Source organism: Tenrec ecaudatus, chromosome 7 (assembly GCF_050624435.1).
Source record: "Tenrec ecaudatus isolate mTenEca1 chromosome 7, mTenEca1.hap1, whole genome shotgun sequence".
NCBI lineage: Eukaryota > Metazoa > Chordata > Mammalia > Afrosoricida > Tenrecidae > Tenrec > Tenrec ecaudatus.
In genome coordinates, this window is record NC_134536.1 from 159,829,714 (window position 1) to 159,896,470 (window position 66,757).

A 66,757-nucleotide genomic window follows, 5' to 3' on the forward strand; every position below is an offset into this window, starting at 1 on the left:
TCTCATTGCGCGCAGCCCCCTCCCTCCTCCGCCGTCCCGTCCCTTCTTTCTCCATCCCCCAGGCTATCCACAGCTGGGCTCCTGGGTCACCCCCTCCCCACTCCACCCTCTGGACCTCAGTTTCCCTTCTGTCCTCAATGCTGTCAGGGTGACTGGAGCTTAGTCGGGCCGCCAGCCCACCAACCTGTTTCTCAGTCTCTGCAGCCACTGGCCACTGCATAGCCCCCAGGCAGCTGCGCCTCAGGGAAGGGGCTCCAGCTAGAGCGGAGGGTGTGCGGGGGAGGGTCATCTGGTCCGCCCTCCCTCCCCCCTGGCCGCCTGGACCCCCGCAGTGGCCGAGGGGTCTGCGGGCTGAAGCGCTTCTCTCCCACGTGCCTCTCCGCACACTTTCTCAGCTGTTTCCTCTCCTCTCCTGGGCAGCCAGAGGGGGCCCTTGGCGTGAAGGGCAGGGAGCCGTGGACAGGGGGGAGGGCAGAGGATCCTTTGGGGGCTCAGGAATGATGTAAGGGATGTGAGACGAGCTGCGAGGGGGGAGGCACGGATGGGCGGGTGGGCGCGTTCGCCGGGGCCCCAGCGTGGCTGGGATTTCCCTCCCAGGCTCCTGAGAATCTCGGCTCCAAGTCCCGCATTCCAGCCGGCTCCAGCCCCCTTTCCGTTGTCACTTGACTCCGCTGGGCCCCAGCCCTGCATACCTCCTACTCCTCCCACCCACCCGGGGCTGGGGTGAGGTGGGCACCACCAACCAGGCATTTCTCCCAAGGGAGGCAGCGGCAGAGGGGGCAAGAGTTGGGGACGTGCTGGCTTCGCCTGGCCTCCCGAGTAAACCCCACTGTAACGCCGCCAAGCCACCTGGACGGGGCAGTCGCGGGCCTGCTCTGTGGAATGTCCCACTGGGGTGTGAGGGACTTGTGCATCCAGGCGTCTGTTGGCCTCTGGGTCTGGCTGGCAGCCCGAGGCTCGCACCCAGCACCGCCCAGGAAGGCGGGGCGAGTGTCTGCCCAGGTGAGAGTACTGGGGAAGCCTGGCCCCACCCCCGGAGTGGCTCCACCCCCAGCCCAGCCTCTCGGGGGCCCAGATTCCCCAACGGCTTTCTGCGGAGGGGTAAGGGCTCTGGAGGCAGCGGGGCTTTGGGTGGGAGGGGATGGCCGGCAGAGAGATTTCTCCGAGCCATCTCGGGGTCATCTCTAGCCAGTCGTCCTTGGAGTTGTCTACTGACCGGAGGCGGTTGTACGCGCCCATGTGTGTCTTGGCTTGTCCCGTGGGCCAGCCTCTTCCTGGTTGGGACTTCGTGTTGGAGACGAGTCTGGGGCTGCACATAGGCTGTGAGTTTGTACTGACTGTGCCGTGGAGTGAGAGACCCTTTCCTGGCCTGGGGACATTGCCTAGGTGCTGGGCCGGTGGGGGGGTGGGGGGGTCGGGGAGAGGTAAGGGGCCCACAGTGGATATGATTGAGGGCAGAGCACCTCCCACCGCAGGCTCTTGATTTCTTCCATCTCTGCCCGCCCTCCACCCCACACTTCTTCCTTTCTCTCCCGTGATTTGTTTACCCTGCCTCCTGGTGCCCACCTTTTTCTAAGTCTTCTCTCCTTGGGAGCTGCTGCCTTTCTCTGTGGCCCTCTCCTCTTCCCCGCTGCCCACCTGTCTGCCCCGTGCCTTTCCGGTCCTTATCGTTGCCTGGGAGCAGACCGTTCTCCGCCGGGGACGAGCTGGCTGCGTGTGAGGGAGGCTGGTCCCGGGGATCGCTGGGTCTAGAGCAGCGAGTGAGCCCAGGCTTGCCAGACCAGGAGTCCCGGGGAATGTCCTGCTGAATAGGATAAAGGGCCAGCAGAAAGTAGCTTTGGGGGCAATCCCAGGTAGGGTAGAGGGCAGGAGGGCCAGAGGGTGGCAGAGAGGAACAGCAGTTGTGGTATGCAAGGAGAGATCTAGGGGAGCCGGCTGGACAGGTGAGCGACGGTGTCCCCTTCCCCACCCTCACTCCCGGGCCTGTGGCAACCTGCTTCTTCCTCCGTGTGCCCGGGGCTGCCCCCCTCTCCTCCCCCTTTCCCGGAACAGAACCCATCCTTTTCAGTGGGGGGGCTGGAGGTGTGGGCCCGGATTGCGCCGCCACCCTCCGCCTGGACCCACCACTCTGGGGGCTCAATTTTGTGGGGAGCTTCGGAGTGAGCGGGTACAGTGGAGGGGGATGGGCTCGGACCGGGCGTGGCCGAGCCGCCTGGGGGTGTGTGTGTGCTGCAGCAGGGGTGCCTCTCTCGGGAGGGTGCCGCCGGGGGTGGGGTGTTACCTGGGGGAGGCGGGATGGGCGGGGCGCGCGGACTGCGAGAGCGTGGGAGCGCCTGGGCCGGCCTGGGCCGGGAGGGGGCTGGCGGCAGCGGGCCCCGGCGCCGCTCGGGGTTGGAAGGCGGAGGGAGAGGGGCGGGAGCGAGGGGGGTGGGGGGCCGAGGCCCAGGAGGCGGTGCCTGGGCCGGAGCCGCCGCAGCTCTGGCGCGTCTCCCCGGAACAGGCCCCCGACAGCTGCTCGCTGGAGCCGCCTCCCGACACCCGAGCCCCGCCGGCGCCGCCTGCTCTCGGCTCCCGGCTCCCGGCTCCTGGCTCCAGTCTCCCCCGCCTCCCCCTCCCCGTGCGCGCCTGCCGGCGGAGGAGGCCCCACTCCCGGGGCGCACGCCTGGGTCGGCCGGGGTGAGAGATGAGAGGTAGGGAGAGCGGCGGGGAGGGCACTGGAGGGGCGCATCCCTGCTGGGAGAGGAGGTGGGAGGCGCAGCCCAAAGAGCAGGGCAGGATGGAGGGCGACTTGGGCTTGCCTGGCTGCGTTTGGCGTCCACTTCTAAGCTTGCCCCTCCCCACCTGCCCGGGTGCTCGGGCTTTCGGTCGGAAATGGGGGGAAAGCCCCTCACCTTGGAGAACGGGGCCTCCAGCATTGAGGAAGAGCGCCTTAGTCCGCATCCGGGAACAGTTCATATGTAGTACCCTGTGCCATCCTCTCGTCCTCCTCCTGGAGAACCTGACCTGCCTTCTTACCTGGCTTGTCCACTAACTCGCTTGGCCGCCAGCCAGCCAAATCCCACTTACACAGCCTGGTCAAGGCCCTGCAGAGAGAGGGGCTAACATCTGGCCTGCAGGGCCGGCTGGCCATTTGTCCACCTCGTCTAGGGTGAGTTGGTTCCGCCATGAGAGAAACTCCCTGTGCAGTGAGCCCGAAACCCTCTACCCCCACCCTAGCCATCACACCACAGGTCCCTAGCGGGGTGCGCCTTTCCTTACCGGCACCTCCACCCCAGCCAGAGTCTGGTTTGAGGGCTGGTGGTGTTGGTCCAGGACCTGGGAAAGGGGAGAGAGAAAAAAGTGGAAGGATATGGGAGCTGGAAAAGTGACTCCCTTTTTCTTATTGCCGCCCGTCCCACCCAGGAGTTCACCTGTCCCCAGCCTCTAGACCTCCCTTTGGCTTGGCCACCCATGTGTGTTAAGGAGTGAACTCGAAGGGGCTGTTTGATTCCAGGAGCCTATGAGATCTGTCATTCCCTACACACAGGTGTCTGCCGATGACTATTCATGAAGTCATGAAGTGATGGCCCAGGACTATCAAGAATGTGATGTGCCGTGTGTATGTGTGTGTGTGTATCTGTGTTCTCCCTGCCTGGGAGTCTCGGTGTGTCGCTGATTTATGTGGTTGTCCCAGGCATGCATCTGCCTCTGAAAGTCTATGTGGGGTTGTCTGAGACACTGAGGGGTGTGTGTGTGTGTGTGGTGCCTGGCCTGCCTGGCACTACATTTAGCTGCCGTGTTTACAGCGGGTGCTGTGAGTGTGTGTCTGGCCACGTGTGTGTATATACAGAGCTGTGTGGGTGTTGTTGTCTGGGGTGGAGGAGGGTCAGGGGGCCTCCAGCAGGGTGCCTGGCTTGCCATTGGTTGTACTGGGGCAGGGTGGGGTTGGAACATGACTGGGGCCTCCCCTCTGCTGGGTGTCGAAGAACAGATTGCTGAGACGTCCCTGGGAGTCTCTGGTTGGCTCTGGGCCCTGTGTTTAGAGCTTGTTCTATTTACCTCCGTATCCCCCGCGGCCCCCCCCCCCCCCCAGCCTCTGCCCGGCTTTGTATCTCTGCCGGGGGCTCTGCTCTGGCTGGCTCCGATGACTCATCTTGGATAGGCATGAAGGTTACTCAGGGGAACAAGAGCCCCGCTGTTTCCCAGAGGGGTGGGGGTGGAGAGTGGCACCCAGGAATTCTGAGCCAGCCGCCTGGGACTCCAGCAGCCTGCTTTCCTGCACCAGGGGACCCCCCTACCTCTCAAGGGACCAGGCAGGATGCATTCTGGTTCTTGCTCTCCTTTGATATCAGGTGCCCCCTCATTCTCTTCAGCTGCTGCCTTAGAGCTGTGGGGTCTCAGCTGCCTCTTACATTCCTGCCCTAGAGCATTGTGGGAGCAGCTGGAGAAGGACAAAGGGATAGGGGGGGATAATCCCCCCCCACTCCTCCTACCTCCTGGGGTGACCTGGCTTTCCCCTGGTTTTTAGACCCACCCTCATCTCCAAGGCAACTCAACCTGTTCCTCAGCCTTGGGCTCCCCCTTCAGAGCAGACACCTGGAGAAAGTGGGACCTAGGGGTCCAGATGTCTGGGTCTCAGGGAGGATAAGGAAGCTCAGGGAGAGCTGGGGTTACCTCTGACAGACAATGGTGGGATAGGGTACAGGGGGTGCCATGAGGGGTCCCCGGGATCCAAGGCCTGGGGGAAGGAACGCAGTGCCAGTCTCTGGGCCAGGGACGGCCAGGCTAGCTCGTCCTGGGACTTGAGCTTGTAAAGAAGCAGGGACAGTTGGATTGGTTTTAAGGTGGAGCAAGCTGCCTGGACCCTGGTGAGGAGGACTTTGAGTGTGGACCCTTGAACTTGAACTTGAATGGACACCCATCATGGAATGCACTTCTGATCCCGTAGGCATAGGCGGGCCTGAGCTTCTGCGTTTCTCACAAGAGCCCTGAGCTGCCGCTGCTGACCAAGGGGCCAGAGTGGGCTTAGCAGGGTCTGAGGACAGTGAGGCTGCAAGGCACCGGGTCCCCACTTCTCTTGGAACCCAGAGCTCCTGCGGTGGGGAGAGGCCAGGCTCAGCGGTCCAGGCTTGTCTTCATTGTCACATCCTCCCAACAAATCTGAAAGACTTTAGATGCTTTTACAGACCACAAAACTTTCTACAAACACATGCGTACCACCGTATACAATAGACCTTTAGAAAAGCCATCCGATTCCCCTTTCCCACATTCACACTAATTCATAGTGATCAAGTATGTGTCCGCTCTCTAGATAAGTATGCAAGAACGGGACACAAGCAGAGGGGTGCGGGGTGACTTGCTTCCTCAAGGTGGAGTCATGCGATTCAGACTTCTTTCTCTTGCTTTCTGTTCTCCATCATCACACCAGAAAATCCCGCCAAGTCTGAAATTTCTTGCTAAACTGTTTTCTGATGTTGTGGATGTTTTTTGCATAGCCGCCCGAGAGTCCATGGGCCTGTTTGCAATGGTTGGTTTTTAGATGGAAGTAGGGCACTGCTGGGCTCCGCAAGAGGCTTAATGCCCTCAGCGGGTAACTGACAGAGAGGGGGTTCAGGAACACCTGCGGGTGCCTTGGGAAAGAGGCCTGGCTGGACGTCGTGGATGCGTTTTGGAGGCTCCCTCTAATTGTGTAATTTGCTTTGAGGCGTAAATGACTTTTTTTTTTACAAGCCACATTAGACATCAACATTACCTCAGGTAACTTTCGCTAATTTACATCTCTGGAGGGGCGAACAGTGTTTTCCGGCTGCTTGTTTGTCTTATAAAAACAGCACCAGCACAGAAAACAAAAACAAAAAAACCCCCCAAAACAACAGCCCCTTGCCTGAACATGATTTCACCGAAGTGAATGTATCGATAAATACATTCGAGACCTTGCTGGATTATTTTAATTGCACGATGAAAACATTTGACTTCGATTGCTTGGGCATTGTGAGGCCTGGTTTCCCTGTCAAGAGTGCAGACGTCTTCGTTCACCGTCTTGATAATTTTTTGTGCAGTAACGAAAGGCAAAGGACTAGAAGCATCACTGTGTAGAGAGATGACACGCCTGGACCCAGCTGCATGCACCCCAACAGTATAGTGGGATTTACAATCGCTTGTATTGTTTCACAAAATAAATCTCATGTCAAGCCAAAAAAGGCCTGACAATCTACGGCTGGACAACTAGCCACCCCAAGTCCCAGGATGCGCAGTTCCCCGACACCCTTGGGGTTGGACACAGGTTGGACTTAACTTGATGACAACTTGGTGGGGTTTTTGTTTAGTTTTGTTTTTCATATACATTCTCATAAGCTGGTGCCTCAGTCACCGCTTTGAGGTTAGAGAACTAGAGGGAGGAATCTTGGGTGGAAGGGGATGTACATTTTAAATCAATACAGATACGGCTTGATTGCTTTCCAAATAGATGATAAAAACTCTAGAATCAAGGTCACTGCCATGGAGTGGGTGCCGGCTCAAAGCAACCCTACAGGACAGGGTAGACCTGCCCCGGTGGGTTTCCGAGACTGGCACACTTTATGGGAGTAGAAAGCACTGACTGTCTCCCTTGGAGCAGCTGGTGGTTTCGAACTGCTGGCCTTGCGGTTAGCTGCCCAACACGTAAACACGATGCCACAGGGAAGATAGCAGTGTACAGTCATGTCACCAAGCCTTCTTAACCGCCTGCTGGTGTTACCAAATGGAACCACAGCGTCGATTCTGTCTCATCCTGAACCTGTACACCCGTGGAGCCGTGGTTCTTGACCTGCCTAATGCCGTGACCCTTTAATACGTTCCTCATGTCCTGGTGACCCTGGATGTGGGCACACCCGCCTGGAGACGAATAGAGGACCGGTGTCTTTGCGCCTAAGATCAATGGAAATATGGTCTTAAGGTGACTTTTATGAAAGGGTTGTTAGACCCCCACAGGGGTCCCGATCCCCAGGTTGAGAACCACTGCTGTATAGGGTTTCCGAGGCTGTCAGTCTGTACGGTGACAGATAGCATCATCTTTCTCCTCTCTGCTGACCTGGTGCTTAGCAGCCCGGGATGGGACCCACTATGACACCCAGGCTTCTTGCTCTAGACCCCTGGTTCTCAACCTGTGGGTCGCGACCCCTTTGGGGGATGGGGTGTCAAACAACCCTTTTACAGGGGTCGGCCGATTCATCACAGTAGCAAAATGACGGTGATAAAGTAGCAACGAAAATAATGTTATGGTTGGTGTTGGGGGGGTCCCCACCACATGAGGAACTGGATGAAAGGGTCATTAGGAAGGGTGAGAAACCCTGCTGTAGGTGAAACAACCTGAAACAGGATTTAGTATAAAATGCTCCCCTTGATCGGAATAACTCTGAGTAGACAGAGCAAGCAGTCTGTCGAGGGGTCGCGTGCCGATCCCAGTCTTTTGGCCCTGCCATTTGTGAGAACCCGTAGCTTGTTAGAGTTGTTAGAATGATGAGTTCCTTCTCAGGCAGCCCTGTCAGAAACGGTTACGGTTGTAGATGTGTCACATGAAGTCCTTGTCTCTGGGGGTCTGGGGGTCCTTTGCTTTACACGAGCCCGTCATTGATGTGGGGGTGGCTGTAAACACGTTCTTTCCCCCATCTCTGCCCCGTTGTTCTCCTGGGATAAATGTGGATAGAAATCGTATCCTTGCAAGGTGCCTGGGAAGATTAAATTATGGTTTCTATTTAAGGGGCTAGCGCAGTGTCTGGCACATGGGAAGTTTCTAAAAGCGCAGCTGAGGCTGTGAAATACCCCCGAAGCCGCCCATTCTGTCTGTGCTGCTGGGGCTGACGACCCACTCTTCCTGCTCACCCCTTAACTGACCCCATCCCCCCATTTTGTTCCCTGCAGAAATGCTGCCCCCACCACCTTAGGCCCCCCCGGGATCAGGAGCTATGGGGCCTGGGACTCTTGCACCGCTCCTGTTGATGCTCCTGGTGGTGACTGGAGACGCTGACATGAAGGGGCACTTTGACCCTGGTGAGGAGCTTGGATCTTGGGGCCACGAGAGCTGGGGGTGGGGAGGCAGAGGGTGGGACCCCTTGACATGCCATGTGCCTCTGTCCACCCAGCCAAGTGCCGCTATGCCCTGGGCATGCAGGACCGGACTATCCCTGACCGTGACATCTCAGCCTCCAGCTCCTGGTCAGACTCCACCGCTGCCCGCCACAGCAGGTACCTGGCACACCTGGGCTGCCCCAGAGGGAGCTCCTGGGGCCTCTGCCTACCCTTCCAACCCCTCTACCCAAGTGAGAAAGCTCATGAGAGGCCCTATGCCAGTAAACCCCCCTGCAGTCCAAACCCTGGACTCATTGACATTACGTTATCTCAACTCCTGGAGGACAGAGTCGAGCTGCCCCTGTGGGTTTCCAGGGCTCCACATCTGTACGGGAACAGAAAGCCTTATCTGTCACCTGTGGAGAAGCTGGCACCAAACCCACTGCCCCACCTGGGCTCCCCCTCTGCAGTCCAGGGGGGCGGGGGGGCCAAGAGAGGGTCGGATATTCTTGAGAGTCTTCTTGCAGGCTGGAAAGCAGTGACGGTGACGGGGCATGGTGCCCTGCCCAGCCGGTGTTTCCCAAGGAGGAGGAGTACTTGCAGGTGGATCTCCAGCGGCTGCACCTGATAGCTCTTGTGGGCACCCAGGGGCGACACGCTGGGGGTCTGGGCAAGGAGTTCTCCCCCAGCTACCGGCTGCGTTACTCACGAGACGGCCACCGCTGGATGGACTGGAAGGATCGCTGGGGACAGGAGGTGAGGCTGCCGGGGCAGAGCCCAGGGAAGGCAGGCTCTCCCCACTCTTCTGCTCTCCTTTGAAACCCTGACAATACCCCAGCACCCCCCAGCCCCCAGCCCAGGCACCTGCCCCGAGGGTCATCCTGGACTGCAGACCTGCCCACCTTCTGGACCTCGCCACATGGGCCTCTCATGACATCCTGAACACACCCATTAACTTCCCCAGCCGAAGATGAGTCTCACCCATCTCAGACCTACTCGGCATCATCCAGCCCTGAAAAGAGCAACATCTTTTGCCCAGTTGTTCAGGCCCCCAAGCTAAGATGCTATCTTTAGCTCCCCTTTCTCTCTCTCTTTACCCACGCACACCAAAGCTCAGTCCAGCCGTGTCCCCCTACTCTCCTTCTACCTCCACAGCCCCCCGACTCAAAGATGTCCCACCTCTTCCACAAAGCTCTAGTGTGGTGCCCTGCTCAGACGACTCCACCCGCCTCTTCTGGGGTGGGGACGGGGGCGAGGGTGGGGGCTGTTCTTGCTTCTCCCTGACCTCACTCATGGTCTCACTTCCTGAAACAGGTCAGGGCTCATCCCACAGCCTGGAGCATTTTCACTCGCTCTGCTGGTTCCTGGAAGGCTCCTCCCCCATGAGCACTGCTCTCCCTCCTTCCACCCACAATTCCCCCAGAGGGCGTACCCCAGAGAGCCTCTTCTGAACCCCATGCTCTCCCCTCCGCTGCTGCTTTTCCATCCCTGATGCTTCACCTGGAATCAAAGTCCTATGGGGGAGGGGACTGTGCCTGCTGGTCACCCTGGGGCCATGCCTGGCACAGAGGGGGGACTGTTGAATGAACAGAGGGGAGGGGGTGGCAGGGGCAGGGGGCCAGAGCTGGGCTGCTGAGCCATGGGTAGAATGCTGAGCTCACCAGGGGCGGGCAGCTTTGAGAGCAGTGGCTGGAGCCAGGCCAGAGGAGAGGAGGGAGCTGACACTGGAGGGATAAGATTGCCGGCAGGGCTCACGGAGTGGAGTCACAACTGGCTGGGGCCCACAGCCCTGTCTGCCTGGTGCCACTGTGTTCGTGGTGGCTGCTGTGTCAGGAGGTGACTGGGACGCTGGATCCCATCCCAGTGCCCTTCCCAGTCCTTCACCTGTTTCCTGGCCCACAGGTGATCTCAGGGAACGAGGACCCCGGGGGTGTGGTGCTGAAGGACCTGGGGCCCCCGATGGTGGCCCGACTGGTTCGCTTTTACCCCCGGGCTGACCGGGTCATGAGCGTCTGCCTGCGGGTGGAGCTCTATGGCTGTCTCTGGAGCGGTGAGTCATGCAGCACCCCCTGAGAACCCTCTTCTGGGGACAGTGGGTTGGAAAGACAGACATCTAAGACCCCTTCTTCTGGTGGGAGGCAGTCAATCACCGGGAGGACCCATGGGGGTGCGAGGAAGGGAATGCAGGGTGGAGGGCAGAGGTCCCCCCCTACCTCCGTTAACACCCTCCTCCCACCCTGCCCAGATGGGCTCCTGTCTTACACAGCCCCTGTGGGGCAGACCATGTACCTCTCTGAGGCCGTGTACTTCAACGATTCCACCTACGATGGACACACCGTCGGCGGGTGAGCGGAGCAGCCCTGCAGGGAGGCATGGGCTAGGGCGGGAGGGAGGCGAGGGTGGCCTGCACCGTGCCATGGGCACACTGGGAGGAAGGATGGCCTTCCTGGGCCTTCAGGGACAGAAACAGGAATGCCCATATGGCACCTTTGTGCCCAATTAGAAAAAGGTACCCCTTCCCTAAGACGTGACAGAACAGCGAGACTCTCTACATTCCTCTGAAGAGGACAGGGCAGTTCTACCTTGTCCTAGAGCAGTGGTCCTCAACCTGTGGGTCTCTGACCCCTTTGGGGGTTGAACGACCCTTTCACAGGGGTCGCCTAAGACCATGGGAAAACACCCCACAATTGCACACTCTGTAATGACATGTGCTTTGTGATGAATCATTCTGCTTTAATTATGTTTCATGATGTTCAATTTGTAACCATGAAAATCCATCCTGAATAGCACACGGTTACATGATGATGATTCGTCACAGTAGCAACTTTACAGTGATGGAGGAGCAATGAAAAAAGCCTTATGGTTGGGGGGTCACCACAACATGAGGAAGTGTGTGAAAGGGTATCGGCATGAGGCAGGTGCAGAACTGCTGGTCTGGTGGCTCTGGGTCAGAATGGACCCCATGCAGTGGGTGTGCCCTAGGATACATATATGGGAAGTGAGTGCACCAGACCTCATAGATTGGTCATAGATTGATGCCGCCCCCTAGAATGGTGCTCTCTGCATGGTACCCGTGATGGTGCTGGGGCAGGGACAGGGTCCCTGGCTGGGGCCAGGCCATCCTGTGTGTCTGTGTCACCAGAGCACCGGTGGAAAGGTCCACCTCCTCTCCCAACCTCCCCCTGCTCTGTCTACTTGGGCCAGGCTGCAGTATGGGGGCCTGGGCCAGCTGGCGGACGGCGTGGTGGGGCTGGACGACTTTCGGAAGAGTCAGGAGCTACGTGTCTGGCCGGGCTACGACTTTGTGGGCTGGAACAACCACAGCTTCCCCAGCGGCTCTGTGGAGATGGAATTTGAGTTCGACAGGCTGAGGGCCTTCCAGGCCATGCAGGTGAACGAGCCGACTTCTCAGAGGTGGGCTCCGAGGCCCAGGCGGGCGTCCACTGGGCGCTCCGGGCCTTGACTTGGTGCCCCTCCTGTCTGCCCCCGCAGGTCCACTGCAACAACATGCACACGCTGGGAGCCCGTCTGCCTGGCGGGGTGGAGTGTCGCTTCAAGCGGGGCCCAGCCATGGCCTGGGAGGGGGAGCCCGTGCGCCATGCCCTGGGCGGCAGCCTGGGGGACCCCAGGGCCCGGGCCGTCTTGATACCTCTGGGTGGCCGCGTGGGCCGCTTTCTGCAGTGTCGGTTCTTCTTCTCTGGACCCTGGCTGCTCGTTAGTGAGATCGCCTTCACTTCAGGTGAGCCTTCGGGCCACGCCCAGCCCCCACCCCAGGGCCCACTGCTAGTGCCCCACAGTCATGCCCGGCAGCCCCAATCGAATCCCGCCCTCCCCTCCCTGCCCATCGGTGAGTCAGGATAACAGTGCTTATTGAAATACCGAAACACTCCGGCTCTCGCTTGGGAAGTGGCCTCTTCCCTAAGCTTCCCGATCTCTGTACCTCAGGAGCACGCCCCTCTCCCCATAAGCCACAAGATTGGGGGTTCACACTCCCCAGTTGCTCCGCTGTCCGCTCCCGGAAGGTTTGTCATCTCAGAAGCCCCGAGGAGCAGGTCTTCTCTGTCCTAAAATGAGCAATGCGCTGGAACATGACTGACAATGGTGTGTTTGGCTTGGTGTTATGGGAGTTGACAGCAGGCAAAGCAGGAGGCCTCAGGGACTTTGATCTCTCCCGCACTTCTGACTCACCTACACCCCCCAGCCCCGCTGCCTGACCCACCAACTCGATTCCAGAGGCCTCCACCAAATGGGTCCCTCTTTGATCTCCTGGGCTGGAGCCCTGGTGGCGTAGTGGATTCACATTGGATCGCTAACCACAAGGTCGGCAGTTCGAAACCAGCAGCTTCTCTGTGGGAGAAAGATGAGGCTTTCGACTCTCCTAAAGAGTTACAGTCTTGGAGACCCACGGAGGCGGTCCCGTTCCGTTCTGTGCGGCTGGGTCGCCGAGTCTACGGCGACCCAGTGGCAGCGAGCTCATCTCCTTTGCTGACTCTTTCCTTTCCTCTTTCTCTTCACCCCAGATGTTGTGAATGACTCAGCCCCGGCTCTGGGAGGCACCTACCCACCCGCCCCCTGGTGGCCCCCGGGCCCACCTCCCACCAACTTCAGCAGCCTCGGTGAGCACTCGGTGGACCCCTCCTCCCCGAGCTCCCCCGACTCAAGCTGGGTGGGGAGCTTCCTGCGGTTCTGACCCCTCTGTGCCCGCCAGAGCTGGAGCCCAGGGACCAGCAGCCCGTGGCCAAGGCAGAGGGGAGCCCGACGGCCATCCTCATCGGCTGCCTGGTGGCCATCATCCTGCTGCTGCTGCTCATCATCGTCCTCATGCTCTGGCGGCTGCATTGGCGCAGGCTTCTCAGCAAGGTGAGCGGGTGGCCTGCGGAAGGCTGGGGGGGGGTAGGGGGTGGGAGGCAGGAGGGAGGGGTGGGCTCTGTACTAGTGTTAAGGGCTTCCTTCCGATGTTAGTCAGACCCAGCCTGGGACACAGCACCCTGTCCTGATCCTCAGTGGAGGGTTTAATAAAGAGACCATGTAAGAAGGAGCAGGCATGTATGGGGCAGTCACAAGGAATATGTATGAAGGAGCAGGCATGTATGGGGCAGTCACAAGGAATATGCTGTGCTCAAGGGCAGTCCCTGCGGAGCTGTGGCCATGCCTGCGCGTGGCCAGAGGAGAAGGCTGCTGGAGGAGGATTGGGGGCTTTGGTGCGGGGCTGCCGTCAACCCAAGCCCACTCCTCCAGGAGCAGCTGGGGGAACCCAGCCTCACTTCCCACCTTCCGCCAGCTGAGTGCGGTCCCTGCGGATCAGCCTCTTGGGGCAGATGTGGGGTGGAGAACGGCAGAGTGGGGGACAAGGGAAACAGAAGATGTCTGGCACGCTCCAAGCTCATGTCTTCTGGGCGACAGACCACTGGTCTTGACACTTAAGGTGGATAACGATGGACAGGCCAGATTGGGGTTGGAAAGCCCTTGTGGGACAAGTTATGCAAATGCTCTGGGGCTTTGGCTCCCTGCGAGACACACAGCTGGCGCCATGAGGAAGCTGTGGGGCAGGGACAGTGGGGAGCGCTCACAGGGAGGCCGTGGCGGTGGCGCTGAACGCGGGGCTGGGAGGTGTGGGCCGAGCAGAACTGGACGCCGTGCCCGACGTTTGCTCTCCACACGCCAAGGCGGAGCGCCGGGTGTTGGAAGAGGAGCTGACGGTTCATCTCTCCGTCCCTGGGGACACCATCCTCATCAACAACCGCCCAGGCTCCCGAGAACCACCTCCTTACCAGGAGCCTCGGCCTCGAGGAAATCCACTGCACTCTGGTCCCGCTGGTTCTGGTACGACCTGCCCTGTTCCAGTCTCATTCCCCTGTCTTCTCCGTCGGCCTGTTTTCTCGCATCCCACTTCTTCTCTTTTCCGTCCCCTTCTTCTCCTGTCCTTCCCAGTTTCAACCCATTTTCCTCTTTCTGTGGCCCTGGCCACCCTCTAGATTATTCCCTGCCATATTACCACCATATTACCAAGCATTCCCCATGTATTACCCACAATCCTCCTCAGCCTTATCTGGTCTCTGTGTCCCGCGCATAGCTCTCCCTCTTCTCTCCGGTACCCTCTCATTGTGTCTCCCTGGCCCCGCATTCTCCTTTCTCCTAGACTCACCTTGTTTCTTGTAGCTGACCATCTGACCACCCTTCTAGTTACCCGTCCATCCATCATCTGCCCATCCACATGTAGATATATTTGCCCACTCACCATCCATCGCCCATCCATGTACGCTTCCATCCATTCTTCACCCATCCACCCATCCAGACGCGTATCCAGTTGTCATCCACACAATATCGATCTATCCTTCGCTCCTCCCTCCCTTCCTCCATTGATCCATCCTCCTGTCCATTTTCCAGACAGCTGTCCCTCGTTCTCTAGGCCCTTGATGTCCCCATCAGTCCTGGTCTTGCCCTATTTGGGAATCTCCCTGTCTGTCCAGCCTTGAGTCTCACCCCTTCCCCGTGTCTCCCCCCCCCCCCAACCCTCCTTCTCCCGACAGCGTTGCTGCTCTCCAATCCGGCTTACCGCCTCCTTCTGGCCACTTACGCCCGTCCCCCTCGAGGCCCGGGCCCCCCCACACCCGCCTGGGCCAAACCCACCAACACCCAGGGTAAGCCCCTCTGCCCCTGGGCTCTCCCAGACTCCCCAGACCCCCATGGGGGCAGGGACAGGTCTCACACCTTGCACTCCCTCTTTCCTGGCCCGGAGCTTCTCCGGCTCCCCTCAGCTCCCAAGGAGGATGCTCCCTGCCCTTAGCTTCTGCTCTGCCGCCTCTTGTTCCTTCGGAAGACGGCTCTCCCTTGAACCTAGGAATAGACAGCCTTCTGGGTCTCAGCTCCTGCACCCCCTCCTCTTCCACCCCATCTCTTCAGCTCTCCAGAGCCAGCGAGGAGGTTGCTATGGTGCGCCCCCCTGCTCTCTTGTAACCCCTCCTTTATTCTCCCCTCTCTCTAGAGCTTCCCGGAGGAGGGCTTCTCACCCTGGGCGCTTGCCCCCTTCCCCCCGCGTGTCTTCTCTCTGCAGTCCCAGAGGTGAAGGCTCACGCCCCTGCCCGTGCCCGTCTGCTCCTCCTGCTCCCCTTCCTCCTCCTCCTGCTCCCCGGTGTTGCCTTGCTTGTTGTTTTCCTTTCTGCCGATCAAGAGGCACGGCCTCTGCTTGTAGACTCCTTAAAGGACTGTCCCCACTCCTCTCTGTGTGCTCCTGTCTTCTGCTTGTCTGGGAGCTCCTCCGTGTGTCGCAATGAGGAGGGTGGCAGGAACCACGTGGCAAGAATGTGGCGCCCAGACAGGGGCAGAAAGACTGAGGGAAGGGGAGAGAGTTAGGGAGGAAGTGTGGGCCCGGTTAGGAAGTGGAGGGCCCCTGGGTTGGCTGGGCCCTTCCTTCTGTAGGAGAGTCCAAGTGTTCTGTGTCCAGCCAAGAGTCTCCTGGGCATCCCGAGAAGGAGATGCTGTGACAGTCCGCTCGGCCGCCTCCATTGCCCTGGAATGCTCTGGAGCGGCTAGCCCTCCTCCCGCGCAACCAGGGACGACACAGGAAGGACCGGCTCGGAGACAGGGGGCCTCTGGGACACTCACAGGGGTGATGCACGGCTCTCCAGCTGTCGCTCTTGCCCTGACGGGCCCTCCTCTTTTCTCTCCCCTCACCCTCCAGCCTGCAGCGGGGACTACATGGAGCCGGAGAAGCCGTGCGCCCCGCTTCTGCCCCCGCCTCCCCAGAACAGCGTCCCCCATTATGCCGAAGCTGACATTGTCACCCTGCAGGGAGTCACCGGGGGCAACACCTATGCTGTGCCTGCACTGCCCCCAGGGGCAGCTGGGGAAGGGCCTCCCAGAGTGGATTTCCCTCGGTCTCGCCTCCGGTTCAAGGAGAAGCTCGGCGAGGGCCAGTTTGGGGAGGTGAGAAGGGTGCCTGGCCAGCCTCCTGCTGGGGCTCCGGCACCATGCCCGCCCCTCCCCCATGTCCAGATGCCCCAGGGACCTGTGACTGTGTCTCTCTGTTGACCTGCTTTCCCCAGGTGCACCTGTGCGAGGTCGAGAGCCCCCAGGATCTGGTCAGCCTGGATTTCCCCCTGAATGTGCGCAAGGACCACCCCTTGCTGGTTGCTGTCAAAATCCTGCGGCCAGATGCCACTAAGAATGCCAGGTGAGGAGCCAGGCGGGGCGGGGAGGGGCGCCCCGAGAGCACACGTGGTGGAAAATCCCAGAGGACAGGCAGGGACTGGGAGAGGGGCTACAGCTCTCAGACCGTTATATCACAAGCGGATCGGACACGGCCCCTGCGGCTTGGGGCGGCGCTGGGTCACTGTGAGCAGGAAGGAGGTGTGGGTCGCCCCTTGGGTGGCCTTCCTCGCCACCTCTTCCTGCTTCTCCAGGAACGATTTCCTGAAGGAGGTGAAGATCATGTCGCGGCTGAAGGACCCCAACATCATCCGGCTCCTGGGAGTGTGCGTGCAGGACGACCCCCTCTGTATGATCACCGACTTCATGGAGAACGGCGACCTGAACCAGTTCCTCAGTGCCCACCACCTGGAGGACAAGGCGGCCGACGGGGCTGCCCAGGGGCCCACCATCAGGTAACCTGCCTCCTCAGGGCTGGGCCTCCTCCTGTCGTCCCCCACCCCTGAAAAAAAGAGATCTGCTCAAGTTTGGAGAGGACGAGGGGATGGCATGGTGGGGAGGCAGGTGGGGGCTGCAGGAGGACCCCAGGGTAAGGAAGATGGAGCCACGCATTCCCTCTGAGTTCAGACTCGGAAGCATCAGGAGACGGAACTCCCCAGGGGCACACAAGTCAAGGGGGGGGGGTTAGGTGGGAACCAGGCACCTGGCCTCAACAGAGGAGCAGCCCGTGTCCAGGGGCAGCCCATATCCACTCGTGGGCTTCTTTCCTGCCTCGATGGCCCTCTGTGAAGTGGGAGGAGCCAGTGCCCCTTACAGGGCCCCTCTGTTGTCACCTCCCTCAGCTACCCGATGCTGCTGCACGTGGCGGCCCAGATTGCCTCAGGCATGTGCTACCTGGCCACACTCAACTTTGTGCATCGGGACCTGGCCACGAGGAACTGCCTCGTTGGGGAGAACCTCACTATCAAAATCGCCGACTTCGGCATGAGCCGGAACCTCTATGCCGGGGACTATTACCGGGTGCAGGGCCGGGCGGTGCTGCCCATCCGGTGGATGGCCTGGGAGTGCATCCTCATGGTGAGGGGCCAGGAAGGGGGCTTTTCTGGAGAGCGTGGGGGCCGCTCCAGTCACTCTCCTTCTCTGTCTGTATTTGTTCGTCTGTCTAGTGCAGTTCGGCCTGTGTCCCGGCAGGTTCATTCTGCCTCAGAGAGCCATTCCCGGAGCTAAGACTGACGCAGGGCATGAAGTCCGGGTGCAGGGAGCAAGAGGGATACAGGGAAGAGGATGCCCAGATGGAAGGGGCTGGGTCAGGAGGCAGAGGGCACGACTTGGGTTGGGGGATGAGGAGAGAGGAAGGCAGGGCAGCAGAGGAAGAGCTGAGCGTGGGCCCAGCAGGAGGACCCCAATCTGGAGGGTGTGGAGCAGGCTTGGTGGGAAAGGTGGGGTGGCTTCGGGAGGTGCTCCCGGGCTGGGGAAATGCTCCTTGTGGGTCAGGCCGGAGGGTCTTCAGGGGCTGATCCCTTCTCTGCCCTGTGTCCCTGTGTGTGCACCAGGGGAAGTTCACGACTGCAAGTGACGTGTGGGCCTTTGGGGTCACCCTGTGGGAGGTGCTGATGCTCTGCCGGGCACAGCCCTTTGGGCAGCTCACCGACGAGCAAGTCATTGAAAACGCCGGGGAATTCTTCCGAGATCAAGGCCGGCAGGTCAGAAGGCTGGGGAGGTGGGTAGGTGGGGGGAACCTGGGAGGGCAGAGCCTGTCAGCCTGTTGACTAAGGAACATCTGTCCCCTGCCTCTTGCCCACCCTGCCACCATCCAGGTATACCTGTCCCGGCCCCCTGCCTGCCCGCAGGCCCTGTACGAGCTAATGCTGGGGTGCTGGAGCCGGGAGCCCGAGCAGCGACCTCCCTTTACCCAGCTGCATCGATTCCTGGCAGAGGATGCACTCAACACGGTGTGACTCCGGCGTCAAGCCGCCCCACCCTCAGGGAGGATTCAGGGGAAACACAGAGATGAGGACACTCCTGCCCCCACCCCCTGCCAGCACCTCTCAATCCTGTGACTGCAGGTGGGCTGGCCTGCCCGAGGAGCAGTGTCCCCCGGCAGACACACTCCCGTCCCGTCCCACCCCCTATCTCCACTCCTAGACGCCCCCGACGGCCACCCACCCAGCTGGCCCTGTGGATGGGATCCTCTCTGACTGCTTCCAGCTGCCCCTCTGGGGAGGGTGGGAGCAAACACAGGGCAGACACTGGACATGGCCCGAAGGGGGCATCTGGGCCCCACTGGATAACACTGGTTCTTGGAGAGATGGCTCTGGCCCGCCCCTCCAGCCTCTCTCTTTCCTGTCACGCACTGGACTTCACTGGCTGAGGATGGGGGCAAGGATGAGGAGGACCAGAAGGGGACAGCCATGCCCTGGTGCCCACTACAGCTCTGTCTTCTCCATCCTCCATCCCTGGAAACACTGGACCTGGGGTGACTGAAGCCCTGACCCATTTACCCCCACCTTCCTCCTGCCACGTTACGTTGTAGCTAGACCTGCTCTATGTCTGTACAGTTCTTTGAAAGAAATACTAGGAGGAATACAAGTTAGGGGGAAAGAGGGAGCAATGGCCTGTGGCCCTGGGTTTGGACATCTCTATTGTAGCTACCACATTGGTTTTTCTATAATCACTTATAGAGGGGTTTGTACATTTTTTGGGGGGAGAGACACAGATTTTTACACTAATATATGGACCTAGTTTGAGTCAACTTTAATCCCCTGCTCTAGGCAGGTAATAATAAAGGTTGAGTTTTCCACATTTGTGAGTTGGGATTCTTGGGGTTTTGGGAAAGTCTACTTCTGGCCTCATCCCATCTCGTCTCCTCTGCTTCCTACTCTTCTCCTCCCTGTCCGCCTTGTGTTGATTCCGACCCGGCATCCAAATCCACACCGCACCTCCAGTCGATGAGTGGATTCATGCTGTCGTTGGGCCCATTGTTGCAGCCACTTCTGTCAGCCCGTCTCGTCCAAGATCTTCTCTGGTGCTGTCCTTCCAGCTTACCACGCATGAAGGTTTTCTCCAGAGACCGGTCCCTCCTGAGAGCCTGGGGACCCTAGAGTAAGAATCGGAGGATTAGACTGGCCAAGCATACAAGGGGCCTAATAGGTAATGAGCTCTTCGGGTACAAGCTGCAACCAAGAGCCCCCGCCTTTTTAAAAAAATTCCAGGAGCCTAGGAGGATGGGCCATAGCCACTCACTGAACAAAGCATTCAAATTTAGTTGGAAAGAGTAAAACAAAACAAACAAACCAGTTACATGCTGTGGACACAGTAGACCTGGCTCGACAGCTAACAGCAGTGGCTGATTCCGAGTTGTCACAATCCCGTGCGCAGTTGAGCATAACCGAGCAGCGGTGTTTTTAACGCATGATCTTTCAGACATGGATTACCAGGCCTTTCTTCAGAGGTGCCTCTGGGTGGATGCAACTCATCCGACCTCTGGTTAGTCATCAAGCGCATTGACTGTGCCCTTCCCCCGGGGACAGTCGGAATAAAGACCCTGGGGTTTTGATGGATGGCATTTCCAAGATGAGCCAACTGGACAATGAGAACCATGAAGATAATCTAATCTTAGGTCAAATGAGCAGATCCTTGGGGGAAACGAATAAGAGTCCTGCCGGAGCCAGAGCCATGTGAGAAGCAGCAGCCATGACAGGGCATTCGGAACTGCTGGATCGACACTCTGAAGTCTCTTTGAAAGAAGAGACCTGACACCCATTTGATTTCCCCAAAGCCCATCTTTACGGGAGCCAACAGCTTGGAGGGCTGGTGGGTTGGAACAGCCGACCTCGTATCCCCAGGCGCCAGCAACGGGATCTGTAAAATCTGCGACTCGGATTCCTCTTTCGTGTTCAACCTGTCAACAGCTTCCACATCATTTTGGCATAAAGAACACAATCTTCATCCAGACCAAGTTTGGCCCCCAAACTCCAGCCTCTCTGTGTTTGAGCAGGGGGCCTGCTGACCAGAGGTTGGCTTTGTAAACCCAGCAGCCGCTCCTGGGGGAAAGCGGCCACAGCCAGCCTGTGGAAAGCTGACCCCCGGTAGCAGCCTGTGGAGCAGAAAGACCGTGTACTAGGGGTCAGCGTGTGAAGCTCCGTGGCAGACCTTCCTCCCTGGTGCTGGTGGGTGGTCTTAGACTCTCAACCTCCCAGGACTGTCCACCAACAGTCAATGCCACTGCCTCAGGTCCCTGCTGATGCACGCTGAGCCCCTGTAGGGTGTCTGAAGTTGTCAGCTTGATGGGAGCAAAACACAATCTTGGCCATGGTAGGGTCTATATATGGTTCCTATTCCAAAAAAGAAAAAGAAATGAAAATTAACAGTCATTGAGCTAAGTTCATCTCACAGCAGCCCTATTGATAGGTAAAGTTCCCCCTGTGTATGTGTTTTTTTCGTTTTAAATCATTTTATTGGGGGCGCATACAACTCTCATCAGAATCCATGCATGCATCCAATGTGTCAAGCACATTTGTCCATTTGTTGTCCTCATCATTCTCAAAACATTTGCTTTCCACGTAAGCCCTTGGCATCAGCTCCTCATTTTCCCTGCTCCCTTCTCCTCCCCGTGTGTTTCTGACACTACATCTTTCCAGAAGCAGAGAGCCTCCTCTTTCTCCCGTGAAGCGGGTGGTGGATTTGAACCTCTTGCTTAGCAGTCTAATTGTCACCCACTATGCTACCAGGGTGCCTCAAAGTCTCACACGCTCAGGCCTCACACCTCCACATCCTGACAACACCGATCATGAGCGCTATCTCTCGTTTGTTTGCATTGATGTAACTCACGCCTAGGAGCCCTGGTGGTGTAGTGGTTGCATGTGGAGCCACTAACCGCTAGGCCAGCGGTTGGGTATCACCAGCCGTTCCACAGGAGGAAGAGGAAGCTTGCTACTCACACAGAGAGTGACAGACTCAGAAACCCACAGGGGCAGTTCTACCCTGTCTTATAGGGTCACCATGAGTCAGAAGGGACGGGACGGCAGGGAGTTAGTGATTTAGACTGTGAGCTGTAAGTCATAATTCCCAGTTATCACCGACTGTAATGACAATAGTAGTGACATAAACGGCTAGCAAAATGAAAATGACGCCTTTAAACCACAGTACTGTGTGTACCGACAAACGCAGTCGAATTACCAGAGCGCATCGAAACCAAACCCACGGCCATCCAGTTGATCCTTGAGCATAAAGTTGAAAATCTAGATTGAGTTTTAGCCCTGTAGACGTATTTTGACACACGTAAGCTGGGCTTACCACATATGTTTTTGTTGTTATAACTACAGTACTATTTTTTACTAAAATATAATAAACGTCTACCAAAACACTGCATAAAAATGTAATGGGCGTTTTGGTGTCACCCCTCCAGTGGGTGACCAGATTTTAACATTCGTAAAGCAGGACACCATTGATAAAAACTCATATCCTGGTGAAATAGCCACATGGCAGCCGAAAAGCGTATACCTTAGCTTGTCAGTGCATTCTTTCCAAAAATCGGGACGTTTTTTAAAACGCCGCGGGACGCGGGACAAATTGTTCGAAATCGGGACGTCTGGTCACCTGGTAAGTGTACTTCGTAACTCGGGCGTCATCCCAATTTACGGGGAGTAATTAATGTGCACGTGAACGCCGGACAAGGAGTAAGTGTGCGTCCCCCAAATAGGATGCATGCATTTGCATCGAGGTGCTGGCAAGCATCCTGCCCAATAGCGCGCTGTCTCGGAAGAACTACAAGCAGAATGCCCGTCTCACCTACTTAGGACATGTCAGCAGGAACCAGTCCCTGGGAAAGGGCATGGTGTTTAGGAGGGCGGGGGGCAGTGACACGAAGAAGGGGATGGATCGACAAAGCGTTGTGGGCACAGACATCAGGAAACTTGGAAGGGCGGCGCAGGCCCGGGCGGTGTGGCCTTCTGCTCTACACAGGTGGACTGTGAGTTCGAATCCACTCGATGTCACCGAGCCGCAACTGAGGTCAAGGCCTGAGCGCCCCACCGCTCGGTGCCCCTCGGCCCCGAGACCTGCGTCGCGCGCAGGCCGGCGAGACGCGCAGGAGGAGCTGCGTCGGGGCGGAGAGCGCGGCGGAACGAAGGGGTCCGGCCACCCGCGTCCCCCCGGGCTCCCCCAGGAAAACGCGGCCTTTCTCCGCCCACTTCCGCGCCGTGCCTGTTGGGAGTTGTAGTCCAATGTGCGTGGAGGGCCTTCGAAACGAAGGCGGGCGGGACTCCAATTCCCGGCATGCCCGCGGCAAAGGGAGTGCGTCGCTTATTTTCCTCCCTCCCACGTTCCCACTCCTTCCCTTCTCGTCTGAATCCTCCACTCCGGGTTCCCGTCGCTTGAAGTCTTTCGTCCGTCTCCCAGTTTTTTCCCTCTCATCCCCCGCCCCCCGGACCCCCTCGCTCTTTCCCCAATTCCCGGGAGCCAATGTGGGATATCAACTCTCATTAAGCAACTGCTCGAGATTTGGGGTGCGCGAGGGGTATCCGTACAGTGGTGAGGGGGCAACCAGGGCGCCGGGCGGCGGAGGAGGAAGGAGTGAGAAGGAGAGACGAGGAGTGGGAGAAGGAGAGACGAGGAGTGGGAGAAGTTAGGGGCCCGACGACGGGAGATCGGGGTGAATGAGACCTGAGGTCATTCATTGCTATTCTAAGAAGTGGCGCTGAAGCAGGGAAGGTGGGGAGAACGAACTGGTCGACGTGGGGCCCCGAGGCTGATCCGACCGGGCGGTGTGGTTAAGAGCGCGCAGGTGGCAGACAGATTTTGTCCGCTGCTCGGCTGAAAAACGAGACAAGCCATGGAAATACCAAACGATTGTGCACGTCGGAAACACCTGGCGATTCCATCCCCAGGAACCAGAGAAAGCTTGGATTGGGGGCAGAAGTCGGGTGTGAGGAGGCAGGGAATGGGGGGGGGGGGCGCTTGGTCAGCTTTGGGAGAAACTGCGGAAATGTGTGACGGGACGGGAGCCCCAGAAAGATAGTTCTTTGCGGAGGTCTCTGGGCCGGGAATCCCGATGAGAAGGGTGATCCTGGCATGGGAGCGCGCTCTTTTAACGATGGCGCCCCTAGGTGATGGAGAGCACCCCGTCCAAGGGCGGACTGAACCGAGTACACCTACAATGCCGGAACCTGCAGGAATTTTTAGGGAGCTTGAGCCCTGGGGTCCTGGACCGACTGTATGGGCATCCTGCTACCTGTCTGGCTGTATTCAGGTGAGGATGGCCTTCGTGGGAAGGGCCCTGTGGGGGGAGGAGGGGGAGAAAATACAAGGGTGGGGGTCCTCCAGCCCTGCACCAATTACAGTGGCAGAAGCCTGGCAGCTCTGGGGTACTTGGGTGTCAGAACCGGGAAAGGGGTGAGCGGTCAGATGGCATGTGAAGGCTCCTGATGGCGTAGATGCAGCTCTCAGATGGCTTCTGACGTTGAATGTGACCCTTACTCCTTTACAGGGAGCTCCCCCCCTTGGCTAAGAACTGGGTGATGCGGATGCTGTTTTTGGAACAGCCTTTGCCACAGGCAGCTGTAGCCTTGTGGGTGAAGAAGGAATTCAGCAAGTGAGTCTCTCCTGCATCGTTAGCCCGAGACAGATTTTTTCCCCCCCGCAGCTGTGTTTCCCCAAATGCCGTTCTCTGTTGACACTTCCAGGAAGTATTCGTGGGAACGCCACAAAACTTGTGATGACATCTGGGAAACTGCAGGTTATGCGTTTCCTCTGGGGTTGTCCTGGTGTGTTTGAAAGACTCTGCTAAGTCTCAGAGTCAAGCAACGTAAAGATAACAATTTCACCGTAGAACACACTCCAAGGATCTCGGCTCCAGAAAAGGCCCCGGGTGGAAGCCTCTATGGGCCTGCCACTTCCTGTTCTCCAGCTTACCTCTGCTTCTGTTGCAGGGCGCAGGAGGAAAGCACAAGCCTGCTGAGTGGCCTCCGGATCTGGCACACCCAGCTGCTCCCGGGCGGACTCCAGGGCCTCATCCTCAACCCCGTCTTCCGCCAGAACCTCCGAGTAGCCCTTCTTGGGGGGTATGTCTCCTCTTTCTCTTGCTAAGCTAGCACTGGGGTGATGATCATTAAACTTCTTGGGGCTATCTCCCAAGGGGCTTCCCTGGAACCTTGTCGAGCACCCTTGGGAGCCCTTTCATAAAGGCATCATCTGGGCTAGATGTAGCTGGGTGGAGTAGGAAATGTCCCCACTCAGGGTCCATGGGGATGAGGGAGGAAAGTGGGTGGGTGGGTGGGGGGCACAAGCCAATTTCTTACTCTTGGCCCATCCTGGCCTTAGTGGGAAGGCCTGGTCTGATGACACAAGTCAGCTGGGACCAGACAAGCACGCCCGGGACGTTCCCTCCCTGGACAAGTATGCCGAGGAGCGATGGGAGGTGAGGCCTTGGGGCTATGGGTCTCTGCTGATGCTGCTCCTTACCTGTAGCCCTTAGAGGCAACAGTCTCTCCGCTCGCTTCCTCTCCTCAGGTGGTCCTGCACTTCATGGTGGGCTCCCCCAGTGCAGCCGTCAGCCAGGACCTGGCCCAGCTCCTCAGCCAGGCTGGGCTCATGAAGAGGTACAGTAGCTCCTGCTTCCCGGTCTCCTTGGGTACCTGGAGAGGGTCAGGATGGGGGTGGGAGTGGATACTGATTGAAAAAAAGCAGAGCTGGGTGGAATAAAGGCAGAAGTACCCCCCCAAAAAAAGCATTCCTCTTTTCCCCCAAAAGAGAGGGTGTGTGTGTGCGGACGGGATCCTTTCTCCGTGTCTCGCCACGATTGTTCCTTTGTGTCTGTAGCGCTGAACCCGGAGAGCCCCCGTGCATCACCTCTGCAGGCTTCCAGTTCCTGCTGCTGGACACTCCGGCCCAGCTCTGGTACTTCATGCTGCAGTATCTGCAGACGGCCCAGGTGAGGTCGAGGGCTGGGCCGAGGGCCAGCAGGCTGCCCAAGAGAGTCCTCCCCTCTCCCCGCTGCAAACTCTGTCCCCTGATCTGACCCTTTCTTCCCCTTCCTTCCCCCCCGCCCCCCCAGAGCCGGGGCATGGACCTCGTGGAGATCCTCTCCTTCCTCTTCCAGCTGAGCTTCTCCACCCTGGGCAAAGTATGCAGGGGCTGGGGCTGGGGGCGCGGGGGCGCGGGGAGAGGGAGGGCCAGCAGGGGGGATAGCTGGGACAGAGAATGATCAGAGCCGGGAGAGAGGACACGGGCATGGGAGGGAAGAAGAAGGGGTATGTTTGCACCCCAGCTGGCCACCATCTTTTCCAGGACTACTCTGTGGAAGGTATGAGTGATTCCCTGTTGAACTTCCTGCAACACCTGCGCGAGTTTGGGCTCGTTTTCCAGAGGAAGGTCTGAGCATCTGGAGACATGGTTTCTGGGGAAGAGCGTGCGTGCTGTGCGGTCGCCTCGGTCTCTGGAAGCAAGAAGGGTCTCGGGAGGCGGTAGCAAGAAGTGGTCGCCCAGTTGGGTCTCTTGGAGGGGGAGAAGCTGGAGGCTGAGGTTTCGGGCAGTGGATGGGATGGGGTTCTGGCCGGGAGATGTCGGGCAGTGACTGCTCCCCTCTCTTCTGTCCTTCCAGAGGAAATCTCGGCGTTACTACCCCACACGCCTGGCCATCAATCTCTCCTCGGGTGTCTCCGGGGCTGGGGGCACTGTGCATCAGCCCGGCTTCATCGTGGTGGAAACCAATTACCGACTGTATGCCTACACGGGTGAGCACGCGGGACGGAGGTCTCCCCGGCACCATCGCACCTGAAGGAGGACTAGAGAGCGTCTGGGTGAGGGTGGGTGTCCTCACCCGCTCTGCTCCTTCTCTTCTTGCCCCCGCTCAGAGTCCGAGCTGCAGATTGCTCTCATTGCCCTCTTCTCCGAGATGCTCTATCGCTTCCCCAACATGGTGGTGGCGCAGGTGACCCGGGAGAGCGTGCAGCAGGCCATTGCTAGTGGCATCACAGCCCAGCAGGTAATTCCCCCTGGGGAGGTAGGGGGAGGGACTGCATGTGGGCAGGCGGGCACTGGGTCGAGGTACAGAAGGCTGGCACTGGATTCAGGCAGTAGGTGGGGTTTGAGCACCAGGCACAGGAAAAGGCAGGGCTGTGGGTAGGGTAACAGGTAGACCCTAAAAAAAAAAAAAGGAGAAAACGTGGAGGGAGGCGGCGAACCTTGGATCTGTGTCTTGGCACCGCTACTTCTTCTGAGCTGTGTACACTGAGCCTGGTTGCTTTCCTTCTGCGAGCCTCAGTTTCTTCCTGTGGAAAATGAGAGTCATGATGTTTCCTACATCGAAGGGTTGTTGGGAGACTTCAGGGAAAGCGAGGGGAAGCAGTGAGCTCAGCCTGCAAGACAGTAAAGGGGAACAGAGAACATCAGTTTTCAAGACGGGAGAGCGAAGCCAGGCTCTGAAGGAGCCTGAAGGAGTAGGTGTGTGACCAGTGGGGACAGCAACCTGAGACAACATTTGAACAGGGTTGACAACAGGCACAAGTATGTGGAGGGCTGTGACATGAGGCGACAGCTCAGATGGCTCTCCTGCCCTCCAACTGCTCTACCCACGACTCCATTCTTATCTGTTATCCTAGATCATCCATTTCTTAAGGACAAGGGCCCACCCAGTGATGCTCAAACAGGTACAACCTGGAACCAAGATGTCGGACATTAGACACCTGCCAGGCACCCGGTGATGAGACCCGGTGGAAATGAGGGAGCAGCCAAGTCTGGGGAATTCACAGGGGTGTTGGGTTGTTGGGATAGCCGCCCCGAATCCTTAGAGCCACTCCTGGCCCCTTGCAGACCCCCGTGCTGCCCCCCACCATCACAGACCAGATTCGGCTGTGGGAGCTGGAGAGGGACAGACTCCGATTCACTGAGGGTGAGTGGCCCCGGGGGTGAGTCTGGGTCCCAGTCACTGGCCAGAGAGAGCACTAAAGTGGGCATTACTGCCTTCAGGGGGCACTGGTATGATGGAGGTTGGGGGGGTGGGGTGGGGAGTGCCGCAAAACCAGAGAGATACCTACACCCTTTATCCTGGGTTGTGGGGCGACCGTCCACAGGTATTTAATTGCCAGGGGAGGCACTGAGTAATTTTTTTTCTGAAAAGGGGGTGGTAGGCATACTATGTTTGGGAACCTAAGGACCCGGAGGCCAACTGCGACGAGCTGGAGCTGTCAAAGCGCTTCATTGAGTTTCCTTTGGGATTACTGGAAGCAGGCCTTGTGACAAAGTTGGCTGTTCTCCCAGCCGCTCCCAGGCCTTGTGCGATGCTGTCTTGAGCCCCTAACGCAGCTCCGCGCTGTGGTCAGAATCCGCCCTTCCACAGTGGGTTTGGCTCTGGTTTATTTGGCACGGAGAGAATAGCCGGCCAGAGACGTCATGTTGGGGGCAGTTCAAATGCCGTGGCGAAAATCAGTGGATGGCCCATCCACGGTAATGTCTCCAGTTTTGGACACCGATGCGCGTGCACATGTGTGTTGATTATATGACCCTTCAGAATGTATTCTCTGTCTCTCCCCCCCCTCCCCACCACGTGCCCTGCGGACCCCAGGCTTCCTGTACAACCAGTTCCTGTCGCAGGTGGACTTCGAGCTGCTGCTGGCGCACGCGCGCGAGCTGGGCGTGCTCGTGCACGAGAACTCGGCCAAGAGGCTCATGGTGGTCACGCCGGCCGGCCACAACGACGTCAGGCGCTTCTGGAAGCGGCAGAAGCACAGCTCTTGAGTGGGGGCGGGGCGGGGCGGCCTCCGAACCCAGGATTGTTTTTGTTGTTTTTTTTTTTTTTGCATTTTGTTTTCTAAATAACACGTCGGGATTTTCCTGTCTATTTAATAAAGTTGCGGAAACGGACGCAGTGGCTGGGCGCCTCCTCTCCCCGGGACCGCCCTCTTCGCGGGCGGCGCGCTCCTCGGCCGCGCGGCTGCGGGTCGGCTTACCTGGCGCGCAGGGGGTGGGACTAGGGCTCGCTGCTGCGCATGCGCTCGCGCAGGCCCCGCCCCTCAGAAGCGCATGCATCCGCGCAGGCCCCGCCCCTCGGAGCCGCGGCTTCCGGTTCCGGGGTGGGCCGCGCGTCCCCCAGCCCCGGCCTCCGTCGCGGGGCGGCCTGGGATAGCGGTGGGGCCCGTCGGTGAGCGCGCGCCCCGGCGGCCTCGGGAGGAGGGAAGGGTGGGCGGCGGGGGCCGGGCGGGGGCGCTGGCTGCGCGGGGCGGGGGTCGCTGCGGGCCGCGCCGGGCTGTGAGAGAGTCGCCCAGCACCCCTAGCGGGGCCCGTGCGCGCCGACGTCAATCACCCCCGACTCCTGCCCCCTCCCGCGCGTCAGAGGCCACGCCCACCTCGCAGATGCACGTGGTGGGGGCCAGGGACTCCAGCCCTGACCCAGAGGCACATCACATACCTGCACTCAGTCCTCACGGTGGGAGGGGTGTGGGAAGGGACAGACACTGGCTAGAGGAAGAAGAAACTGGGGAGTGGGGGGGAGCAAGGCTTGTCACTCCGCACCCAGGAAACCCCTCATCCCGACGTGCTCTATCTGGAACAGACCTGGGCCGTTTCCCGGCCCTCCTGATGCCTCATTGGCCGCTGGCCCCGCTCCGACCCCCATTTTGGGGGCTGAGGTCCTCGCGGGGCGCCCCCAGGCCTCGACCCCTCTCCACTCAGCCGGAGCCCCATGGAGCCCTCGTATCCTGGAAGAACCGAGAAGCCAAACAGAAGCGCCTGCGGGAGAGGCAGGCGGCGCTGGAGGCTGGGATAGCGGCGAAGAACAAGGTTGGGGGGGTGGGGTCAGACAGCTTGATGGAAAGACGGAGCTTTCTAGTCCCCTAAAGAGTTCCGGTCTGGGACCCCCCCCCCCCCCCAGGGGCAGCCCTACCCTGCCCTATGGGGTCGCTATGACTTGCCATCAAATTGATGGCAGTGAGTGTGGGGGTTAGGTTGGGGTACACTGAGCATCGCACCCTCCCCCTCTGATTGCATTGTCCACCATCCTCCCTCCCCAGCCTCCTGCAGGATCCAGTAAGGCCTGGACTCCTAAGGAGATAGTATTATACGAAACCCCCACTGAGCCCGGTGACAAGAAAGGTAACTCGGAGACTCGATGGCTTTTTCTGGCACCGTGTGGTCTGCTGAAACCTGGGCCCCTGGGAACAAAGGGCAGGAGTCAGGGGAACTGTCCTGCGTCTTCACAGATGTCTCTGGGCCCCTGCCCCCTGCGTACAGCCCGAAGTATGTTGAGGCTGCCTGGTATCCCTGGTGGGAGCGAGAGGGCTTCTTCAAACCAGAGTATCAGGTCAGTGCCTGGCAGGGCCTACCTCCAGGGTGGAGTGAGCCCCCCACAGTCCGCCACATCGCAGAGCCTGCTTCACTAGAGCTAACCTTTATTCCCCCGCTGCCTCCAGAGCTTTCTCTTGGCAGGTCTCTCCCTCCCCGGTTGCTGGCAGGGCACTTCTCTGCCTTGGGGACGCCAGAGGGTGCTGTTCCCCCAGGGAACGGCTCATCCTGGCTCGCTCGTGGATTTTTCACCTTCCTAGGCCCAGCTGCCCCAGGCCACGGGGGACAGCTTTTCCATGTGTATCCCACCCCCCAACATCACTGGCTCTCTGCACATCGGCCATGCCCTCACGGTGGCCATCCAAGATGCCCTCGTGCGCTGGTGAGGGCAGTGGGGCTGCTTGAGCATTCCCGGGGAAGTAGCTAGGCCAGTGGTGGGGTGGGTGAGGAGGTAGGTGGGTGTAGGGGAGGGGACTGGTTGGGTTGGGAGTGAGAGAACATGTAAGCCTGGGTGTCACTCGAGAGTATCTCACTGCAGGCACCGGATGCGAGGGGATCAGGTGCTATGGGTCCCAGGGTCAGACCACGCGGGAATCGCTACTCAAGTATGCCTCCTGCCACCCGCCCACCACCCCACCCCGCGCCTGTTCTTAGCGAAAAGAGGCTTCCCTCCAGAACACCCTTGTGCTTAGCTCATTTGTTCCTTACCTTACCATAGGCTGTGGTGGAGAAGCAGCTCTGGAAGGAACGGGGGGTGAGGAGACACGAGCTGAGCCGGGACGCCTTCCTGAAGGAGGTGTGGAAGTGGAAGGAGGCGTGAGTATGAAGGGCTGAGATGCCAGGGGCTTGGGCTCCGGATCCCCGGCCCGTTGTTTCTGGACTCCGGGCTCTTCCCGAGGAGCCTCCCTGGTGTAGTGGTTATGCACTGGGCTGCTAAGTGCAAGCAGGGTCAGGAGTTTGAAACCACGAGCTGCTCTGAAGGAGACAGATGAGGCTGTCTACTCCCGGAAAGAGTCCCAGAGCTCAACACGACAGCCATTGTGTTGATCAGTGCTATCGAAGAATTACAGTCTTGGAAACCCCCAGGGGCAGGTCCTCCCGTGCCCAGTAGTGTCGTGTGGGCCAGAATTGACCTGATAGCACTGAATTTGGTTTGGGTTTGGCTCTTCCCACGTCAGCCTTAATTTCTGTCGGAGACATAATCTTGAGGGGCCTGTTTTAGTGCTTGGTAGGAGTTTCCATGTTTAGCATGTATGTAAACTTACATACGTGTGTATGTGAGTAGTTCCCTGTGTGGTGCAAGTGGCTTGCTCTTGTCTACTAGCCGTATGTAAAAACATGCACCTGGATTTGTATGTGCGTGTGTCTATGGAACACAGCTCTGCTCTGACGTACGTAAGGGTTGCTGTCACTTTGAATTAATTCTGTGGCAAGTGTGAAAAAACAACCAACAGAGGGATCTAGGGGAGGAAATGAGCCAGTCAAGGTGCCATGTAGCAACAATGAAAAATACAACTTTCCTCTAGTTCCTAAATGTTTCCTCCGACCCCTCTCCCCCCACTATCATGATCCAAATTCTACCTTGCAAGTCTGGCTAGACCAGAGGATGTACACTGGTACAGCTAAGAACTGGAAACACAGGGAATCCAGGGCGGATGATCCCTTCAGGACCAGTGGTGAGAGTGGCAATTCTGGGAGGGGAGAAGGAGAGGGAGTTGGAAAGAGGGAACCAATTACAAGGATCTACATGTGACCTCCTCCCTGGGGGATGGACAACAGAAAAGTGGGTGAAGGGAGATGCCGGACAGGGCAAGATAGGACAAAATAATAATTTATAAGTTATCAAGGGTTCATGAATGGGGGGAGCAGGGAGGGAGGGGAAAAATGAGCGAATGCCAGGGGCTTAGGTGGAGAGCAAATGATTTGAGAATGATGATGGCAATGAATGTACAGATGTGCTTTACACAATTGATGTGTTTATGGATTGTGATAAGAGTTGTATGAGCCCCTAATAAAACGATTAAAAACAACTATCCTCTAGCGATATTGGGTAAGATAATACACTATTAAAATTAAATTAGCTGCTGCTTTTTCATTTTTAACCGTGGTGATGAGAAAATTTAATGCTACATACGTGGCTTGCACAGTATATTTTAAAAATTTTATTTCATTGGGGGCTCCTACAGCTCTTACCAAAATCCATCCATGCATCCATTGTGTCAAGCACATTGATACATTTGTTGCCATCATCCTTTTCAAAACATTTTCTTTCTACTTGAGTCCTTGGTATCAGCTCCTCATTTTTCCTCCTCTACCCCCACCCTCCCTCCCCCATGAAACCTTGATAATTGATAAATTCTTCTTTTTTTCCATGTCTTACACTGACCGCTGTCTCCCTTCACCCTCTTTTCTGTTGTCTGCCCTGGGAGCGGGTGCGTAGTATTTCTTATTAGACACCATTGGTCTGGTCTTCTCTGTGAAGGCATGTCGTTTGGAGGGCAACCACGGTGTCCCGTTCTCAGCAAACGGTTTCAGGCTCCATCTGTTCTGAGCTGAGTCACTGGGAATTCCTCAGCTGGTAACCGAAAGGCTAGATGGTCATCTCGTGGTATCTCAGAAGAAAGGTCTTGGTGATCCACTTCCCCACACGCACCCAATGGAAACCCTACGGGACGCTGACACACGGGGGGTGGTTGTGGGCTGGAGTGCCACGATGTTGTTCGTTAGCATCTCGTGGCTCCGGACACACGGACACCCCACACGATGGAGTGGAACTGCCCTGCGGGGTTTCTTGGCTGTCATGGCTACAGGAGGTCACCAGGTCTCTCTGCAGAGCCTGTGGATGGGTTCCAATGGCTCACCTTTCCATTAGCATCCGGCCCCCTCTGCGGTTGTGGGTTTGTGTCCGTTCGCTGGTTCCGGAGGGCGGGTTAATGCCGCACTCCCCGGGCCTGGCCCTAAGAGGTGCTCGGATGCACTTGCTGACCGGAGTTCTCGCTGGGTGCAGGAAAGGCAGTGAGATCTGCGAGCAGCTCCGCGTGCTGGGTGCCTCCTTGGACTGGGACCGAGAGCGCTTCACTATGGATGCGGTGAGTGTCGGGTCCAGGTTCCGCGGGCAGGGGTGGGTGGGGGGTTTAGAGAGCTGCATGGGGGGGGGGCAGCTGTGGCGGGCCGCGGGGTTGGCGCCTGTGCAGTTGTTGATGCTGAAGGGCAGAATGGATCTGCCTCCTGCACCGTCAGCTCCCTGGGAGCAGGTCGCCAGGGCGCGTTCGCCGCCAGCCTTTAGTTAACTGGGGCCCCTTGCAGTGGGGTTAGGAGTGAGAAGGCGGGGGTCCTGAGTGGGGTTCTACCGGAGAAGGGACCGTCGGGTGTGGACACTCCGGTCACTGTAGGGCTCCTCGGTGGCTGTGACCGAAGCTTTCGTGCGACTCTCCAAGTCGGGGCTGTTGTACCGGAACCGGCAGCTCGTCAACTGGTCGTGCGCTTTAAGATCTGCCATCTCGGATATTGAGGTGAGGTCGCAGGAGAGCTGTGTCTCCGAGGCAAGGTGGGCACGGTACCTCAGCTTCCCCAACCTGGAAGTGAGGGGCGGGAGTGCCTGCATCCTGGGGTGTGTGTGCTGTGTTGTGGGGGTTAACTGAGGACCCCCCCTAAAGTGTGAGCTCAGTGCCAGGTGGTGGACTCACAGTTTCTGGGGTCTGGTTTTGTTCCCCAGCCGGTCCAGTCCGTCTGGTGTGCTTGTTACATTGTAGCACGGTCCATAATGACCCCAGTCTTGCTCACCTGCCGAGTGGGCGAGCACACTGGCCCCCACATGCAGCGGGCTCGCTCAGCAGTCCTGGTCCAGCCCCAGCTGGATGGAGCCTGGTCTCAGAAGGGTACATCCCGCAGACCGCACTTGGCTAAAATACCTACAGTGGGCAGGTGCGCAGAGACGTGCTGCACACGAGCGGCCACCAGGGGCAGGCATGAGGCAGGTTAAGGGTCCCAAGGGTGAACAGGTGAATAGTGGGAGGCGCAGAATTCACATCACCAAACTGCTCTCCTCCCTGTGTGTCTACCGCAGTGAGAAGGAAGACCCATACATGAGGAGGAATTAGATGGGAGGAGCAGTTGGCTGCCTTTTTCTTAGACAGCAGGGAGGCCAGGGTGGAGGGGATGGAGGGCCAGGGGAGCCCTGGGAAGGCTGTCTTTGACACTGCTTCCTCACCCCCTCTAGGTGGAAAGCCTGCCCCTGGCGGGCTGCACGGAGCTGCGCCTGCCTGGCTGCCCCGCGCCAGTTCCCTTCGGCCTCCTCATTTCTGTTGCCTTCCCTGTGGACGGAGAGCCTGGTGAGTGCGGCCCCCAGGTGGCAGCCCACTGGCCTCTGCACCTCTGTTGAAGGGGCTGATGGGAAATCTGACGGGACGGCTCTGGGGCAGCTCTGCAGTGCACGCGTTCTCTTGGACGCGGGCCTCATATCCTGGGGGGTGTCCGAGAAGCGTAGGCCTGTGCGCCCCCGGGAGTTTGGTCCAGTGTGGAAAAGAGACAAAGCATCAGCTGTAAAGTGGGTTTGAACAGCTAGAGTTTAGACAAGGGAACGATAGCCGAGCTGGCCTGATCACAGGAGGTTTCTCGTCTGCAGGGCTGGTGCCCGCCCTGCCAAGGGCACAGGATTTATGACTAGGACCCTGAGAACCCCCAGGCAGCCTCTGAGCACCCAGCAGGGGCTCTTGTTTTCGGTTGGGTGCCTTTGAGGTGAGGCCCACATCTGTCACCCTCATGGGACAGAAGAGAACTGCCCCTCGGGCTCTCCAAGGCTTTGTGCAGGAGAGCCAGCCAGAGTAGCTGGTGGGTGTGAGCCTTCCAGCTTCCGGTCAGCACGTCCACCCTGGCACTCGCAGGCCTCCGAGGCTAGGACTCTCAGCACCAGGCACTCCCTCTGGTCTCTGACCATTTGCTAACAGGGAAGCCCCAAGCTTCTGGGGACACTGGCCTTGGTTTTTGCATTGATTGCTGGGGCCTGTTCAGCCCATCCTGAGCCGGGTGGGGGTGGCGGCCCGGTGCACATGCCCAGATGTTTTGCCTTCAGATGCAGAGGTGGTGGTAGGAACCACCAGGCCAGAGACGTTACCTGGAGATGTGGCCGTGGCCGTCCACCCCGATGACTCCCGATACACGGTACGGGACAGCACAGCCCTGCACCTGGCCGGCCAGCTCCCCACCCCAGTCCCCACCCTTCCTGTAGGATGGCGCCTCTCTGCGTTTTTCCTCCTGTCCTCAGACACCGGCTCTGGCCTCAGCCCCTCGGTGCTCTGGTTAGACTCCTTTCTCGGATGCTGCGTTTTGTTCTTCGCCCTGGCCGGGGCAGGGGCAGCTTACCCAGTAAGTAAGGTCCACAGGGGTTTACTTGGGCAGCCGACTAATCTGTCGGGAGCACGTTTTTTGTGGAAACACGAGCTATCGTACTACAGCTTAGCACGACAGTAAGCAAGCATACGTGAGCCCGTGCTTGCCTCCTTGCCCACTGCCCAGTCCCTGGGAGGGGCGGTACATTTGAACAGAGGCTTTGCTTTCTGTAGGAAGGCGCTGTGGGCTCGGGAGAGAGACAGATGCCTACGAGGCCTCGAAGCAGAGTCTCTGCGGTGGAGGAAAAGCGAGATTCCCTGAGGGAGACACGCTTGTCTGCTCATGCGTTACCAAGCCGTGTCCCAGAGGCAGCAAGTGCTAGCTGTTCACAGAGACGACGTTTGCCCCTTGTTCCACAAAGCCGTTAGGGACTTGCCTGCTGACCCCTTCTCTTGTTCTGTATCTACTGGAGTTTGCCCTCTTCCCCGGCCATGGTCGTGCCCTAGATCAAACCTTCATGCCCCACACCTGTGCTCACCCTGCCCCGCCTCCCTTCCCTCCAGCATCTACACGGGCGGCACCTTCGACACCCTTTAACTGGGCAGCTGCTGCCTCTCATCACGGACTCCGCTGTCCAGCCACACCTGGGCACAGGCGAGTGGAGCCAGGGTGTCCCCGGGGAGGAGGGAGTCGGGGAGAGCAGGGGGCCCCACATCAGGAAAAGGTAGCATCCAGGACCCAGGTTAGTGCTCATCCTGCCCTGCCCCCCCAGGGGCAGTGAAGGTGACACCGGCCCACAGTCCTGCGGATGCTGAGATGGGAGCCCGGCACGGCCTGTGCCCCGTGAGCGTCATCGCGGAAGATGGGACCATGACCTGGCACTGCGGGGACTGGCTGCAGGTGCCTCCCTCCTGCCGTGTCCTCCCCACCCACCCTCCTGCCTCCCCACCCACCCTCCTGCCTCCCCACCCACCCTCCTGCCACCCTGTCTTCCTTGAGGCCCCTGGCTTCCTCCCACTGCTTTTCCGTAGGGTCTTCACCGGTTCGTGGCCCGGGAGAAGATTGTGTCAGCACTGAGGGAGCGGGGGCTGTTCCGGGGCCTCCAGAGCCACCCCATGGTGCTGCCCATCTGCAGGTAGCCCCTTGTAACCTCGTTGCTGGGGTGGGGGGGCATCCCTAAAGGGAGCAGACGAAGCTGGGGAGTCGCACTATACCCCTGCCCCGGGTCAGGCTGTCTCTGCCACCCTTTGGTTCCGAGGCCCCTGGATCAGGCACAGGGCTAGAGGCACCAGGCACTCACCCTGGCTCCCTTTCAGCCGGTCTGGGGACGTGGTAGAATACCTGCTGAAGAGCCAGTGGTTTGTCCGCTGCCGAGAAATGGGAGAGCAGGCCGTCAAGGTGAGGCCACAGAGCTGAAGCGACCTGGGGCCCGGGGTGGAGGCCCGAGGAGGCCTGGCATTTGCTCTGGCTGGGGCCATTGAGAGGATCGCGGTGTGGGTGGAGGGCCGGTTCACCCCCTCCCTCCAGCTTGGGAGATTCTGCTGTAACAGCCCCTCCAAGGCCGCGTGTCCCACCCTGGCGACTGCAGTGCAGGACGGGAAGCCCCTCTGAGTGCCCTTTTCCTCCAGGCCGTGGAGTCGGGGGCCCTGGAGCTGCACCCGCCCTTCCACCAGAAGAACTGGCTGCACTGGTTTTCCCACCTTGGGTGAGGGTTTGGGGTGCTCTCTGGAAGAGGGGACAGGGACAGGACTGGTCACACTGAGAAGTCATGCTGTCCCCTCGCTGCCCTCTCGCAGGGACTGGTGCGTCTCCCGGCAGCTGTGGTGGGGCCATCAGATCCCAGCCTACCTGGTGGTAGAGGAGCAGGGACAGGTTTGTGTTGGAGGCGGGAGTCATCGAGGGCTGGGCAGGGAGGCGGGAGCTCCAGGCTGGGAGTCAGGGCTTCCACTGCCCAGCTAGCTCCCTGCCTGCCACTGTGCTTCAGCTCTCAGTTAGGAGCGACGGAAGTTCCCTATGCCCTACAACCGTGGCTTCATCTTTCCCCCGTGGGCCCGAGACCCTACGAGACAGTCTGACAGCCAAGTGTGCTTTCCGACCCATCGCTGCCCTGTTCTGCCATCCTCTCCCCTGCCCCTTCTTTTTTTTCAAAGGACCACGGATCAGACTGTTGGGTGGTTGGGCGGACAGAGGCCGAGGCCAGGCAGGCCGCTGCAGAACTGACAGGGAGGCCGGGGGCAGAGCTGACCCTGGAGAGAGGTGAGTGCCTCTGGGTGGGGGTGGGAAGATGGTAGGGCTGGGCGAGGTGGGAGTGGGTCCAAGGGCCAGACCCTGGTGTCTGGCAGGTGGGCAGCAGCCATCTGAGGCCCCAGAAGCTGGGGGTCCAGTCGTCGCCATTCCCTGTCCTGTTCCCCAGACCCTGATGTACTGGACACGTGGTTCTCTTCGGCCCTTTTCCCCTTCTCTGCTCTGGGCTGGCCAACAAAGGTGAGGTGGCTGAGGGCAGGAGAGTCGTGAGGGCTCGGGCATAGTGTGGGGGGATCCCTGGGTGCATGGGAGGAACGGAGAGCCCGGGCGGGGCTTTCCACTGCCCTTCTTGTCTCACAGACCCCAGACCTCGCCCGTTTCTACCCGCTGTCCCTTTTGGAGACAGGAAGTGACCTCCTGGTGTTCTGGGTAGGCCGCATGGTCATGCTGGGGACCCAGCTCACAGGGCAGCTCCCCTTCAGCAAGGTAACTGCCTGCCTCTGCGAGGCCCTGCTCCCATCTCCGATGCCCCTGCCATCCCCAGCCCGGTTGGTCTTCCTGGCTTTCAACGCCCAGTGCACAGCTCTCTGGCTTCCTCATTCCCCTTTCCCTGCTGACTCCCTGCCTACTCGCCAAAATCTGGAGACCAGAGATTCTAAGGGACCCTTTTCTGCTGGCCCCACCCTGCTCCCAGGTGCTGCTTCACTCCATGGTCCGGGACCGGCAAGGCCGCAAGATGAGCAAGTCCCTGGGGAATGTGCTGGACCCGAGGGACATCATCACAGGGGCAGAGCTGCAGGTCCGGGTCTCATCCAGCGCAAGGGAGCGAGGCTGGACTCTGAGGAGGGGAGCCACTGGGAGAGACCCCGGAGGTGTGGGGGCAGTGGCAGTCCCCTGGGGTCCAGAGACCCAGTGGGGGCTGGGTCTCTGAACCACCGGCCCCTCCCCAGGCGCTGCAGGAGAAGCTGAGGCTCGGGAACTTGGATACTGCAGAGCTGAAGGTCGCAGCAGCAGCACAGGTGAGCTCAGCTCCCGTGTCTGCCCTGCCCCAGCCTTCAGAGCACAGCATCTAGATTTCTTCCTCAAGACCCGCTTTGCAGGCACCCCCACCCTCCTGTCTCCCCTCTGGTTGCAGAGAAAGGAATTCCCGCACGGGATCCCTGAGTGTGGGACAGATGCCCTGAGATTCACGCTATGCTCCCATGGAGCCCTGGGTAAGCGAGGCTCAGCCCTACGGGGGAGAGATGCGGGGTGCTGGGAGGGCGGTGGGCAGAACTGCGGCTTCCCGTGCTGCTGCCTCGCCCCCACAGCCCCCTTCGTCTCCCTCTCCTGCCAGCGGGTGACCTGAACCTGTCTGTCTCTGAGGTCCTGAGTTCCCGGCATTTCTGCAACAAGATCTGGAATGCCCTGCGCTTCATCCTTAATAGCCTGGGGGAGGGATTCGTACCCCAGCCCACAGAGGAGGTGAGAGGCAAGAGGTGCCCCCGAGTGGGGGTCCTCAGGTGTCTGAGGGAAAGGAGGGGGGCCATCCTTGTCCTGAGCCCCCTCCTGCCTGCAGCTGTCTCCCTCATCCCCCATGGACGCCTGGGTCCTGAGCCGCCTGGCCCTCACCGCCGCGGAGTGTGAGCGGGGCTTCCTGGCCCGGGAGCTGCCCCTTGTCACCCACGCTCTGCACCACTTCTGGCTCCACAGCCTCTGTGACGTCTACCTGGTGAGCGAGCAGGGCCAAGACCTGGCATTTCCACCCCTGCAGACCTCCTTCTGATCGCCCCCCATGGTGGGAGCTCTGAAGTTCTGCCCCCTTCCCTGCCCTTCTTTTATGGGCCCTGCCTCTGGGGCAGCTTGCTCCTTTGGGGCTTTGTGTCGGCCCTGTCATTGGTGAGTGTGGACCCTGGACAGGCTGGGGCCAAGAGGCCTGGGGGCAAAAAGGAGCGGGCGTCACATCAAGACCTCTTGGACTGAAGGTCTGGAAACTCCCGGAGGCTTGTTACGCACAGATCCCAAGCTCCTGAGCTGCCCCTTCAGCGGGTTGTGGGGTGGGGGTCAGAGCTTTCATTTCTGACAAGTCCCTGGCCATGGTGGACAGCACTGCCCCAGGGCACTGCCTTTCAACCTTCAAAATCCCATGTCCCTTTTGATGAGCCAGACATGGTACCAATAACCTGGGAACTTTGAAGTGTCTGCGGAAGACCTACATTCTTCTGATTTTGTGCAGACCCCCCTGTCCCCCTGCAAGCTTCTTGCAGCCCCCCCACTCTTGCTCAAGCCTTTCAGGAGGCTGCCCTGCTGGCCTTGGAGAATCCCCATGTAGACTTTCCTGTTCCCACAAACTCCACAGCCGGGCCTCAGTGGTGTCACGCTGAGTGTGTCTGCCCTCCTTTACCCAGCGTCCTCTGACTGGCTGACTTCTTCCCCAGGAGGCAGTGAAGCCGGTGCTGGCCCGCTCCCCCCGGCCCCTGGGGCCCCCGCAGGTCCTGTTCTCATGTGCCGACATCGGCCTCCGCCTCCTCGCCCCGTTGATGCCCTTCATGGCCGAGGAGCTCTGGCAGCGGCTGCCCAGCAGGCCAGGGGGCCCTGCTGCTCCCAGCATCTGTGTGGCCCCCTATCCCAGCGCGCACAGCCTGGTGAGCCACACACGGATCTGGTGTCTTGGGGGCTTGCTGGCGTCCCACGGGGGTCTAGTGGGGGGGCCCTGACCAGCTCATAACAGGTCATTTACACTGGGATGGCCCATCTCTGCCTGGGGAGGGGGCTACCACTGCGGCTGGCTGGCATGGTCTATGGTAGTGGAGTGGTAGCTGCCAAGCACAGGACTTCTGCTGGACCAACACTAGTTGCAAGGCTGCGCCTGTTTCCTCCACCGGTAAACGGGGCAGTAAGAGCCCATCCCCTGCCATCAAGTGAACTCCGACTCACAGTGACCTCTGGGCCAGGCTAGACCTGCTCCCAGGAGCTTCCACGGCAGTAACTCTCTACGGTGTTGAAAGTTGCCTTTCTTCCTTGGAACAGCTAGTGGTTTCGAACCGCTGACCTTAAAGTTAGCGGCCCAACCAGAAGCCTCTAGTTACCAGGCTCCTTGGTAAGGGAGCCAGAAGTCACGCCTGTGGCTGTCGTCCGTCAGTCCCGACTCCCTCAGGGCTGCTGCCAGCTCCCATGCTCTCGAAGGGTAGATGGTACAAAGTCACTCCCCAGAAGACCCGTTGCACGCCTAACTGTGTACATGTCTTTTTCCAAGTACTGGGGTTTGTGACTTTTGAGTGATACTGTATATTTTTGCAGTTTTATTGACCTGTAGGATTCCCGTATCATGTCATTCAGTGGCTCCAGGGCCACTCCCTGCCTCTTGGGCTTACAGGAGTGTGGGGCAGTTCACCAGAGCCCTCTGTTGCCTGGGTCGGCTCCCAGCGCACTCCGTCTCCAGTCTTCTCGGGCAGCTCTCTGCTAGTGTCATTCCTTGGGGCAGGGGTCTTTGTGTGTTGGAGAGCCCAGGACGGGGAGGTGGGCGCAGGCTGGGGTCTGTGTGTCATCCCTGGTCCCTGTCCCCAGGAGCACTGGCACCAGGCCGAGCTGGAGCAGCGCTTCTCTCAGGTCCAGGAGGCCGTGCAGGCGCTGCGGGCTCTCCGGGCCACCTACCAGCTCACCAAGGCGCGGCCCCGAGGTGAGGCGTGCTCTGGGCAGCTGGGTGCCTTGGGAAGTGGAGACAGCCTGGGTGGACAGACCCCAGGGTTGGGAGCGCACACAAGGAGGGTAGGAGGGAGGATGGACCCTTGACCCGTCCTCCCCTCCTGCCAGTGCTGCTGCAGAGCTCGGAGCCAGGTGAGCGGAACCTCTTCCAGGCTTTCCTGGAGCCCCTGGGCACTCTGGCCTACTGCGGGCCTGTGGGCCTCCTCTCCCCAGGCCAGGCAGCTCCCTTGGGCTGGGCCCAGGCCACACTCAGCGACTCTGTTCAGATCTTCATGGAGCTGCAGGTGAGCCCTGACGTGAGGAGAGGGTGGAGGAGAAATGGGGAGAGCTGGTCGCTATAAAGCGGGAGGGGTTGGGGGTTGGGCAGTGTGCACAGTCTGAGCCTTCTTGCCCTGCTCCTCAGGGCCTGGTGGACCCGCAGGCCCATCTACCGCTGCTGGCTGCCCGGAGACACAAGTTGCAGAAACAACTTGACGGTCTCCTCCGCCAGCCCTCGTCACAGCGGGAAGCAGACACACGGACTCAGCAAAGGGTGAGGCTGGTGAAGACTGCCCAGGCAGCCCCGCGCCTCCTGAGGGCTGTGGGCTGGCAGCAGGCAGGCTCTTCCCTGGGCCATCTCTTACAGTCTTCTCTCCTTGGCCAGCTGTCTTCCCTCCAGAGGGAGCTACTGAGACTGGACCAGGCAGCCTCTCACCTGCGGCAGCTGATGGAGGAGCCTCCACCCGGGGGCTTTGAGCCCCGGCTCTCCCTGGAGTCCCGTGAGCCCTGCCTTTGCGCATAGACTCCTCAGAGACTGCCTGGCCGCGGACCTTGTGCCATGGACCAGGACATGGGCGGGCTGGCCTGCTGTGCCTGGAGGACACGGGTGGATAGGATGAAGTTTTGAAATGAAGAAATCCAGATAAACTGTTTTGTCTGCCCGTGGCCCTCTGTCTCCTTGCCCTGCCAGTGAGGTTCTGGCCTCAGTCTGAGAACTTGGCCTGGGAAAGGAGGGGGTGGGGCGGGGGGGACAATGCCTCTCAGTTTGGCGAAGGCTGTGGGTGCGGGGATAAGCCTGCCGCTGCTGGCGATGGGGCAGGGCCGGGACCCAGTGAGCCCTGTCCTCCTGCCTCCTTCCTGGGTTGTCTGATCAAGCCCTGGCCCTTCCTCAAAGCTCCCAGGCTCCTGGGTCCCATCCCAGGGATCCTGAGAGGAGTAGGGGCTTTCCCGGGTTCTGAAGGGGAGTGGGGTGGCCTGGAGGTTGATACCTTCTACCTTCTTTGCACCTGAGCCCGTGGTGCTGGAGACGCTCTGCCCAACCTACATGCTCAGTTACACAGACACCCCCTAAGTGACTCCGGTGTCTCGTCCACGTAGATTTCAGGGACCAAGTTGCATTTTGTCCAGCAGCTCTGAGTAGCTGCCTGCTCGACAGGGCCTCTCGTGGGCTGGGTCCTCCGTGGAGCCAGGTGTACAAAGCTGTCTAAGCCTTGTAAGAACCAGACAGGTGGGTGTGAGCCTCCACTTGGAGACAAAACACCTTCAGAATCAGTCACTCATCCCAGCTTTCAGCTCGGCTTCGACCCAGGAAGTCGGTGTCAGCTCTTCCTGACTGCTGTACCGAACCTTCACATGGAGGGGTGGCTTTGACAAGCTGCAATTCTCTTGCTGGGTGTCAGGAGGGTGAGGCTTCACAACAGCGGGGGGTGGGGGTGGGGTGGGGTGCCACACCTCTTTGAATTGTCCAGTAAACTCCAATGGAGTCCCCGATGCCGGCATGCCCATGTCCCCTCCCAGAGGAAGGGCGGAGAAGGTTCCTTCCCGGACCCCAAAGTGACAGATGGCTCTCGAGCACCTGCTCTCTGCTGGGTCCTGTCCTGGGCGCTTGGACTGAGGGAGGAGGAAGCGCTGTGTCCCCTCGCACTTGGATGGGAGAAGAGTGTTCCAAGGGACAGGCGAGCTAGAGCAAAATTCAGTCTGGAATACTTAAGAGTGGCCAGGAGGCCAGTGTCGGGGGACAGGATGAAGAGGGTGAACAGGAGGAGGGGACGCTGTGGAGCTTTGGGCGGGATGAGGAAGGACGACGGCGCGGGGCACAGAGCTCAGCACCACCCACTTGGTGCTGGCCCAAGAGGGAGCCGTTTGGCCAAAGTCATTAAGACTAAGTTTAAACCCTCCCATGGGCCACTGGCAGCGTGGAGAGCCGATGGCTGCTCTACTGATCACATTCGGCATTCCGTTGGGTCCACTCGTGGCCACCCGATGCAGGAGCGCTGGTCGGCATTGGCCTGCTAGCGGACACACCGGTGGTTCAGACCCACGAGCTTCTCGGGAGCAACACGAGGCCGTGTCCCCATGAAGATGCCAGTCACAGCACGTCCTGAAACACGTCGGTCCATCGTGGAGGATGTTACTGGAAGCGCTGATCTAGGACCCTGTAGGCTAGAGTGAGGTTGACCGTGTTTGCTCCTGACATGGAAGCGCCTTTTCTTCTTGGGGACTTACCAGGAAGGACTTAACGTCCCCTTGCATCTCACTAGACAGAACCTACTGGCATGGACCTCTCCGGTTGCAAAGCAAGCTGGGAAATACACTCGAGTCAGACAGTCTCAGGATCCACTAAGAGCTTCATGCCTGCCTCAAAGGAGGCCGGACGGTGGCTGTCGAAGGAAGCACATCTCCACCACCTTCACGTCTACTGGACGGACCCTGCCCGGTTCTTGTTTGTTAGGGCAGTTAAGAGGGCCAGGGAGAATCTGAAAATCATACCGGCGTTTCTTAAGATTGATAACCAGCCCATAACTTGTTTGGAGGCCTACACACCTGACCCATGGACGTCACCTGCCCACCGGTACAGGCTCGCTCAGGGCCAGTTCTAAACTTCTGTTCTTGCTGGGCCCGGCTACCCACCCAGGCAGGGCCCACGGCACCAGGCTGGCTGTAAAGGGGCTGGAAGGCGTTTGTGTGTCTTGTCTGTCTCCCACTTCCTGTGCTCTGCTGGTCTTTAGAGACTTGGCTTCAGCATCGTCCAAAAGAAGCCCCTTTCCAGTTTTACGTGGTGGTAACAGCAGGAGGTGTGTGAAGAACGGAACGCAGTTATACCCAGGATTCTAAAAGGTGCTACGGTCGGACATTGAGGTCCTGCCAGAATAAGAAACGAGCCCAGATTCCACCCTGACGCGACACATTGCCATGGTTGGCCAGAGTAGGCACGGCCGAAGCCCTCCCCTGCCCCTGGAGCCCGCTGGCTGGCCTCTCGGGAGGTTGAATCGAACCCCTCCTGAACTGCCTCCACCCCATGCCCCACCCTGATGGATCCGTGTGGGTCCTTGGGTCGGGACAGTGCCCCAGGGCTGTTCAGTCTGAGTCCCCAGCTCCCATGCTCAAAGGAAGGTGAAATGAAAATTCGGCTTCAGCCGGCACTGGTGAACTTGAGGCAAGCCTCCCCACCCTCACCTGGAATTGGGGATCAGGACACTATTACAGTTCGCGTGTCTCCAGGGGGTACAGGTGGCCGCTAACCGAAAGGGTAGTTTGAGTCACCTGGAGACACGTCAGAGGAAGGCTGTCTGTGTACTTCGGAAATGACACCTGCCGTGGAGAACTCGATGGAGCACACAGTTTGTGCCACACAAGGGCTACCCCGAGTCAGTGCTGGCTGAAAAATGGAGGAAGCAGCAACCCCCCCTTTCCCCCCATCAAGGTGCAACCAGCACTGCACTGGGGGGGCAGCATGCCCGGCACCCAGGAGGGAGTCCACGGACCTTGGTTTTCTCTCCCCGTGTGTTCCGGAGAGGTCAGCTTGAGTGTGTACCTGTGCCCGGGGTGTGTTCATCCCACCATCCTAGGCCTCTGGGGCTGGTGTCGGGGAAGACCATGTGCTACCTCAACACCCCGGCTCAACAGCCCCGAGGGGAGAGTCGCACTTGGGGTTCCACTCTGTGCCCTACCCGACTCCCACACAGACACAGACGTGACTTTGCACTCAGCCTGTTCATTGCCTCTCCACTGGAAGACAGAGCCAGGAACACCCCCTTAGCACGACCCCCACCCATTAGTGCCCCCGGCAGGAGGGGCACGTCGTGGGCTGCTCTCAGCTGTTGCAGGTGATGCGCTGTGGGGCTCCTCCCCGGTGGAGAGTGACGTTGGTCCCTGGGGGCAGATGGAGGAGGAGGCAGAGCTAGGAAAGAAAGGTTCAGAAAGAGGAGTGAAATGTTCCTCCCATGTTCCCGAGCCAGCCAGGGCCCCCCAGTACATTCACAGTAACACATTCCCCAGCCCCTTCCTCGCCACCCACAGAACTACCTTCTCCAGCCAGCCAAGGAAAGTGGAGCCGTAGGACGAATTTCCTGGAGCAGACTGCTTCAGCCTCAGTTGCACAGTCATACTTGGCCCTAAGCACCCCAAAAAGTATGGGTTAGGACCCAGCAACCCCAGGGGAGGGTGGGCAGGCGCCCCTTCTGCCTCACATCCCTCCACAGGCCCTCCTGTAAATCCTCAGCAGCTCAGGTCTGAGGCGCCTTGGCGTCTCTGTCTCGGGGACCAAGGAGCCCCCTCTCCTTCTCTGAGCCTACACATCCAGTCCTGCACCCTCACCTGTTCCATGAGAGCCGCCAAGGAGGGTCAGGAGGAGGAAGATGGGCAGCACGGGCCCCATCATGGCCACCTTGCTCGGGAACCCACTGAGGAGATGGCAGGTCCCCAGCTGACCGGCCAGCCCTACACCCCAGGCCCTCCCCATCCTCGGTACAAGAGCTTGGGGGAGAGGGGAGGGGGGAGTTGGGCAACTGGATTTTCTAGTTCTAGTGTGTCTTCAAGGACCCACAAGAGAGCCATTCCCCGGCTCTTGGCGATCAGTGAGTGGAGACGAGGGCCCACTGCTTCCTGAACCCAGCATCCCACCTGCCCCTTCACAGGAGGCTTTGGGAGGTGCCCCGCCTACAGGTATCTGGGCCCCACCCAGGCCTAGGCCTCTCGCTGCTCCTTAGGGATTAATTATTAACCGTAATTAATTCTATCACTCATGCCACCAAAGGGCTCAGGAATGTGGGCCCAAAAGGGAGGGGTGGATTAGTCAAGATTCTTCCCAAACCCAAGTATCCTGCCCAGGGCCCCCCAACCCCCAGCCACCCTGGCTTTCTAGGGGAGACATCTGGGTAATGTGGAACTCTCTCTCACCTTTGGCTTGGTTCTGTCGCTCTCCTCCCAGAAAGAGCTACGGCCTTGGAACCCCCAGGGGCATTACCCCCTGTGCCACAGGATCACGCGTGGGGTCACTCCAGGCCAGTGAGTGTGCGACATTGGTTGAAGAGATCCTGGATACGCAGGTGGAGGCCGCCGTTCCCAGCAGACCGCCCCCCCTGCTTTATCTCCTCACCACACAAGGGACCCCCACACTCCCATCAACCCTCCCACACAGGTCCCCAGCATGGCCAACACAGGCTAGATTTGTGGACCTCTAGCCCGGAAAGGGAGGGCTTCCTTTACACACCAGGAAGGTAAGCCCAGAGAGGGTCGGTAACAGAGAGATGAGAACGCTTCCCTTGTTTCGGCAGACACACGGGATCATGCTCCCCAGACGGGCCCACCCGTCAAGCACACCCCACAGGGATAAAGAGGTGCCCACACATACACGGCCACATGGCCTTCCTCACCCATCTGCCTCTCGATGTCTCATCCCTACCCCTCAACGAAAACCAGGGGGCACCAAGCAGAGAGGGGCTGAGGCGGAGAGGCCAGGGGAGGAGCCAAAGGCAGCTAAAAGGAGAGATGGGGGCGCAGTCCACACAGTCAATGAACACTTAGACTTCAGGGCCTTCCAGCCTCTTCTGCACGAGAAGCAGAGAACGGGAGGAGGTACGTGGACAAGAGGAGCAGACACAGGAGTAGGTTGGTGGGGGGCAGGGGGTGGCACATTGATATGCTTTGAGATCGTGAATTTTCTTCAGAGGAGTCTGGGGACACCCCACTTCTTTCCCAGCTCGTCCACGCCCCCTTCACCCCCAATCACCACTCTTCCCACCCATCCTGACACTGTGGAGGGATGGACACATTGGAATGGAACCCCAAGTGCTCCGGTGTAACTTCCCTCCGTAGGGTGCTCCCCCCCTTTAAAATACATTTTATCCCTAAGCTAAAATAGCATATGGCTCCAAGTGCTTCTTTAAACATTTAAATTCTCCAAACATATAGGTGTCCATTATAAACGGACTAAGCCAGCGCCAAATGCATCATCGCTTGCTGCCACCAGTCGACGCAGACTCGGGGCGACCCTGTGGGACGGGGAACCGCCCAGTGGGTTTCTGAGACTGGACTTCTTGCCGGAAGCCGGAAGCCTCGGTTTTCCCCGTGGGCTGGCTGCTGGTTTTATTTTATTTTTTTGGCTGCTGGTTTTAAACTGCCCACCAGCCCCAGGTACAACCACCGTGGCACGGTTTTAACACGAGGGGTTTGCAAGGTTGTTGATTTCATTTGCTCTCATTTAATGTTTAAATTGTAAATTCGGTGGGGATCCGCCACAGGATTTTCAACGGCCGGTTTGGGGAAGTCAGTTGTTGGGCTTTTCTGTCAAGGTGCTTCCGGGTGGGCTCAATCTTCCAACCTGTCAGTCCGCAGCTGAGCACGTTAACTGACTGCACCAACTGGGGACTGGGCTCGGCACATCACAAACTTGGTTTCCTTGAAACCCTTAGGAAAACCCTTCGAAGAAGGTGCTGAATGGTCCCATTTTATCTGTGGATCCCAGAAGGGGGAAGCGTGCTGAGCCCAGTGAGTGAGGGCCGCCTGGCGGGAGCTGGGCCCAGATGAAGAACAGAAACAGTAATGGGAGTAATGATTCTCTGAGGGTACAGGAAGACGGGGGAGGGATGTGGGGGGTGGGGAGCCAATAGCAACGATGACTAACCCCATTCGAGGGGAATGAATAACAGAACTGCAGGTGAACGGATATATTGGGTGGTGTAAGATACGGCCGGCATCAACAAGGAAAAATAATAGTAACAACAATAGTATATAATAAACAAGGGCTCCTGGGGGGGGGTCGTGGGGGAGGGAGGGGATGAAGGGAAACGGATACCAAAGAGTTCAAGAAGAAAGAGAATGCTTGCAAACTGATGGTGGCCGCCCTTGTGCCATAATGTTGGTCTAATTGAATTAGGGCTTTTATAATATCTGTGAGAACGCCCAATACGATGATTTTTTTTTAAAAAAAGGACACAAGTCTCAGGATAGCCTTTTCTCCCCTCCCCTCTTCCCTGCCCCAAACATGGAGAGCTCTGCCGTCCAGGGAAGAGACAGTTGTTCCCTTCCGGCTCTGCCTTGGGTCTCTCTAGGCTCAGGGGCACAGCCCCCAGTTCCTAGTAGCCCTTCCCCTTCCATTTCCAGTGGCTGCTTCTTCCCTGGGAGACCCAAGTGGCCAGCTCCCTGGTGGATGTGCTTCTAGGAGCAAGGGGAGGGTCTTGGGTGAGGACCTCGTCCTTCTAGCAGCCTTGGGCTTGGGGCACACGCCTGAGGGATGGGTCCAATGTGGGAAGAGTCTGAGGGCCAGCCGGGGAGGGGGGTGCTCAGGTGCTTACTCAGTGCCCGCCCCCCCCCCCCTTGCCCAGTGCTTCCCAGGATTAGGCTGGGACAAGTTAATCTCCTGGGGACAGCTTGGCAACCTCTCCCTTGTAATGGAGATCCTAGTGTTGATGGAGGCCCTGGCAAACCTGGCTCTCCAAAGACTGGTGATAGTTCTCAGAGCCTTTAAAGACCCAGGGAGATGGGCTGATCCCACCACCGCTGTGACCCGCACCATGGATGCCCTGCCGGCACTTCTGCTGCTGCTGCGGGGCCTTCAGGCCTTGGCCATCCACGGTGGGTGCGCTCGGGCCTGGGTTGTGGGTAGGAAGTGGGCCTGGAGCTGGGGAGTTATCCGGCACCTCTAACCTGTGGTTTATCTGCTTTTTCCAACAGCTCCGCTGCCCTTCTATGACGTAGTCTCAGACAGAGTCTCTGAGGGCCTTTCTACCATCTTTTCTGGTGTTCCTATCATCCCTGGAGTTCTCTCCGCTGGCCTCCCCACTGCCTCTGGAGGTCTCTCTGCTGGCCTCCCCACTGCCTCTGGAGGACTCTCTGCAGGTCTCCCCACTGTCTCTGGAGATCTCTCTGCTGGTCTCCCCACTGTCTCTGGAGATCTCTCTGCTGGTCTCCCCACTGTCTCTGCTGGCCTCCCCACTGCCTCTGGAGGTCTCTCTGCTGGCCTCCCCACTGCCTCTGGAGGACTCTCTGCTGGTCTCCCCACTGCCTCTGGAGGTCTCCCCACTGTCTCTGCAGGTCTCCCCACTGTCTCTGCTGGTCTCCCCACTGTCTCTGGAGGACTTTCTGCTGGTCTCCCCTCTGTCTCTGCTGGTCTCCCCACGGTCTCTGGAGGACTCTCTGCAGGTCTCCCCACTGTCTCTGGAGGACTCTCTGCTGGTCTCCCCACTGTCTCTGCTGGTCTCCCCATGGTCTCTGGAGGACTCTCTGCTGGTCTCCCCATTGCCTCTGGAGATCTCTCTGCTGGTCTCCCCACTGTCTCTGCTGGTCTCCCCACTGTCTCTGGAGGACTTTCTGCTGGTCTCCCCTCTGTCTCTGCAGGTCTCCCCACTGTCTCTGGAGGACTCTCTGCTGGTCTCCCCACTGTCTCTGCTGGTCTCCCCACTGTCTCTGCTGGTCTCCCCATGGTCTCTGGAGGACTCTCTGCTGGTCTCCCCATTGCCTCTGGAGATCTCTCTGCTGGTCTCCCCACTGTCTCTGCTGGTCTCCCCACGGTCTCTGGAGGACTCTCTGCAGGTTTCCCCACTGTCTTTGGGGGCGTTTCTGTGGGAGTCCCCACTGTCTCTGCAGGTCTCCCTCCTGTCTCTGGGGGTGTGTCTGTGGGAGTCCCCACTGTCTCTGCAGGTCTCCCTCCTGTCTCTGGGGGTGTGTCTGTGGGAGTGCCCACTGTCTCTGCAAGTCTCCCCACCGCCTCTGGGGGTGTCTCCGCAGGCCTCTCCACAGTCACTGTCCCCACCATCTCTTCAGGTCTCTCTACCATCTCCGCAAATCTCCCTGCTGTCTCGGCGAGTCTCCCAACAGTACCTGGGAGTGTCTGGACAGGGTCTTCCACCTCAGCGAGCTTTCCCAGTCGTCCTCAGGCGCTCACTTCAGCCTCTTCCGGGAGCACTTCGGGAAGCATCTCGGCTACATCAGGTGATTGTCCTCCGACAGTCTCAAAAGAACCCTTTGCTGGAGGTGCCGCTCGCTCGGAGTGGGGGCTTCCCCGTGCTTGGCTCAGTGTCAGCCTGGCAGTTCCCTTGACCATCCCTGGAAGCAATTCCCCTGCCCTTGTGGCTAGGCAACGGTCTCTCTTTGCTTTCCAATTGGTCAACTTTTTATTTATTTATTTTTTGGTGGCTAGTGTCTTTTGTATCCTGTCAAGGGCCTTACTGTCCAGTGTAAAATATCATAATCCCCAACCCCCCTTCTATCTCCTGAACGCTGTATATGTTTAGTTTTCAAATTTAAGTCCATGATCCATCTCAAATGGATTTTTATGCGTGGTGTGAGGTAGGGGTATAGGTTCTCCCCACTCCCTTTTCTTTACAAATGACCAGTTGCTCCCCACTAAGCTATCAAAAAGGCCCTCCTCCTCCCCCCGTGCATTACATTGCGGGCAGTCAAATGACCTTGATTTTCTGTGTGGGCCTCCTGGGCTCCCTTTTGGCCCCCGGCTTTCTCGTTTTAACTCCACGGTGCTTCATGACGTCAGCGTTCCCAGGAGCCTTGAAATCATGAAATCAGGTCCTCTCGCTTCTCTTGCTTGAAGATCGTGGTGACGTGGAGCAGTTTCCTTCTTACAGAATCAGCTCACCCGTTCTGCCAGAAACCTGCTGGGGTTGAGAATGTCCTGGATGGTGTTTCCACTTTGGGTCTTGCCGGGTTTCTCCCCAAACCTCTCCTCCTCCCTGCTGTCCTAGCATCCACTTCCTCCACAGCACCCCCTGGCACGGCTGCCACCAGCCCTGCCACTTCCACACCCCCAGCTACTGTCTCAGGTGGCTCCACCCCCACGGTGGCTGGAGCAGCCGCCACCTGCCCCGGGCTCGGCATCTTGACCAGAAAGCACAGCTGTGTGTATCTTAACGGGGTCCCGGCTGACTCAGTTGCCATGACTCATGGTGATAACAGGGGGGTCAGAGCAGAATTGTGCTCCGTGTGGGTTTCTCTGGAGTAGATCACTTTTGAGGGGCCTCTGGACCTCCAGCCTCCTGGTTAGCAGCTGAATATATTATCGAATTGTATCCCTCAGTTCCCACTAAGCCTCTGGTCAGATCAACAGACATGCGTCTACTACCTGACTGCCTCTTCTTAAAGGTTTTCCTCAGAGCCCAACGGGTCTTTTGGGGCTCAGCACCACCCCTCCGAAGAGCCTGGCCTCCTCTCTCCCCTTGTCCCTCCTCTCCCTCTTCTTCATTTGCAGCAGGGCAGGCTTGGAGAGCCTGGAGTGGTCCTCGCCAGGGAGTGTAGGCCAGACAACGGGATCTTCCCATCTGAGTGGCCAGACTCAGGGTAGCGTGGCCGAGAGGGCTAAGGTTCTGAGAGAAAAGAGGCCCATCTGGGGACCAACGGTGGAAGCCAGAGAGACGGGACAAGCGAGCCTGAGATGTGGAGGGTGAAAGATGGACCTGCTGGGTGTCCGTGAGGGGCCTGGTGGTCCTCAGGCCCATGGATCCACAGGGTCAGGGAGAGGGGATTCTGCCCTTGACTTGCCCTTGGTCGGAAGCCCTGAATGTCTCTTCCACTGAGATTCTGTTCCCAAGATGTTAAAGAGCTGCGACATTGGAGTCACCGAGGGAGAGGTGCACCGTCACGGAGGGAAGTGAGGAAGGGGGAGTGGGTGGCTGAGGACCTGCCCTTCGTGGTCACCGTCCCCTCTTCGCTCCTCAGCGTCAAAGCCTCTGAACAAGGGCTCCATCCCCGACTGGGCCATCGTGTTGGTCACTCTGGTTGTGGCAGCAGGAATTGTCAGCCTCCTCTTTGTCATTAAGAAGGTGAGTGGGACCGTGGTGACGGCTAACGGGCCCTTAAGTCAAGTGGGGCGAGGACTTCGATCCATGGGACTCTGGCAAGAACCAGTGTCTCGGAGGAGGGGAGATAACAATTAGGGGCTGGGAAGTCAGCCCTGTGGAGTCCCGTTCACCTGGATTGTGAATCCTGCCTCTGTGGCTCCAAGCCGCAGTAGTTAACAGGTGATACTTAAATAGCATGCATATGCTGGGTGATAGCTAGAATATATATGAATCATTTCACTGGGAGCTCTTACAGGTATTGTAACAATCCGCAGTCCGCTTAGGTCAGCCACAATTGTACAGTTGCTGCCACCATCAGTTTCAAAGCCTTTTCTTTCTTCTTGAAGTCTTTGAGACCAGCTCTTCTGGCGCGACATAGCTTTATATTTGTTTGCTGCTCACAGCAGCTCAATGGGGGCAGGTAGCACTGCTGCCCCTCCTCGCACCGAACAATGGGCAAACAAGCAGCAAAGGAACCGAACGAGCGCCAGACTCACTGCCATGGAGTTGATGCTGACTCTCAGCGACCCTCTAGGACAGGGGCGACCTGCCCCTATGGGTTTCCAGCACCGTCGCTCGTTACGGGAGTTGGAAGCCCCTGTCTTCCAGAGTCCCAGCTAGTTTTGAACCCCGGCCTCATGGTTAGCAGCCCCACACATGACCACTCTACCATCCGGGGTCCCCCTGAACCAATGAGGTCATTGACCCTCGGATCAACGGACAGCGGTAGCATCCATCTCAAGGGGCTGTTGGGCAGGACCCAGGGGCAGATGCAGATGCTAAGTGGTGTCCGGTGCATAGCACGTCCTCAATACTAATCATAGCAATGATTATTGCTCAAAGGGGAGCCCCGTGTGGGGGGGGGGAAGCCAGCGCTCTGTGGGAACTGTGGTGGGCTGGGCAGCACGTCTCCCGATCCCCACACTAACCCCCCTACTTACTCCTGGTCGCGCAGGCTTGCCAGTTCCGGAAGGAGATGAGCATGGGGTGTGGCTGCAGCACCTTGGCCCCTTACAGCTGCCACCACGAGGCCACCAGCCAGCGCTACACAGTAAAATGAGGGGCCAGGCCCAGGGAAGCCAGGACCCCTTGCCCTTGCAAGTGAATTCCTCTTGCAAATAGACTCATCCCCAGACATGCCTTCCCATCCTCCCCTTGCCTGCGCCCCCCAAGCTCCTCCCCCGCACCCCCCTGCAGCATACAGAGGAAGGCCACCATGCAGGCAGCGTCCATGGGGACAGCAATCCTGCCCCCGGTCCTGCTGTGGTCTAGGGCAGGGCCCGCACACTTTTGAGAAGGAAGAGTCAATCCTGTCCCTCATGACCATTTCAAATATTGTTTGAGAGCCATAAATATGTTTCCACAAACGAATGACGTCACCGATATCTGAACAATGGCCCTTAAAAAGGTGCATTTTGACTTCAGAGTCACCACCAGTATGTATGGAAAGAGCTGCCGATAACTCAAGTTGCAATCAGCCGACCCCTGCTGGGGGGGGGGGAGGGGGGGAGGAAGCCCCCCACCTGACCTCTCCTAGCGCTGTGCTCCTCTCTGCAGGGGGCCTGGCTGGGTGGTCTCTTGGCCGCCCCGCCCTCACACGATCCGAACTTCACTCCTGGACCTTTCGTCCTGGCAAAGGTCAGAGAAGCTTCTTAGCCCAGGACCTATGACGTGGGCTTCATAACTCTCTCCCAAGGGGCTCTGTCCCCGCCCCGTCCCTGCTCCTGCCCCCTCAGGATGGTCCCTGAGACCTCTCTGGGTGGGTGGCGGACACAGTGCTTGCTAAATAAAAGAGCCCCCTCTACTTGTCTCCAGCCATTGTCTATCTGGCCAAGGGCGGGGCCCTGCCGCTCACTCACCAAGCCTTGGGCAACCTGTTGGTTTTCATCCGTGAAATGTGGCTGGCATTGCTCAGCTCGGGGGCATCGGCGGGTGAGGTGTGCGGTACAGTCTCAGTACACGGAAACACTCCTGAATCCACGGTGGGTGGGTCGGCCTGGCTCGGTCCCCCCCGGCCCCCCAGCGCAGGTACAACAGGAACCTGCCCCCCTTCCCACTGGCTCCTCAATCCCAGGAAAGGGTTTGCAGGGAGATGCCCGTGTCCTCTGGAGGGTGGGGGCCCTGCAAGAGAAGGGAGGCAGGCGTTCAGCCAGAAAGACGGATTCGTGTATAATCTCACCCCGAGTTTCTTTACCTCCGCTACTGACAGACGGGGCTGAGTAATTCTTTGTTGTGGGCTGCCTGGGCCTGGTCGCACCCAGGGGCACCGCTCACTGGGCGCCAGTCCCACTGACCTCCTACGTGGTGACAACCACCATGTCTTTAGAGGTTGTCAACTGTCCCCTGGGGGGTGGCAGGGGGCGGTGGTGTACAGGATAGCCTCCCTGTGGAGAGTCATCATCTCAGAGCAGCGGTTCTCAACCTGTGGGTCGCGACCCCTTTGGGAGTTGAACGACCCTTTCACAGGGGTGGCCCGATTCATCACAGTAGCAAAATGACAGTTGTGAAGTAGCAATGAAATAATTTTATGGGAGGGGGGGTCAGACTATTAAAGAAAGGTTGAGAACCCCTGTCTCAGAGGGAAGAGGATGTGAGGGGGAGACAAACGGAAAGGGGGTTCCCAGCCACTCCTGACCCCAGGGCCGGCCCCTGACTCAGTTCTCCCATCCTGAGAGATGCCCAGTTTCAGTCTTTGGCCTGGCCCTTGGGAGACTCATTTATCTCCTATTAATCTTGTTAATGAGCAGTCGGCTCTGTCTCCTCTTCCCACCCATTCCAGCCCTGCCTACGGCTTAGGCATTAGTCACGCCTCGGCAAGAGAGATCCACGTGTCCGGTCCTGCCTTGGGCACTGGCTGCCCTGAGGGTCTGGCCCACTGCCTGATAGGCCCTGGGTACTTCGCTTGTCCAGCTGGGGGACCCACTGAGGAGTAGAGAAGGGTGAAGGTGTAGGCCCCTGGGGGCCCAGCTCTTTTTCCCTTGGGATGCAGGTGGCCCGTCCTCCCTGACTCCCACCCCAGGTGCTGCTGCTTGGGACAGTCACCGAAGCGATGCTTGCTTTGGGCCTTGGATCAGGAGGAAGCAGGGGGTGGCGGGGAGCTCCTGGGAGATGGCAGAGGTGCCCACATTTCTGGAGGTAGATGGGCTATTGAGGCAAGGAGCTATTGGGGGGAGGGTGGGGAGAGGAAGGAGCCACAGGAAGTGAGGGCAGAGCCCTTGGCTTTGCTCACTTGGTTGACGTGGACCTGCCCGAGTCTCCAGAGGTCCTCTCTGTCCGTGTCCAGGACTGCCCCCATCCACCTGCCCACCCCAGCAGGCCACCCACACCCCCCTGGGCACCTGTGTTCTCAGCAGTGGCCACGTGAGGGCCCTCCCTCTCCTTGCTCTTTCACCTGATACCCAGCGCCAGCTCCGCCCAGGGCGAGACGAGTGACCGTGTGTGGACAAGGGGTGTGGGAGCTAGGTTGGCCAGGGACAGGTTGGAGGGCCACTTCGAAGCTGGAGAAGGCTTAGACCTAGAATCTTCTTAGAACCCAAACATTCAGTCATCCCTCCCCCGACCCCACTTCCAGCCAGAGCTAAGTCCTGCTAGAATGGGCCCATCTGCTCTCTTGCCCCCTCGTGTCTTGGGTCCACCCCACCCTGCCCCTCTCCTTCAGCTGGGAGTCAGCAGTCTGTCACCTCCGGTTCGTCCCCACTCCCAGAGCCCGGTCCTTCAGCAGGCACCCAAATACTTGGCCTTATGACGCAGCAACTGTGGTTCCCGTTATCAGGTCACCCTACGGGGTGGGGCGGGTCCATTTGTTTAAGATTTAGTCCTGAGGGCCCCTGCCCCCTTGACGTCAAACCCAGGCTCCATATAAGGTGAGGGGACCCCAGGCCCTGGGTCCCAAGCAGCTGCCCAGCTCCGCCATGGCCCACAGCATCGGCTCCCTCTCTGCCCTCCAGGGCTCCCTCCTCTTTCTGCTCGCTTCCTGGGCGGCAGGTAAGGCCACTGGCGGAGGGGGACGGTTCCGGAAGGAGGGTTGCTTCTCAGCATGTGTAGGGTTGAGTGACCTGCTGCTGACACGACCAGCAGGGCAGCGTGGCTGTGGGCACCGGGCTGCCACCTGTAGCCCACATGGTTTTGTCTAGGTTGCTCCCTGCTGGAGATTGCCAGCTGGGGGAGCAGAGCGGATGGAATCAGCTTGTGTTTGCTCTCTAAGATTTGGCCCATGAGACAGGTTAAAAGAAAATTTTTGTTTTCCTATTCCAAATGAAGACACTAAGGATTGTAGTGCCCTGGGTGGGCAGGGAGGGCGAGGGCTGATGTTCTCTGGGCAAGGACCTCCCAGATGTGTGTGTGCTCCTCTTGTTAAGGGAGCGACACGGTGGTCACACAGCCAGAGCAGGGGGCGCTGGGGGTGGGTGGCACTGGGCAAGCCTTTGAGATGGACGAGCAGCCCATTCTGTTCCTCACAACAATTGGGAAAGTATCCGGGAGCCAGGCTTCTAGTTTACAAACACGTGAAACCATCAGGATCTGAAAAATATCCTTTAAAATGCAGGAGCCCATTGATGCAGCCACCGTGTCCACCCCCGTCCCGTGCGGGCTCGGGCTCCACCATCGTGAGCAGGCCACGGCACCGTGCAGTGGGTCAGACTGTAGGCACAGGGTCGCTACGGGCCAGGGCCAACGCCATGGCCCCATCAACAACATCCTCGAGCTGTGTTCCATCCTACTTTGGAGCCGCATGTGGTTCTCCCCCTGCAGTTTGCGGGAGAGTGGTGAGCAAGGGGTCCACCACCCTTTGCTGTCTGGTGTCCTCAGGGAGCGGGCAGGGGTCTCTCCTGAGGGCCCCTCTCTCTTTCTGCCTGCTCTATGCAGACCTGGGTTGTAATCCTGGATCTCATCCATTGGACTTGTCTGGTCAGTCACAATGCTGGATGCTTAGAATCCAGCATTTACTAGACTGGTTCCTATCTAGCTATTTAAAAAAAATCATTTGATTGGGGGATCCTACAACTCTGATCACAATGCATCCATCCATCCATCCACACATCCATCCATCCATCCATCCATCCATCCATCCATCCATCCATCCATCCATGGTGTCAAGCACATTTGTATATTCGTTACCCTCATCCTCAAAACATTTGCTCTCCCTGTATTTGTTCCTTATTTCTACCTCACGGGAACGTTATCAAGCCTGGGTACCTTTGTTCCCAACCCAAGACTTTGAGCAGAAAACGAGTGCTGTATGGGACAGTTTGGGGAGCAAAACAGACCTTCTGAGATAGGTAGACTCACTGCACCCCTGAAGAAAGAGTTCTGCGACTACACCCAGGGCCCAGGGACACCTAGCACAGGGGCCGTTTGGAGGGAACTGGGAAACTCAGAGGAGAATCTTCGCCGGATGTGCGGTTACAGGGACTTCCTCCATACTGAGCAGGTGGATTCTGCGATCCCAAACCTGGGCTGGGAAGGTGGATGCCTAGAGTGGCCCTGACAGGGTTTGGGCAAGCATCTCTTTCTGATGCTCAAAGGACTGCGTGCAGCTCAGGGTCTGGGCCCGAGGAGGTGGGCTGGGGCCAGGTGCAGCGGTGAATGGGGGTGTGAGGGGCTAAGGAATCTTGAAATTCCCTCTGCTAGCTCTCAGCAAGGCACTCTGCCCGCCCTGTGATTGATGCTCTTCCCGGTGAGGACTCTCAAGGGCGAGACACCAACTTGGCCTGGTCTTTTGTCCCTGGTCCCATTGCTGTTCATAACACCTCTTACCCTGGGACAAGGGCAGGAAGAGTCACAAACACTCACACTCACTTTGAAACAACAACAACAACAACAACAAAAGCATTTTCTTGTGAACTGAGTGAGCGTTTACAGGAGAGATCAGCTTGCCCGTCGACACTCCCAACCCACTTTGTCCATCTCATGCTGGCCTCTCCCTTAGACAGCAGAGCATCATCGATTCGGCATCATCCTTGTGGTTTCGATCTCCATGTCCTCCTCCTTTCCTGACCTCCCTGAACTTTACCCTTGGGTACATGCAGCCCCTTGGATGGCCAATGCTTGATTGTTCTACAGTGGGCAGGCCTCATGAGCACTGTCGTCCTCTTGAGCGACAGATCTGTTCTTTGGCTGCAAAGAACAGGGCTGTTCATTTCTAGACCTGGAGGAGGAGGATGGGTCACAGTCACCCAGTCATAAGTTGGGGTTCCACCGGACTCTATCCATCCAGTCGGCCTGGTCTTCTGGAAGGTGGAGTTTTATGCTACGTTTCCCTCCCACATTGCCTAGGACCTTCTGACGAGACCCCCTTCAAGGGAGTTGATAGTGGTATCCAGGCACCATCTAGTCTTTCAGTCTCTGGGTTCAAGGTGACTGATGCGTGAACGGTGGCCTATCAGTCCACTGGACTAATCATCTTCATGCCTCTTGAGTGGTCCTTGTTCTTCTTCCCTTCCGACAGAGAGAGAGATGGAGAAGTGTGCCTTAGCTGACCAGTCGCTACGCACCAAAGTAGGATGTGGGACATTGTCTTGTGGACTGCTATCCCCATTGGCTTTAGTGCGCCCTAAGTCAACGCTTAGAGCTTCCAGGCCCAGCGGCTCATTACCTCAAAGTCGTTACGGCCGAGACGTCTTCATAACCTTGCCCCTGTGCGCTCCAGCACCGTGTGGACACCTTTGCAGTAAAGGTGAATTCCATACACAAATATGGACTTCTGTCAAGTCTACAGGCATTCCCAGGGATACCCCTACCTCCGCCCACACCTGTTCAGTCTGCACGTTTAACTGTACAGCCAGGAGTACATCATCCCCCGGGCCTGATTATGGTCTGACCATATTTACCTCTATTGTCTTTAACGTTGGTGGTCTGCTAGAAGGGGTTTTTCCTTCCAATAGTTTTTTTTTCATTTCTATCACGCGGATCTAGCCCATCCCGCCGTTTCCACTGAGTCTCTTCCGAGCAGCCTCACGTTGCTCTGGTGCCTTTCCGGTGTTTCTTGGTGACTGGCACCTCTAAAGATGGTTTCCTCGATTTGCAGTGGGATTGGCAAATGCGGGCTCAGGTAGTTGTACAGTGAACCGACCGTCAAATGAAAAACAACACCAGCAACGCATGCAGGGGTGGAAGGCTGGAACCCATGCACAGGAAGGGAGTGCTGACCTCCCTCTTATCGGCTGGCCTCCTCCTCCTTCACCCCAGTCACTCGTGTCTACTCGGGAACTGTCCCGCCTGCTCCTCCCACCGCAAGCAGCCACCAAAGATGTGTCTTTTAGTGTGACAACCTTCTCGTGACTTTTTACACCAGTGCTGGCATACAATATTTGTTTGTCAGGTTCCTCTGTGTCAGGAGGTGTTCAGCAAGTTCCTCAGGATTCTTTAAATTTGCCATTCAATTCGTATTTCACTGTGTGCGTGCACCGCGGGTTGCCTATCCATCCTTCTGTCGATGGGTGGGCCCCGCCTGCTCTCTGTGGTGCTCAGTGCGGTGGTGGACCTGGCTGCGTGCCTGACCATGTCTCCGCTTTCCTTTCTGCAGGGGAGCGATTGCTTTTACAACTTTTTGCAGAAAGGTCATCCACTGCCCCACAATGGTCGCCCTAGTGCATCGTCTCCCCTTTGTTTCGGTCCCATCTTCATTTCAAACAGTGGCCAAAGCAGATGGAGGAGATCTCAGGAAGCTTGCATCGCCATTCTCCAGGAGACACAGCCCCCTCTCATGTCCTCTGTTCCGGTCCGTTTTCTCTCTCTGCGTCCCGTTGTCTAGACCTCAGCCAACCAAACACTTCTTTCCAGACCACTCTGGTGACCACTATTGTGGTGACATGGCAGCGGGGATCCTCACACGGAGAGGGAGGGCGTTTCCATTGTCGATGACTCAACTGATGGCCCGGACCTCACGCCTGAGCCTGTCACGCTCCGTAACAAACCATTTCCTTTGTTGTCTGCTTCAGGCGCGCAATGCAAAGCTGTGGGCCAACCTCCTGGAGCTCACACTGGTCTCGAAATAGCCGGGTGTTCGTTCGTTCCAGAGAGACCTATGACGTGCCTCTATGGGCCTCGCCACGGTGTGGGGGCTGGAGACCTAGTGATGATAAGCAAAGCAAATAAAAATCCTCTCCCTAGGAGAAATTTAACTCTTGATGGCACATCATGAAAATGGAGGGAAGTGAAATGGGAAAGGGTGTGGAGGGGGGTGGGGTGGCAGCTGTTTTGAAGAGGGTGATCAAGAGAGGCCTCGGAGGCAGGTAAGGCAGGAGAGGACAAGTCAGGGGAGGGCTTGGGACCCACGGAAGGTCGGAGGACAGGGATCAGGCTCCCATTCCTACCAGAAGAGCAAGAGGCTCCACTTCAGGCTCCACAAGCCTCGCCGTCTTCTGAGCGCTACATCTTGTGTGGAAGCTTCCCACCCACATTTCCCTCTCTCCTCACATGGGGGCAGGGTGAGTGGGTGAGGGGACGGACGCTAGTGTTGGTTTGCATTGGAGGATCTGGAGCTCCCGAGCGTTTCAGTGACCCCCACAAAGGACATAAAGCTGGTGAAGGGCGGATTCTGGACTCTGACTCAGGCCTCTGACCTCTGGAGGCGAGTGGCATTTGCCTATCACTCTGTGACTGTTTCTTCAGCCCTTCCCTCACGGGCCAGCAATCTGGGCATAAGAAAAGCCAGATTATGCCAGTTATCAACCCTCTCTGAGCCTCTGGTAAGATCACGACTCTGGCCTCATGGGCTTGTGATCAAGATTAAATAAGCAAATATCTGAACAGCATCCTACAAGGGTTTCACAAATGCCAATCTCTTTCCTTATCCAAGAGATTGGGTTTATTTATACAGGCTGTGCTGTGGGGTGGTTGTCTGAACCAGTAAGAATCTGGGCCAGGAGCCAGGGTTTGGTTTCTCACATGCATGGGTTTATGCATGGATTCAGATTCAACATCTCACTTGTTGGGTTTATGTATGGATTCAGATTCAACATCTCCTTAGGGAGATGACTTCAGCCCTCTGAGTTCTGTTGCTTTCCTTAGAGAGAATAACACTTTCCACCTCAAAATAAAAACTCACTATCGCCGAGCCAAGTCTGAGTCAGCAACGCCATCGGGCAGAGTTGAACTGCCCCCGTGGGTTTCTAAGACTGTAGCGCTAAAGAAAAATGGAAAGCCTCACCTCTCTCCCACAGAGTGGCCCGTGTTTTCGAACTGTCGGCGCTGAGGATGGCGGCCGAATGGGTGACCCACTCCCCAGGGTTTCTCCTGCCCGACAGAGTTATTGTTAAAAGTGAACATATTAATCCACGTTCTCCCTTGTAGGACGTGCCCGCCTCATCGTAGGAAGTCCTAGGGCAGTGCTTCTCAACCTGTGGGTCGCAACCCTCTTGGGGGAGGGGGGGGTGTCCAAGGGCCCATTCACAGGGGTTGCCTGATTCATAACAGTCGCAAAATGAGAATGATGAAGTAGCAACGAAAATAATGTGATGGCTGGGGGGTCACCACCACATGAGGAACGGTATGAAAGGGCTACGGCGCTAGGAAGGTTGAGAACCACTGGGCTCGAGAAATAGGACTGTCTACAAGCCACCTCTCCTCCATGTCTTAATTATCTAGTATTGCAATTACAGGAATATTCCATGGATGGCTTCAACAAACAGGATCTTATCATCTCGCAGTTTAGGAGAATCAAGGTCCAAGTTCAGGTACTAAGGCAAGCCCCTAAGGGAAGACTTCCTAAGACCTCCTAAGGCACTAAGGACCTAAGGAAAGACTTCCTCTCTGTCTGCTGGCTTTGAAACAGTGTCTTTCTCTCTTCAGCTTCTACTCTACGGTTCCTTGGGTTCTCGATGACCCTGGACATCCACCTCAGCTTGTTTGCTGGGCTCGTCTCTCTTATATCCCAAAATAAAATGATTAAAGGCACGCCCTGCGCTCACCAGTTTTGTGAACCTGACAGAGACAACCCAGCCCTACAGGGGGATGCAATCGGAGGGATAGGGGTCAGCATTTGCAACACAGATATTTTGGGAGGACACAGTTCAATCCCAAACAGTCCCTGAAACTCCAGTTGCTCAGCTGTCCAATAGAAGGGTTGGACTGACAGACATCAAGTGACTTGTGAGGTACCCGAGGGATTGGTCGCCATAGAAGAGAATCCAGATAGAGAATGCCTGTGTGTTCTGGCTCAGAAAAGGTGCCCGGTCATGTTTATTATTAGTCTTAGAGTTCCTGAGTGGTAGAAATGGTCAATGTGCTTGACCACTGGGGTAGATGTTCTGGTCCACCCAGAGGGGCCTTGGAAGAAAGGCCGAGTGATCTACCACTGAGAAAATCCACTGTTGAATACCCTACTGATTACTGATCGACTGTGATGCACAGGGGTCTCCAAGAGTCCGAATCAACTCGAGAGCAACCTGTTTTTCATGGTTGGTATTGCTGCCAAGGGGGTTGAGGTACAATCGACATCACAGAATGAGGGCCGCATGGTTCAGCATTGCTCTTGGTGTCCAACCTCAGTTTGCTTCAGGGACGTGGGTTTCTCTACCCCGACCTTCTTCTAGCACCGTCTGTATCTCTGTCAATGACTGAGTTCCCAGCCCCTGACTCTCTGTTGGCAAGCAGGTGGGTAGACTGGTTTCCTGTGATTGGGGACCGACCCAGGTCTTGGTCACCGCCTTGAGTTAACAGAGATCGGAATTCTTATGTAATGACACTGTCTCTCCCGCTCTGGGGATCTTCTGACTCTCAATCTTCTGGCTCGATATCAGAGACTTTGCCTCTGTTCCCATCTGGTTGTTTTCCCACAGGATTAAGACCATATCTACCCGTCGATAGGGGTGTTTTACCTCACACCCTGTCTTTAAACACAGGCAGTCCCTCCCAGAGTCCAACTGCTTCATTGACTCTGGACCCCCAAGGGGACAACCCTTTCTTAAAACAGGTCCATTCTTCTCTATCCCCAGTGCCCTTCAAAGTGTGTGCCTAAAGGGAGCCATTGGACAAACGACAAGGGTCGAGTCATCTGGTCCACTCCCCTGTATTCAGACCAAACTTCTCCATCAAAGAGAACACTTCCCACCCCTTTCCTCCATCGATCCTGATACCTGCCTATCATTCTCTCACCCCCTGGGCCTATTGTTGATCCCTATGGGAGGCTCTGTCAGGCTCCACCTCAGTCTCTCACACCATTGTGTTTGGGAAGGAGCTTGAATGTTGCAGAAAGGTAGATGCTGATAGATCTTGTCTTGCTTAGCTCTGCTGTGGGATGCCATTCTGGAACTGTGTGAGCCCTACAGGAACACCTGGGGAACAAAAGACCCGAGAGCACAAGAGCTCAGCACCTTGCAGTAGGATAGGCCTGGTGGCGGGGAGGGCAGTCTGGCAGGCACTCCAAGAACCACAATGTCAAGCTGAAGGCAGCTGGGAAAAGAGTGGTGATCCAAGTTGTTCAGTTTTATTTTAACACCAACATGAAGCTCAATCTTATCTGCTTGAAGGCATCAGGGAAAATATCACCAAGCCACCAGGATCTGAAGCCCATCAGGGGAGGGATGGGGATGGGGTGGGGGCAGGAAGGCAGAAGGCACTTGTAGAAGGCACAGTCTGAGCAAAAGTCTGGAGGTTGGAACGTGTCAATGAGAGTGAGGATCAGAGAAGGTCATCTTAGAGTCGCGTGAAGAGACCAGTTGGAAAGACTAATGGGGCTGAGGAAGAAAGGAGCAGCAAGATTTGGAGGTGGGACAAGGACACAGGGAGGAACAGGACCGAAGTTTCTTATTGGCATCTCTCTGTCCTTCCAGGTGCTACCACATTACAAGAGCTGCAGAAAACGAGTGAACCCACAACATCTAATCCCCTATCCCTCCTTACTCCGGGCCTTGTTTCAAGGACTCCCCTTGATCACACTGCCCTTGACGCTGCACGCAGCCCTCCGGGTCTTCGCACATTGACAACAAGCCATAAAGCAAAACGCCACTGCAACACCACGCACCACCGCAGAGCTATAGACACCCCCAGCTCCACCCACGACAAAAGTGCCGGAGTTCCTACCACTTCTGAGCAAAACCGCAGGAACCAGGAACATGACCCAGTTATCCGGAATGGACGCTCAGCTGCTTCTCCTGACTCCACTAAAAACCGTGATGGATTTTCGGGTGCAAAACATGTGACCCCCAAAGCCAAGAGGACTACAATGTGTCACAAGTCCACCTCAAGATCAAGACCTACAGGAAGCTCGACAAAAACCAGGGGAATGACCAGCACTACTTCACATACACACACAAAAAATGTACACCCGCCCACCACTACAGAGACGAACAAAATCCCCATATCTTATTCAAAAAACCCAACAGATGCTAAAGATAAAGTGACTAGTGTCCCAGAAAGGACCCCAGCCTCAGGGACTACACAAACCGAAGGAGACCCAACAATCTCTGAAGATCACACCACAGCTCCTAAATCCATAAGTACATTTGCTTCACAAAAAACCACCATGTCTCCAGCAAACCTCACAGAACACACAGAGAATATCACACCGACACCTGAGAAGAATAAAAGTTTCGCCACGAAAGCTCCAGAAACAACAACGACTGTCACAATGAGGACCACGGAGCCACAAACAAAGGCCACATCGGCCATTGGGAAAACCATCAGCATCACAGTGAAGAACCCAGCCGACTCAGGACAGACCACATCAGCCCCTCAGAAGACCACCAGTGCCCCAGAGAAGACCCCAGAGCCCTCAAAGCCCACGTCAGCTCCAGACAAGATAGCAACCACCCCAGAGAAGAACCCAGACAAGTCAGGGAAGACCACATCAGCCCCTCAGACCATTGGCGCCCCAGAGAAGACCCCAGAGCCCTCAAAGCCCACGTCAGCTCCAGACAAGACAGCAACCACCCCAGAGAAGAACCCAGACAAGTCAGGGAAGACCACGTCAGCCCCTCAGAAGACCACTGGCGCCCCAGAGAAGACCCCAGAGCCCTCAAAGCCCACGTCAGCTCCAGACAAGACAGCAAACACCCCAGAGAAGAACCCAGACAAGTCAGGGAAGACCACGTCAGCCCCTCAGAAGACCACTGGCACCCCAGAGAAGACCCCAGAGCCCTCAAAGCCCACGTCAGCTCCAGACAAGACAGCAACCACCCCAGAGAAGAACCCAGACAAGTCAGGGAAGACCACGTCAGCCCCTCAGAAGATCACTGGCACCCCAGAGAAGACCCCAGAGCCCTCAAAGCCCACGTCAGCTCCAGACAAGACAGCAACCACCCCAGAGAAGAACCCAGACAAGTCAGGGAAGACCACGTCAGCCCCTCAGAAGACCACTGGCACCCCAGAGAAGACCCCAGAGCCCTCAAAGCCCACGTCAGCTCCAGACAAGACAGCAACCACCCCAGAGAAGAACCCAGACAAGTCAGGGAAGACCACGTCAGCCCCTCAGAAGACCACTGGCGCCCCAGAGAAGACCCCAGAGCCCCCAAAGACCACATCAGCTCCAGACAAGACAGCAAGCACCCCAGAGAAGAACCCAGACAAGTCAGGGAAGACCACGTCAGCCCCTCAGAAGACCACTGGTGCCCCAGAGAAGACCCCAGAGCCCTCAAAGCCCACGTCAGCTCCAGACAAGACAGCAACCACCCCAGAGAAGAACCCAGACAAGTCAGGGAAGACCACGTCAGCCCCTCAGAAGACCACTGGTGCCCCAGAGAAGACCCCAGAGCCCCCAAAGACCACGTCAGCTCCAGACAAGACAGCAAGCACCCCAGCGAAGAACCCAGACAAGTCAGGGAAGACCACGTCAGCCCCTCAGAAGACCACCAGTGCCCCAGAGAAGCCCCCAAAGCCCCCAAAGACCACGTCAGCTCCAGACAAGACAGCAAGCACCCCAGAGAAGAACCCAGACAAGTCAGGGAAGACCACGTCAGCCCCTCAGAAGACCACCAGTGCCCCAGAGAAGCCCCCAAAGCCCCCAAAGACCACGTCAGCTCCAGACAAGACAGCAAGCACCCCAGAGAAGAACCCAGATAAGTCAGGGAAGACCACGTCAGCCCCTCAGAAGACCCCAAAGCCCCCAAAGACCACATCAGCTCCAGATAAGACAGCAAGCACCGCAGAGAAGAACCCAGTCCAGCCTATAGAGACCACACCAGCCCCTTGGAAGACCACCAGTGCCCCAGAGAACACCAGAGAGACCCCGAAGACGTCAGCTCCAGACAAGACAGCAAGCACCTCAGAGAAGAACCCAGACCAGCCTCGGGAGTCCACGCCAGTCCCTCGGAAGACCACCAGTGCCCCAGAGAACACCAGAGAGACCCCGAAGACCACGTCAGCTCCAGACAAGACAGCAAGCACCCCAGAGAAGAACCCAGTCCAGCCTATAGAGACCACACCAGCCCCTTGGAAGACCACCAGTGCCCCAGAGAAGACCAGAGAGACCATGAAGACGTCAGCTCCGGACAAGACAGCAAGCACCTCAGAGAAGAACCCAGACCAGCCTAGGGAGACCACGCCAGTCCCTCGGAAGACCACCAGTGTCCCAGAGAAGACCAGAGAGACCCCGAAGACCACGTCAGCTCCAGACAAGACAGCAAGCACCCCAGAGAAGAACCCAGACCAGCCTAGAGAGACCACACCAGCTCCTCAGAAGACCACAGCTGTTCATATAAATCACCCAGAGACCAGAAAGACCACCTCTGGTGTAGAAACATTCACAAGCGAACCCATAAAGTTCCCAGGTTCAAAAAAGACCACCCCGGCTAACCACAAGACCACAAGCACTCACATGGCAGTGAGTGAACACCATGGAAGAACCACAAGGGCCACAAAAACTACAAATCGTTCACTCAGGAGTACAGGAGACAAAACCATCACTACTGCTCCCCATCCAAATAAAACTAAGGTTACCCCCCAGCTGCCCATTGGCCATTTAACATTGAGCACATCTGGCATGGGAGTGAGCTCCATCATCTCAGGAGTCCCAGACAACAAGCTCCAGACTAATGACGGCTCACAGGGAGGTCTCCATACTGGAG

At 57.9% G+C, this 66,757-nt stretch overlaps 4 protein-coding genes across 13 annotated transcripts in view; 3 read left to right on the forward strand and 1 right to left on the reverse strand.

The window, feature by feature from the left end:
- DDR1 (discoidin domain receptor tyrosine kinase 1) overlaps nt 1–18,975 on the forward strand; it is a 19,695-nt gene extending 720 nt beyond the window's left edge. For 2 of the 8 annotated variants that reach the window (XM_075555336.1, XM_075555334.1), the window contains exons 2-18: nt 7,879–8,007; nt 8,100–8,202; nt 8,553–8,781; nt 9,928–10,075; nt 10,271–10,370; nt 11,230–11,416; nt 11,518–11,764; nt 12,546–12,641; nt 12,734–12,885; nt 13,692–13,848; nt 14,556–14,666; nt 15,707–15,951; nt 16,071–16,198; nt 16,428–16,628; nt 17,016–17,250; nt 17,727–17,876; nt 17,991–18,975. In XM_075555336.1, the coding sequence (XP_075411451.1) occupies nt 7,923–8,007; nt 8,100–8,202; nt 8,553–8,781; nt 9,928–10,075; nt 10,271–10,370; nt 11,230–11,416; nt 11,518–11,764; nt 12,546–12,641; nt 12,734–12,885; nt 13,692–13,848; nt 14,556–14,666; nt 15,707–15,951; nt 16,071–16,198; nt 16,428–16,628; nt 17,016–17,250; nt 17,727–17,876; nt 17,991–18,131 (2,715 nt within the window). In that variant the 5' untranslated portion in view covers nt 7,879–7,922 and the 3' untranslated portion in view covers nt 18,132–18,975. Of the gene's footprint in view, nt 1–980; nt 1,102–1,126; nt 1,387–2,498; nt 2,691–7,878; nt 8,008–8,099; nt 8,203–8,552; nt 8,782–9,927; nt 10,076–10,270; nt 10,371–11,229; nt 11,417–11,517; nt 11,765–12,545; nt 12,642–12,733; nt 12,886–13,691; nt 13,849–14,555; nt 14,667–15,706; nt 15,952–16,070; nt 16,199–16,427; nt 16,629–17,015; nt 17,251–17,726; nt 17,877–17,990 lie in introns of those variants that run through there. The other 6 variants (XM_075555337.1, XM_075555333.1, XM_075555335.1 and 3 more) reach the window with 6 other exon arrangements.
- Nucleotides 18,976–22,506: 3,531 nt separating this feature from the next.
- On the forward strand, nt 22,507–28,032 carry GTF2H4 (general transcription factor IIH subunit 4). Its single transcript, XM_075555339.1, has 14 exons — nt 22,507–22,679; nt 23,280–23,422; nt 23,660–23,764; nt 24,102–24,233; nt 24,493–24,589; nt 24,682–24,770; nt 24,991–25,102; nt 25,226–25,294; nt 25,459–25,542; nt 25,772–25,904; nt 26,025–26,155; nt 26,772–26,819; nt 26,983–27,061; nt 27,734–28,032. Exons 2-14 carry the CDS (start codon nt 23,283–23,285, stop codon nt 27,904–27,906), a joined length of 1,392 nt encoding a protein of 463 aa, XP_075411454.1. The 5' UTR covers nt 22,507–22,679; nt 23,280–23,282; the 3' UTR covers nt 27,907–28,032.
- A 198-nt stretch (nt 28,033–28,230) lies between these two features.
- On the forward strand, nt 28,231–41,615 carry VARS2 (valyl-tRNA synthetase 2, mitochondrial). Of its 3 annotated transcripts, none has more exons than XM_075555328.1 (30): nt 28,231–28,309; nt 28,721–28,947; nt 29,178–29,259; nt 29,367–29,467; nt 29,709–29,830; nt 29,987–30,053; nt 30,167–30,264; nt 32,456–32,537; nt 32,841–32,960; nt 33,668–33,779; nt 34,520–34,608; nt 35,340–35,430; nt 35,549–35,676; nt 35,808–35,911; nt 36,093–36,174; nt 36,405–36,481; nt 36,573–36,648; nt 36,927–37,032; nt 37,190–37,260; nt 37,381–37,506; nt 37,715–37,819; nt 37,971–38,039; nt 38,156–38,234; nt 38,357–38,484; nt 38,579–38,731; nt 39,438–39,644; nt 40,567–40,678; nt 40,813–40,988; nt 41,108–41,236; nt 41,348–41,615. In XM_075555328.1, the coding sequence occupies exons 2-30, from the start codon at nt 28,747–28,749 to the stop codon at nt 41,483–41,485; spliced, it is 3,231 nt and encodes a 1,076-aa protein (XP_075411443.1). In that variant the 5' UTR covers nt 28,231–28,309; nt 28,721–28,746; the 3' UTR covers nt 41,486–41,615. The 3 variants fall into 3 exon arrangements, with proteins under 3 accessions (XP_075411443.1, XP_075411444.1, XP_075411442.1); XM_075555329.1 differs by having other exon boundaries at nt 28,245–28,309; nt 28,685–28,947; XM_075555327.1 differs by lacking the exon at nt 28,231–28,309 and having other exon boundaries at nt 28,395–28,947.
- A 3,161-nt stretch (nt 41,616–44,776) lies between these two features.
- Nucleotides 44,777–45,340, reverse strand: SFTA2 (surfactant associated 2). The gene is made up of 3 exons (XM_075553825.1): nt 45,280–45,340; nt 44,989–45,077; nt 44,777–44,863 (listed from the first exon to the last, which is right to left on the reverse strand). The coding sequence occupies exons 1-3, from the start codon at nt 45,338–45,340 to the stop codon at nt 44,777–44,779; spliced, it is 237 nt and encodes a 78-aa protein (XP_075409940.1).
- Nucleotides 45,341–66,757: the final 21,417 nt, after the last annotated feature.

What these genes read in the sequence shown, in the direction of transcription:
- GTF2H4 (XM_075555339.1), top strand. Translation starts at nt 23,283, where the DNA reads ATGGAGAGCACCCCGTCCAAGGGCGGACTGAACCGAGTACACCTACAA. An exon ending in ACCTGTCTGGCTGTATTCAG is followed by an intron (nt 23,423 to 23,659) that starts GTGAGGATGGCC and finishes ACTCCTTTACAG; the next exon opens with GGAGCTCCCCCCCTTGGCTA. An exon ending in CCGACTGTATGCCTACACGG is followed by an intron (nt 25,905 to 26,024) that starts GTGAGCACGCGG and finishes GCCCCCGCTCAG; the next exon opens with AGTCCGAGCTGCAGATTGCT.
- VARS2 (XM_075555327.1), top strand. Translation starts at nt 28,522, where the DNA reads ATGCACGTGGTGGGGGCCAGGGACTCCAGCCCTGACCCAGAGGCACAT. An exon ending in GCCTCTGTGACGTCTACCTG is followed by an intron (nt 38,732 to 39,437) that starts GTGAGCGAGCAG and finishes CTTCTTCCCCAG; the next exon opens with GAGGCAGTGAAGCCGGTGCT. An exon ending in ATCCCAGCGCGCACAGCCTG is followed by an intron (nt 39,645 to 40,566) that starts GTGAGCCACACA and finishes CCCTGTCCCCAG; the next exon opens with GAGCACTGGCACCAGGCCGA.
- SFTA2 (XM_075553825.1), bottom strand. Translation starts at nt 45,340, where the DNA reads ATGGGGCCCGTGCTGCCCATCTTCCTCCTCCTGACCCTCCTTGGCGGC. An exon ending in TGGCGGCTCTCATGGAACAG is followed by an intron (nt 45,078 to 45,279) that starts GTGAGGGTGCAG and finishes TGGGGTGCTTAG; the next exon opens with GGCCAAGTATGACTGTGCAA. An exon ending in TCCTTGGCTGGCTGGAGAAG is followed by an intron (nt 44,864 to 44,988) that starts GTAGTTCTGTGG and finishes TTTCTTTCCTAG; the next exon opens with CTCTGCCTCCTCCTCCATCT.